The 62,676-nt window shown below is 36.0% G+C and overlaps 2 protein-coding genes across 2 annotated transcripts in view; both read right to left on the bottom strand.

Annotated features, from left to right (window-relative positions):
• LOC140168185 (endothelin-converting enzyme homolog) overlaps positions 1 to 17,608 on the bottom strand; it is a 40,001-nt gene extending 22,393 nt beyond the window's left edge. Inside the window, exons 1-4 of the mRNA XM_072191512.1 lie at positions 17,048 to 17,608; positions 9,725 to 9,951; positions 7,372 to 7,437; positions 5,755 to 5,916 (exon numbers count right to left, since the gene is read on the bottom strand). Of these exons, the coding sequence (XP_072047613.1) occupies positions 5,755 to 5,916; positions 7,372 to 7,437; positions 9,725 to 9,951; positions 17,048 to 17,118 (526 nt within the window). The 5' untranslated portion in view covers positions 17,119 to 17,608. The remainder of the gene's footprint in view (positions 1 to 5,754; positions 5,917 to 7,371; positions 7,438 to 9,724; positions 9,952 to 17,047) is intronic.
• Positions 17,609 to 45,829: 28,221 nt separating this feature from the next.
• LOC140167539 (cytochrome P450 2U1-like) lies at positions 45,830 to 52,980 on the bottom strand. The gene is made up of 5 exons (XM_072190843.1): positions 52,874 to 52,980; positions 48,180 to 48,442; positions 47,003 to 47,364; positions 46,436 to 46,850; positions 45,830 to 46,058 (listed from the first exon to the last, which is right to left on the bottom strand). Exons 1-5 carry the CDS (start codon positions 52,978 to 52,980, stop codon positions 45,880 to 45,882), a joined length of 1,326 nt encoding a protein of 441 aa, XP_072046944.1. The 3' UTR covers positions 45,830 to 45,879.
• Positions 52,981 to 62,676: the final 9,696 nt, after the last annotated feature.

Below are 62,676 nucleotides of genomic sequence, written 5' to 3'. Positions count from 1 at the left end.
ACTAGAGCGGTTCTCGGGTTGCGCGGTTTTTCGGCATACGCGGTTGGTGTGTAAGGTTGTTAGGTGATGGTATGGTAGTGGTTGTGTTTAGATGTGAGTTTCTTTTTAGAACCCTGTATGGGCGAAGCCTGGATGGTGGATGGGGAGTGTGGGGTGATTAAAGAAGGAAATAATATGGAAATGTAATAGGCCGCACAGCTGTGTAATGTTTATGTTTTTACAAGATGCCCAGAGCACGGGTTGGGATATGGGATATCGCCTCGTGGTGTCGAGTTCACAACAGGTGTTGGTATTGCTTTACCAAAACAACCCGAGCCGTGTGTTGGAAGTTTTTGTATGTATAGACAGTTTCCTAGCAATGTTGACTGTACCCACCAAGTTTCATGCCCATACGACAGATTTTAGTCATTTGACCTCAGATGACCCCTAAGTGACCTTGGATTACCCCCAAAATGACCTTCCAAACATTTGACTCTTAATGTTGACTGTACTCACCAAATTTCATGCTGTTATGTCAGTTTTTAGTAATTTGACATCAGATGACCCCTGGGTGACCTCGGATGACACCGAAATGACCTTCCAATAATTTGACTCTAAATGTTGACTATACCCACCAAGTTTCGTGCCCATATAACAGTTTTAGTAATTTGACCTCAGATGCCCCTGGGTGACCTCGGATGACCCCGAAATGACCTTCCAAAAATGTTACTCTTAAGTGTTGACTATACCCACCAAGTTTCGTGCCCATATGACAGTTTTTAGTCATTTGACCTCAGATGAACCCTGGGTGACCTTGGATGACCCCGAAATATATTCAGCTCTGTAAGAACCTCAACTACAAATACAACTGACCAAGTTTAGGCGATACACCATGTTGTTAAAACCCCTGTAGACCCTATAAGGAACAAACCAAAAGATCGATGACGTCCTATAAACGTAACTAGTTTCATTTCTCAGCCGACCCCCTCCCTCCCTGCCAGAAACGTAACAATGAAATGTTGAAAATTTTGACATAATAATAATAATGACACATTCTTCAGACCGATGGTTTTGTACAAACGTAATCGAGTATTTTTACCCCCTCACCCCTAAACGAAACTCGTTTATAGGACGTCATTGATCTTTTGGTTTGTTCCCTAATACTCGGCATCATCGCACATGTTGACTTCCAAACTTCATCACTACAACATAAACTTCGACAATGATCCATTCATACTGTCCCATTTATTGATACCTTCTGTTTGTATCAATTGCCAGTGAGCAAAATACACGTGCTCTGTTCACTATACACAGCAAGGTATATGTAGCTATGTGCACGATATTACAACCTCTACCTTGCTGCATTTGATTTGCAGTTCTGACATCTGGCCTGCGCCGGTTTAACAACCAGGTCAAACCTTTGGATCGGGGCTAGACAGGGATGACAGAATGCTGTGTCGTCATTAATTAAATAAAATTTATTACTTTTGGTAAACAAGGGTTGTCTGAGAAGAAAAAATGTGAAAAGGTGAAAAGCAAAATGAAAAAAGAGAGAGAAAAAACAGAAGGGGAAAATGGGGAGAAACAGGAGGAAATTATGATTTCCTTTCTCCATGCTCAAAATTAAATGTTGAGATTAAAGTTTTCATTTTTCGTTGGAAAGGGTGTGCCTGAGTGATTGCGTATTAAAACAAACGTTAACAAACAAAAACAAAATTCCCTAAATTGTTATGCCAAAATAAAAAATTGAATCTTGTAAAATTTTGGCTATATGTAAAGTTTGGAAGGATTTTTGTTAGTAAAAAAAAAAAAAAATCTGGTGTCATAATGAGTCAAAAAATGTATGTTTTATACAGTAAATGAAGTAAAGATTATGATGCGCAGTGATTATGCCACGTTATTAAATTTCTAATCTTAATATTTCGTCTTTTTGTCAAAATTCAAAAAGTATGTGATAGCTGATTTATTGCTCAACCACACCAAGTATTTAGTTTTGTTTAGTTGTGGCGTTAAAATACCCAAACAATTAAGTTTCTGACGATACAGTTCTTTCAGGGACACCCTGTATATAGCATGTTTGTACTACCGGTTTTATTGAAGGTCACTGGTAAACAAACACTTGATAGTCTGTGCCTCGGGCCAGACTGTATGTGGCTATCACGATGTTTGTTTGGATCGCCCGACACAAATTGGCTGTGTAGGAGACTAGGTCTGTGCAAACAAATTAACGACTTTATAGCGAACGCGAGTGTTTCCAAAAAGCAGCACAAAAGCAAACAAAAAATACACCCATTGCCCGCTATTTACCGCACGAAATGAACGACTCTAATCATGTACCGCACGAAATGAACGACTCTAATCAGCTGCGGCAATTCCCCAATGGTGGATAGGCCTATACTATACACGTATTCTTATTCGTGCATTTGACGGACTTGGGTGTTTTTGTTTTTGTTAAATATCTCCTCTCCTGAACACATATTATTATAGAAAATCTATCTACTTCTTCATTCGATTACATACTATATACCCTGCAACTTTCAATCTACACAGTGGCTAGATAAACCCTTAAACGTGCGAACAAATATTGCAAAACAAAATTAAAGTATGGCTCTCCGCCTATGGCTCCGCCCATACAAAAATGGAGTCTAGGTGAAGTCTAGTTTTCAGTGCAATATTAATTCAATTTTACGGTTACGGGAACCTGCCGTAGAATAACGGTAATATTTTAGAGTGTAACTTGGCCGTTAACGTATAGAGCTCTTTTCATGTCTATGGGATTTAATGTAAATTGCAGTTATTACCGTACAACATTTATTCAAATTGCTCTTGTCCTACAAACATAACGAATTGTCTGACTCTAGGTTTAAGTTGGAAACTTGGGACATGTGAAATCATTACAAATATGCCCCCAAAATCAGGTTTGAAAAAAAAAATTGCAAATTTAATTTTCGAAGATCGTATACATTAAATGTATATACGTGCATATGTAAACAGATATAGCACGACTTTCCGGAAACCGATCCTATCTTTGCCTTCTTCTATGCATTAAAATCGAAACTGCGTATAGGGTTCACAATAATGTTACATTTTAAAAATCGGATAGCAACGTTTGCACAGTATTTTTAGGGACTTGAGAGCACACCAAATTGCACTCTGAATACGAGGAATGTACTTCTGAAATCAAATAATTTTGATTTTGTTTTTAATTCGCGATATAAGGGACCGTATTTTCTATGGGGTTGACGTTCATTTTTCATGGCCAAAAAGAGGGGGCCCTGAAAATAATTTTAGGTCCGAAAGGGGGACCCTGAAAAAAATGTGAATTTTTCTTTTTGCATCAGCCCCCTCCCCGTTACTACTTTTTGTGAACGGTCCCTAATACAAATTTTATGGCAAATTATTATTGATATTTCTTTATATTTGTGATATTTAACAGTCCTCGAAGTAAACTTTTTAATCTAATGATATGTACTTGAAGTGAATATAATTGGGAGGAAAGCCGTCCATCGGTTGAAAATTTTGACCTTCCGTATATTGGTATTGAAGATATAAATTTTTTTCTGGAGTAAATGTTTTGTGTGTTAGTAACAAAATATACATACAAAATTATGCAATCCCTTGCAGTATAGACTGACTGACTATGCAGAGTGCAAAATACATTTTAAGTGTAATTACATGACTTGTATACGCAATATTAAATGTTATTTCCCTAAGGCCAAAGTAAATAAGGATTAAAACACTGCAATATAAAATGTTATGATGACTCGGGAGACGTATACGAATTTGAAAACAACAAAATGGACTTTCAAAATGGATGCATGTGATTTGTAAAGGGCGTCTGCTCGTCTGAATAGATTATTATACATTTACCAAAAAGCATGATGTTTCTCCCAAAAGTTCAAATATATATATGCAATATTTAAAAAAGAATTACAATTTTTGCGACGGCCTATTTTTTTATACCTTTCTTTAACATGGATTGTTTTGCAGATCATAATGGATTCTTTGATTTTAGTGAAAACTTCAGGTTTTGGGAAAATGAGTACTTGAAAATGGTTATTTTGGGCAAATCTTAAAATTTGCGGTCGGACCTATGCACGATTGTACCCAAAATGCGCAATTTTTGGCGTTGCATTTTGCCATTTTCCCTCTCCATTTACGCTTACTAAAATTAGGCCTACATGCATGCTTCCGAACTTATCATGAATGAAATTGACATCATTTGACACTGCATATAACACAAAGCGCAAAATACAACAAAATAGGGGGTAAGGCCCGGGGGCACAATCATCGGGGGTCGAATGTAAAGCCCTGTGTACGAGAATGCACAAATTATACCATATTTGCACGGAATTTTCAACCTTAATTTACACCATATTTGTTTAATATTATAAAAGATACACTAATTGATATAATTGCAAAACACAACAACTTTGGGAAGGCGTCAACAAGGAGACTTAATTGCCAAAATTTTGAAATTAAACAAAGTCTAAAAAAAATCCACCCAATTTTGAGCCGCCATTATAGCAAGAGCAAGTTATTTTAATACTGCAAAATTATTAAAACTACATTATTATTGATCTAGAAATAAAACATTGTGTTGCTTCCTTTTAAAAGATGCCTTTTAAAGATTTACGATTTTTGCTTACATTTCTCGTTTACCATTGTTTACCAGCTCTTTGATTAACATGCTAAGTGACGGCAAGCTAAAGTGTTCAATACCTACACGCATTCCACATCATTTTAGGAGTATAAATTATAGTGCCACTACGCAAAATGAATCTGATTTTTTTTTCTCAAATCGATTTGAAAAAGTGGCAGGATGACGTGTTCCATTATTGTGAGCAAGTTGGCAAATATTCACATTTCAGGAAGAGGAAGTCAAATTTCAATGGGGTTTCCAATTATATTTTATCATGTTATAATTGGGAAAAATATTACGTAAATGAATGCGAATTATTATCGCGTGACATCTTGCTTATTCGTTAAGTGCGCTTCAGACTCCGAGTATTGTACGTACAATATTGTATGTACAATATGTACGTTATTTAATCTATTGCCATTCTATTTCCAGTAATGTTTAAGTTCTAACGAATGTTTGATGACGAAAAATCGATAATATGTTACATACAATATCTAGCAGAAATATATTATCGATTTTACGTCATCAAACATTCGTTAGAACTTAAACATTACTGGAAATAGAATGGCAATAGATTAAATAACGTACATATTGTACATACAATATTGTACGTACAATAAAAAGTCTGTATACTGCTTTATGACAAGAATCTGATCAACCTGCTCTTTCTGTACAGCTTTGTTGGTTCATAACTGACCCACAAATCATCATAAATATTTGGTGGGTTAAAGAGGGTCTTTAGGAGAGCTGCGAACAATTAAAGGGATCTTTTACAGCTGCGAACAGTCGAAATCAAGGGTCTTTCTTGGACTTCTGATTGAAAATCGCCTGAAAAAACCGGAAATATGAGGAATGTGCAATTTATTGGTCTTTTAGAGGTGAAAGTATCTATTTTGGTCAAATTTAAGGGGTCTTTCGGAGTTGCGAAAACCAAAAGGGGGTCTTTCCGGGGGAGCATACCATTTGTGTTAAGTGCCCCTAACCCATCTATCTATATAGATGCAATGAAGAACTAAAAAGCAGACAGACAAAAGAAAATGAAGCAAACAAAGAAAAAAAAATGGAATATGGACTTTGTAAAGGATTCTGGGAAATACCGAATACATCAATAATGTTGACAAGGACGGACGTACCTTTCAGGACAACTTGAACATCTTCGTCAAGTTCTGTAAACACTCCATAACTGGCTTTATCCTCAGGAAGAACAGTTTTCTTAATCCATCCACCGCATGCAAACTCGTAGAAATTATCACAGGGATCTGCGTCTGTGTTCATATTCTGTAAAAGTTTGCCAGCTGGGGAAAAATTAAGAACAAGTTGTGTAATTTTTTAACGAAAATAAATAAATAAATAAATAAATAAATAAATAAATAAATAAATAAATAAATAAATAAATAAATAAATATAAATAAATAAATAAATAAATATAAATAAATAAATAAATAAATAAATTTATAAATAAATAAATAAATAAATAAATAAATAAATAAATAAATAAATAAATAAATACATTTTAATACATACATTTATAATACATACATTTATTTTTTGTTAAAAATAACCCTTGGACGATTTTCACTGTTAAAAGCAGCAACCCTGCGTAATGCCCATGCATGTTCAATTATTTTTAATAAAACAAAATCCACGTGCCCGTTTCTCATAATTATTTTTATAATGATCCTATACCGTTTTACTTTACATAATTATTACGTTTTAAAGGTTAAACGCTATTTGGAAAAATATTGGTCTATAGCCTAGGCTACATTAGATATAAACGCAACTATTAGCATTATATAAGAAAAATATATATGTATTGAATGTATAACATTTTATTCAATAATTGTATTTAACATTTTCTTTTTATGTCAAGCAATGGATTAGGTTGCAACTGTTTTATTTGATAAACCTGAATAATATTACTTCTTTTAATTCAAACATAATACCGTAAAACCTCGTCTACAAGCATATATCGTGTTTTTCGATGAAAGCTAAATTAATACGATACATGCGTAAATATGACAAGACAATAGATTGGTCTTACAATAATACTTGTTTGTATATGCATGGATCTGTAATTTATTTGCTCAAATTCCAAAATGGCGCCTGGATTAATTTAGCTTTCATCAGAAGCACTCTATATGCTTGTAGACGAGGTTTTACGGTAGTGCTGTTTGTGTATGACACCTGGAGTACCGTGTTAATTATGTCATGATTTTAATATTTGATGCAATCAAACAACATGAGTAAAACAAAAAAATGAGGTGCAGCCACTTGAATATAAGCACCTTTTTATAATATATTTAATTATAGCAAACAGGATCTTGTGTGTCATATAAGTGACGCAATGAGAACTCCCGATTCCAAGCGAAAAACCCCAGTAGCAATATGTTTTGGGATTAAAAAATATCGAGGGTTTAGAGCCAGAAGCAGCTATGTCCATTTGTTTTCTCAATTACACGTTACTCATTTCGGCAACATATGTACGGTTAATTCTGCCCTCCATAAGAAAATGTAAGTGACTTTGGGGTATGCATGGTCACTTGAACAGTTAGACGCAAGTTCATACATCCTCTATGGAAGACATGACCTTCATCTTCCACAAAGGGATTGTGGATTTCAAGTGGGAGTTGCCGAAATGGGTGACTCCATTTGAATTCTACACCCCTGTGTGTGAGATTAAATAATGTCATGTCTTTCATAGGGGGTACATGATTTTAACTGGAAGAGCACATTTGAGACACAATACTAACCTGTTATAACACAGTTCTTTGTTTTACATACAGTGTCTTCTTTATTGCTAGTTGCATACCAAATAACTTGAAATAAAAGAAAAAGAGAACATAATAAGTAACATTATTATCACGTAAAAGTTTGTTTTGGAATTGTTTACTTGAAATCTATACACCCCCATGACCTTAATAAAAAAAAAAAAAAAAAAAAAGGCGCAGTGATTTATAGTGCGCTACGCACAGGCACAACGCCTAGACGTTGATCCACAAGCCTCAGCACACTTAATATCCCACACAGGGGTGTAGATTTCAAATAGAGTCGCCCATTCAGGTAATCCCGTTTGAAATTCACACTGCCTGTGTGGAAAGGTCATGTCTTCCATAGGGGGTGTATGGATTTCAACTGGAATATCCCTTTGTTTAGCTTAATATGATGTATGTGGTTGGAAAGGTTTCGTAATTGTTTTTATAACATTTTGTCTTTGGTTCCTGTGACCTCTATACTATTCATAAATACGAGGTCTGACCTTTCATGTTGCAACAAAGTAAATACATCTTAGTATCAAAAACAACATGTCGGTTTCATTTATAGTGACTGTATAAATTGCATTTTAGGAACTGAAATATTACAATACGGTCACACCTTACTCTTGAATTCATATAGAGAAATAATAAATTTGACTAAACACGTAGTATCCTACTTGCATAAATGACTACCAATGAGCAATCCAAATGATGTAATCTAAATGTTATACACGCACTGTCATTCAGATGGAAAGATAGTGGTCTGCTTCTTATCAATATTTTGATTTAAAAATCGACATAGAGCGAATTAACATTTCGACACGACGGAATGTATAAAAACATGAAAAGGCCTGTATTGTGTAGATGCTTTCAATAAATGGGGGGGGTATCGGCCATCCGGTTAATGTACGGAAGCACTTAAGTGCCATCCTAATTGATATACTATCTCGTCATATAGGAGGTAACATCGATACCCCCATATTAATGTATTTTCCAACCCAAGAAGATGGAGGGCTTAAAAGATAAAGCAAATCATGTATTTTCAAATGTAATAAACGAAAAGTACATTATATACGCCTTATTGTGCTTGAAATCGCCTTGGAATTATCTCAAATACTAAGTAATTAATCTTATACATAATTCGTGCATAAGTGGTAGATAGCAATAGACCGGCCTCTATCAGCAGTAGATAACAATACCAGTATGTTATCCATGCCTCGATCAGCAGTAGATAACAATATCAGTATGTCATCCATGCCTCTATCAGCAGTAGATAGCAATACGTCATTCATGCCTCTATATCAGCAGTGGGTAGCAATACCAGTAGGGCCTATGTCATCCATGTCTCTATCATCAGTAGATAACAATAACCAGTTTGTTATCCATGCCTCTATCAGAATTAGATAGAAATATCAGTATGTTATCCATGCCTCTATCAGCAGTAGATAGCAATACCAGTATGCCATCCATGCCTCTATCAGCAGTAGATAGCAATACCAGTATGTCATCCATGCCTCTATCAGCAGTAGATAGCAATACCAGTATGTCATCCATGCCTCTATCAGCAGTAGATAGCAATACCAGTATGTCATCCATGCCTCTATCAGCAGTAGATAGCAATACCAGTATGCCACCCATGCCTCTATCAGCAGTAGATAACAATAACCAGTTTGTTATCCATGCCTCTATCAGAATTAGATAGAAATACCAGTATGTCATCCATGCCTCTATCAGCAGTAGATAGCAATACCAGTATGTCATCCATGCCTCTATCAGCAGTAGATAGCAATAATAGTATGTCATCCATGCCTCTATCAGCAGTAGATAGCAATACCAGTATGTCGTACATGCCTCTATCAGCAGTAGATAGCAATAATAGTATGTCATCCATGCCTCTATCAGCAGTAGATAGCAATACTAATTAGATAGAAATACCAGTATGTCATCCATGCCTCTATCAGCAGTAGATAGCAATACCAGTATGTCATCCATGCCTCTATCAGCAGTAGATAGCAATAATAGTATGTCATCCATGCCTCTATCAGCAGTAGATAGCAATACCAGTATGTCGTACATGCCTCTATCAGCAGTAGATAGCAATAATAGTATGTCATCCATGCCTCTATCAGCAGTAGATAGCAATACTAGTATGTCATCCATGCCTCTATCAGCAGTAGATAGCAATACTAGTATGTCATCCATCCATGCCTTTATCATCTTTAGATAGATGTATACTAATGTCTTTTCGATGCCGCTATCAGCAGCAGATATTGGTACTCCAGTATGTCATCCATACATCTACCTTAGCGAGCAAATTTTAAGGTTGCAAAAAAAATTGTGATTAACTCACCTACTCCAATAAGCACTACCGTAAATACCAACCACAGTACACCGCATAGGATATATAACTTGTTGTAATTGGCTTTTTTATAAACTATATCTTCTTCTATGCAGAGTTGTGCGTTCATTTCATCCGTTCTTCCCATCATGTAAAGCTCTAATTCCATATACTTCGCTATCTTGACTAATAATTGCACGTTCCCGTATTTGAAGAAAAAATAATACCGATAATATATTCTAAAAACAGACAAAAAATAAGATAAACAGATTTAGTGTTAATGTCAACTCACGTATGTACATAATTAAATCTGAAACAAAATGACTTTCCCAGCTCGGGCGGAATATCATATGAGGCTATGCATTTATTAAAATTTAACACTTCCCTAAGCTATGAAAATAATTGCTGGTATTACCGGTAGTATAAGAGTCTGTCTTTGTGAAAAATAACAATGATGAAAGTACAATGAAGTAATATGATACGTAATATTTCATGAATATGGAATGTATAAATAGTGATAACAACATACATACAAAATAATAATGATTAAATTATTTTATACCAGGAAATAGAATATTAATGTAAACAAACCAAGAATTTTTTATAAATTTATAGTTAAGGCAACGCTAAACTCTAACAATATCCTTTTTGACAACTAATATTCATATCATAACACAAAAATAAAGATTTTTATTGATATACAAATGCTTAGAGAATTAGTCACCTCAGATATGTCAGAGGGAGTCTATAAAGGAATTTTTGGAAAGGAAATTAGTCGTCAAGAAATTTAAATATACACATGTATTTGGTATAAAATAAACACAATTTTGGAGAAAAATTCCAACAACAACAACAAAACACTTTTATTTTGCCTTTTTTTCTTCTTCTTCTTTTTTTTTTTTTTTTTTTTTTTTTTTTTTTTTTTTTTTTTTTTTTGCTAGCAGGGACTAAAAGAAAAAGGGAAAAATCGAAATTGGGCTTTTGTGTGTTTTTCTTAATGTCAATTCCATGAACTGTTTTTTCATGTTTTGAATATTGGTCTTATTGACCAAATAAGGTCAAAAATATTTTTACCATTATGTCTAAAAAGGTAATTTAAGTCCATTATTATGTTTTGATGAATCCAAGTGTGTGAAAATATTGGATCCAAAACTTAATAATGATAAAATTGGATGCTTTACCCCCAATATTTATTGGTCTCGCTATGAGTTTTAAAATATTGGACTCGACTGCGTCTCGTCCAATATTTTAAAACTCATAGCTCGACCAATAAATATGGGCTCAATCGATCCAATTTTATATCAAATAAGGCAAAAAAATTAAATTTCATGAAATGGAGTGTTCAGATTACAAAACCACAAAAAGGATAAATGCTGTTTCTTTATTTTTTTCTATAATAGTCTATTTACAAATACTTGAGGCATAACATGGTTGTTGTTGGGGTTTTTTTTTGGGGGGGGGGGTGTTGTGATTTCCTCCAAAATTATTCATTTGCACCAAATCTGTGTTTATATTTAGATTTTTTTACTAATTTCCATTCCAAAAATATACACTTAGTTTGATATATTTGATATTTTTGATATTGTTAAAACAGTACTCGAAGTAAATTTTATAAATCTGATGATCTATACTTAAAGTGTATGTAGGTGGGATGAAAAGCCGACGATCAATTGAAAAGTTTGACCTTTCGTGTTGAAGATATGGATTTTTTTCCCAAAACACCAAAAAAAAATAGGTCTTTTCCTCCCAGCTACATACACTTTAAGAATATATCATTAGATTTACAAAATTTACTTCGAGGACTGTTATATATCAAAATGTGAAAAATATCGAATTTTAATAATTTGTCATAAAATTTGTACCGGTATTATATCGTGAATTTCAAAAAATGAAAATTATTTGATATCAGAAAGACATTCTTCTTATTCAGAATGCAATTCGATATGTCTGATGTGCTCACATGTCCCATAAAAAATACTGTCGAAACGCTCATTCCAGATCCCTTAACAGTAATACAGTAATTTCTGAGAGTGCACAGCCCCATAAAACTACGAGTAACGATGCCATAACGGATATTGCTATCCCTATTAATGTATCGCAAAAAAACGTGCGTCCTGTTGAGTTGAATGATGCGAAAACATGAATCTCTAAATGATGTGCGTAATGGCCATAGGCTTTAACATGTAAAAAGCCCCAGTTTTGAGATACTTTATTACAATATCAAAAGCTATCTCAAGAACCACTGAACCAATATTGGGTTTGTTTGTACTCATTTTAATGCATTTTTATGTTGATTCCAAATATGGTCATGAAAATGTACAATTGATTGATTGGTTGATTGATTGATTGATTGATTGATTGATTGATTGATTGATTGATTGATTGATTGATTGATTGATTGATTGATTGATTGATAAACATATAAGTAAATAAATTACATTACAGAAAATTTTTGGAAGCTCGTAAATAAACCTGATGATTGATAAATATATCAAAAACTGACTTATCGTTTAGCGTTACCTTAAAGCTGTTCTCTTCGTAGTGCATAATGTATAGGATCGTAAGCCTTGCTCAAATGCATACGAATATCATCTTATATTGTTTTTTTCATTGCCCGTCTGTCTGACTGGCTGCATGGTGTGCTTATTCACAGTAACGATCAAGCTAAACACGCCTCGTGTTTTTATACTGATAGTAAATTCATGAAATGCCTTTCAACGTGTTGGGTACAAACTCATACTCCGCAACTTGAGGTTGCCGTTTGAGCTATGGCGGTTTATCGAACTTTGGCACTAGAAATGCGACAATTTTGCGCATTTTAATGTCCAAAGCCTCATCTGTCCTGCATAATGTCATCCATGCCTCTATCAGCAGTAGATAGCAATATTAGGATGTCATCCATGCCTCTATCAGCAGTAGATAGCAATATTAGGATGTCAGATATGCCTCTATCAGCAGTAGATAGCAATACTAGGATGTCATCCATGCCTCTATCAGCAGTAGATAGCAATATTAGGATGTCATCCATGCCTCTATCAGCAGTAGATAGCAATACTAGGATGTCATCCATGCCTCTATCAGCAGTAGATAGCAATACTAGGATGTCATCCATGCCTCTATCAGCAGTAGATAGCAATATTAGGATGTCAGATATGCCTTTATCAGCAGTAGATAGCAATATTAGGATGTCAGATATGCCTCTATCAGCAGTAGATAGCAATATTAGGATGTCAGATATGCCTTTATCAGCAGTAGATAGCAATATTAGGATGTCAGATATGCCTTTATCAGCAGTAGATAGCAATATTAGGATGTCAGATATGCCTTTATCAGCAGTAGATAGCAATATTAGGATGTCAGATATGCCTTTATCAGCAGTAGATAGCAATATTAGGATGTCAGATATGCCTCTATCAGCAGTAGATAGCAATATTAGGATGTCAGATATGCCTTTATCAGCTGCAGTAGATAGCAATATTAGGATGTCATCCATGCCTCTATCAGCAGTAGATAGCAATATTAGGATGTCATCCATGCCTCTATCAGCAGTAGATAGCAATATTAGGATGTCAGATATGCCTTTATCAGCTGCAGTAGATAGCAATACCAGTAGGTACGTCATCCATGACTCTATCAGTATCAGCAGTAGATCATAATATTTGTATGCCATCCACAGTACTATTCGCTGTCACTGTTCCATGCAAGCTGTGCTCGAAACTAGTATAAAATTATAATATCTATCCTTGTGTTATTTTGTTCGGCTTTTTTTTTTGGGGGAGGGTGCGTGTGTATGGGGAGGGGGGTGGGTTGGGGCTGTGAGGTGAGGAATTTTGTGTCATCATTTTGCGTTATTTTCTATTATGTAATAGCGATAACTATTGCTTTGGCTATTTAAAAAGAAATTTATAATAATAACTTTGTGAGCACCTCCAGGAAGTGGTAAAACAACAAAATTATATATTAAATTTAAGGAGTGGGGTATGAGCATTTGGACAGTATTTTTTGTGGGACATGAGAGCACATCAGATTAATCAGTTTAATTCCTAAACAAATACTGTTTTTACAGTGTATCAATCATGTCAACGTAACAACGTTGATTTAACCCTTTCAATGCGGGTGTCGACTGCAGACGACAAGTTTCAATTCTGTTTTAATTTTGAAAAAAAAAAAAAAAAAATCAATTTTGTTTTAATTCAAAAATTTCAGAATTGTACATTTTCATGACCATATTTGGAATCAGCGTGAAAAATGCATTAAAATGAGTACAAACAAGCCTAGTAATTGGTTCAGTGGTTCTTGAGATATCACTTCATATTTTGAGAAACTCAAAACTTGCTGCACTTGAAATCCATGCATACACCCCCTATATATGGGAAAAATTACCTTAATCAATCTCCATAAAGGGGGGTGTAGATTTTAAATGGAAACACCCATTCAGGTAACCTCATTTGGAATTCACACTCCCTGTGTGGAAGATTAGGGCCATGACTTCCATAGGGGATGTATATATGGAAAGTTCAACAACATGGAACAGCCCATTGGGGGTTTGTTTTTGTTGTAATTTCTACACATGAATCATTAAATCGACATAATTGCAATTTTAATAAGTCATATATTGGTGCGAATAATCTCCATCGTAATGAAAAACGTGTTATGATATAATCCAAGCTTGTTTACTGCATTTATTGTAAACCTCTTACTGCTTAATTTATATGTATTTTATGCGTTAGGTTTCTTTTCGGGGTTTCAGGTTACTTTTCACTGAAAGAGGATTTAAACTTGGTGTGTATTTCTTAAGGTGGCTGCATGGTGGAAACATTATTATTTAGAAATTTAACAATGTTGGTTATAATTTGTTGGCAATTAATATTATATTAAGATAAGATATCAACGTTCATGAATGCTTGACATAATTCTAATAGTACTTTTACAAAAAATAAAAAACGAAATAGCTATTGGATTTCATCATATTTAGGAAAAAACTCTTTATAATTTAAAAATAATAATTAGTAATGACACGTAACACTATAAGTTAAAATTCTGAAGCAAAATTTGAATTAAATGAATCAAATTTCTAAAAAATAATTTTTATTACAGTCAAGACTCAACAGGAGCATTTGGCCCTGGAACAACTGTTACTGAGCCATATTTTGTAACACGGACTACGAGGGGGGCTAATTTTCGTTAATGTATAGCTATGGGTCTCCTCCATCCAGTTATCATGGTTATACCAAAATAAGTACACACATCCTCCACATAATGTCGCTTTGACGTCATAATGTGTGGAACCCCATGCAAATTTGGGAAATTCTCGGCTAAAAATTCTACAAAAATCCTAAATATGAAAGGAAATGACTATTTTCACCTAGCTAACAAGTAAAAAGTCAGTAGCTCTTGAAATATTTTCACAAGATCAAAATGAAAATCATTGGGGCCTCACCAACCTCCCCCCCCCCTCCCCCATGGTCATCTTTGCGGTCCTTCCGCCGGATAAAGTGTTGGGGTAAAAATTGTATCACTAAAATGAGCGCAATGGATGGGTCTACGATTAGCTTAAGTCGTTTGGGCGTAAACGCGTGCGTTTTTTATGAATACAAATCTTAGGGGGCAACCCCCCCCCCTCGTAGTTCTAGGGTGTTAAACAATATTGGACAAGAATTGTGGGTTATGAAAATATTAATTTTAATTTTGTCAGTGTAATATTTTCATCTCAATGCAATTAAGAATATATTCAGGCTTTCGGTACCAATTGTTGGTTGATGAATACCAATAAAACCATGTAGCATCACAAAAGAATTGCGAGTAGAATTTTAATGTAAATGTTTTCCGGGAAATGTTTTCATAGTGCGTAAATAGCAATTTACAGTTTGTTATGCAGAGTGGCCATGCCGATTATTAAAACAAGGCCGCTTAAAATTGATCATTCGTTTCTCGTCCCTGGTTTTAGAAAAAGTGATGAGGGAGGGAGGTTTTTATTTATATATTTTTTGTATTTTCCTGTGCAAAAAAATTATAATAATCATTTTTCAGTACACTCACTAGTATTCGTGGCAAATAAAGAGGCTCTTTTTATTTTAAAGATTTTTAGGGGCAACCCACCTAATAGTACCAATAAAAACACTTATTAAGATTTACTGCAGCTCATTAAAAAAAATAAAATGTTAAAAAAACCTAGCCAAATATATATTTACCGACACTAGAAAATGAAGAGAGACGGGAACGAGAAACATATTGTTTTTTGTTTTTAAGCATAATGTTGGAAAATCTAGTCGATATATGGTGTACTGCCTCAAAAATATATAACAGATATAAATGCACGTGCATGAGCGACATGTAAGTCGATATAATTACTGTTTAGTGTGGTGTGCATGTGGTGTTATTAATAACATTAGGCCGTATAAAATTAATGTTTTGGTTCTCGTCCAGAGGATTTTCATGAATTGATGAGGGAGGGAGGTGTTTTTTTTTTGTTTTTTTTTTTTTTTTCAATGTAAAATTAGTATTGTCAGTAGTTTTCGGTCTTCTCCAACAGTGCTCGAGGAAACGATGAGGCCCTTTTTTTTTTTTCAAATGTGAGATTCTGAGGATAAACCCCTAGAGTACCACAAAAAGACTTGGAAGTGATGCTTGTTCTCTAATAAACTTATTTATATGTATGAAGATTTCATAAATCATTCCAAAGTCTAAAAAATTGAAAAATCTAAAAAAAAAAAAAAATCTGACAAATCCCAGAAATTGAGGAGGGAGGGGACGAGAACCAAAATATTAATTTTACACGGCCTTAAGTAACTCGGTTGGTTTAACTGTTGCCCGTGTTGATCATGGTTATGTTGAATCGGTATAAATATGTAATTAAGTGTGATTAAGTCATAATTCTCTGGTCATAATTATGCTATAAATATTGTGTGCTTTAATAACACAAGTGGAAGTTACATCATTACAGAAGTGCAACATATTGTAAAATTCACCGTCATATTATGTACATGTATATGTATTAAACCTGGTAGGACTTATACCATTAAAGTACAAGCAAGCCTATATCAAATATTAGCAATGCGTATTCAGTGAAATAGAATTGTGGCATATTTTGTTCTTATTTATGTAAGTTACGTCACACTGTTAGCATGACTATATAGTTTAGGCCTTTATTGTAAACAATCATGTACCCCAACCCAACTGCATCTACATTTTATGAAAACACGTGATGGTTTTGTGTATTAAAATGTAGGCACATACCTTTACTACATAGATAGATCGTAGGGTTATATAATTTAGGCAGTTTGCCAGCTTGGTGATGTTTTGAAAGAGCACGTTTTAAAAGCAATGTGTACTTACCTCACGATATCTCGTGAACTCGATTGACCCGTATAGTAGTAATAGTGAAAAGCTGGCAGTATTATGTACATGAAAGGGTGGTAGAATGAATGGTGTCAGTCATGCTGAATAACTACATGTACATAATTAAATATACTACATAGTCATGTACACGCTTATTTGATCAAGTCCATTTTGCTTCACAGCACACGATGGTAATGATAATTATGTTGTAAAATAATTTATCAATTTTTACTACGCTACAGTTCGTGATCAAATCTATAGACGTCAAATTTATCACCTTAAACCAACATCATCTTCATCCGAAGCTTCTTGTTATGTACATCCATGACGTATGACGAGGTCAAGATAAAGAATTTGCCTCAAGAAAGCAGATGGTTTCATAGTTATCTCCTTAGCAACATCGTTTTTTGTACAAAAGATACTTGGTCCTATAAAATATAAGCATTTTTAAGCTCCTAGTTTGTTACGCGAATAGGTATTAATTCTCTCGTGTTTTCCCGCAGACATGCTGCATCGTCATGGATGGATTTATCTGCTACTCAAGTTCGACCTCATCAATTATCCATAGCGAGAGCGGTGTTTCTAGAATAATTACACTCTTAATGCGAACGACCTTCCAACATACCAACATTTAATATTGTCAATACATAAGCATGGTTTTATCCTGTTTTATAGAGCTGGTTATGCAATAAGAAGTAAGTTAGTAAGTATAATACTAGTGTGGATGTGGTAGACCTAAGAAACAAATTAAATAAATAAATAAATATATATTTTTTATATTTTTATATACTCTCCATTCTTGGGATTGAGCACTCTATTCAAAAAGTAATAACTATGAATATAAATAAATAAATAAATAAATAAATAAATAAATAAATAAATAAATAAATAAATAAATAAATAAATAAATAAATAGACCTAAATTAATAAATAAACAAATAAATAAATAAATGAATAAATAAATAAATAAACAACTAAACAAATAAATAAATAAATAAATAAATAAATAAATAAATAAATAAATAAATAAATAAATAAATAGAACATGCATACGTTATGTACATAAAAGTGTAATAACCACATCAGCACGGTGTGTAAAAACATTCGTCATCTATCGACTGGAAAACGCACACCACTATCAAACTTGCGCGACTTATGCAGGTTATTCCTTAATGGACGATAGACACCTGATGGTTGATTGATGGTGAAATTGTTTGTATGTTAATTAATTAATTAATTATTTATTTATTTATTTATTTTTATTTATTTATTTATTTTATTTATTTCTTGTGCCTACTACAGTATACTGATTAACTTACTTATTATTGCACCACCTCTAATATAAACAGGATAAAACCATTCTTATGTATTCAATATCATTATTATTATTTATTTATTTATTTATTTATTTATTTATTTATTTATTTATTTGTTTGTTTGTTTGTTTGTTTATTATTTATTTTTGTTTATTTATTTTTATTTATTTATTTATTTGTTTTTATTTATTTGCTTATTTTGTTTATTTTATTTATTTATTTATTTATTTATTTTTTTTCTTATTTATTTATTTATTTATTTATTTAATTAATTTCTTTCTTAGGCCTACTACAGTATACTTATTAACTTACTTATTATTACACCATCTATAATATAAACAGGATAAAACCATTCTTAAGTATCCACTATAATAAGCCTTTTTGAAATATATGGCGGCCTTTAAAATTGTGCCCGCCATATTTCAAAAAGGCTTATATATGTTGGTATGTTGGAAAATACCTTTATAAGAGTGTACTGCTTAATTGTTGGTGTAAAGTATATAAAAGTATACATATTTAGAATGGCAAAGACTTGATAAGTTCATCTGTGAGGTCAAATTTGGGCAAAAATGCTCATTTTTGGCCCAAAATTCCAAAACCGGTTTTTTTGCCCACTTTTTTTTCGTGCAACATAAAAAAAAAAAATTTGGCCCAAGACTTTTTTTATGTTGCACGAAAAAAAATGGGCAAAAACCTGTTTTTTAGATTTTGGGCCAAAATGAGCATTTTGGCCCAAATTTGACCTCACAGATGAACTTATCAAGTCTTTGCCATTCTAAATATGTGTACTTTTATATACTTTAGACCAACAATTTAGCAGTTATGAGGCCCGAAAGTTTCCATAATTCCAGGGTTCAGACCATCCTTAAAGGAAATATTAGATAAAATGATGTACACCTCAATGACAGTTTCGTACTACAGAATGTAGTACTTTCTCAGATTGAACTAAACCAATTGTCCCGCTCCTCCTTGTCCTGTTGGAACTTGTTATTGGTGGCGCTGTTTGGGAGCTCGGTTTAGTGTGTTGGCTCCCTTTTATAGATTTAGAAGTTGCAACATTATTATTCAATCATAGAATGGGGCTTGCTATTGTAAACGTTGACGGAAAGTGAAAATTGCAACTTTTGAATTAGTACCGCATATCTCAAATTATATTTAAAAAAAACATCCTTGCGGTCAATATGGGCACCTTCATTTTCGCAATTGGACCTTCATTTTAGACATTTAAGGTCATGATGACTGCATTAGATCTTACGTAGATATTATGCGGACTATCTGTGACTGCTATTTGAGGATTCTGTTCTGTTCAGTTCAAATACTTCCCGAAGCTTCAAACCAGGCGAGAATGACATAGTCCTAGCGTTTCAATAATTTAGTCAGTAAACTTTCATGACGACCCATAATGGTTTCAACGGGTATGCCGTTGGATTGAAAAGGTTGCCGTGTCATTCTGTCGAGCTTTCGTCCGTTGTGAGCCGGGGTTGTGACTCGTGTGACTCGTGACTTCTTCTGACGAAAGCACGATCCGTGTTCTATAAGCTGCATATCCTATGAACGACTGCTATACCTTGTTTAGGACTTTCAAAAGAAGTACCTGCATGTGCAACCATGACTGTTTCAAACTAACCCGCCAAAGTCATGCAGGTAACTCCGATGTCGTGCATTGAATTGGTTTGAATGGGAATACTACGGGAACCAGCGCCTTTTATTAGAAGTCACACATGAGTGAAGTGGATAACCTCTATTCATGCAACGATCTCAACAGTTGAAAACGTAATACCTTCTGTAAGTATTCGCCGTAGAAGTAGTGATATAACATGATTAGTTACCATAGCGATATGTGAAAATGTTTGAATGTGATTGCCCTCCACTATAAGTAGGCTGCACTATGCACCCATCACCTGTCATGTCTATGTATTATGTATGCAATCGTAGATTGAATACAATACCGCTCTTTTCGAAGACACTAATCCTACAGGTGCGAGTGAAACGTACATGGAATCTGCATAATGCGAAATTTCTATACAATTAACTTCCGTAGCAATAGATGAATACTATTTTGACTATATCGCCCTGCACTACAACGTTCACGTGGTACCGATGCATTGAACCTGATTGAAGCATAGATGTCAAAGAAAAGCTGCTCACTCGCACCTGTAAGATTTGTATCTTTGAAAACGAGCGGTATTGTATTCAATCACACCACTCTTCGTCATACATAAATTATCCCAGCCACATTTCCCTAACATAATATGAAATTTAAAAGAAAAGGAAATTAAATTTCGGCAGAGGTGGGGCTCGAACTCACGCTGAACTGCGCCGCTATCATGTTATGCAGTATCGACATATAACCAGCGCCTTAGACCGCTCGGCCACATGACTTGTTGGTGTCCTCGTGAAAATTTTTTAATATAATCGCAACTTCATTACTTCAACATACCACGTGACAAGCAAAAACAGAAAGCGTACCATATTTTGGAATTTTATTTGTTTAAAAACATTAATGTGTATTAATAGCGCTCAATAGAGAGTTCCCGTGTTTTGGGTTACCCGCCATCTTGGAGGGAAACCTAAACTTCGTTTACAATTTTCAGAATACCAACACTCGCGCAATAATTAGCAAATGTTATTTTGTAGAATGTAGCACCAATAGGGTCATTGACCAAATCAAAGGAATGAGGAATACGGCGGTGCGAATCACGTTATAAACACTATTGTAGTCCGTTCCGCTTGAAAACACGGGAACTCTCTATTGTTGATATTGATAACTGCGTGTTCTACATACATAAATCCGACAATAAATGGGCAGCTATACATGCACAATACATTATCGATTTGAACTCGCTGGGCTGCTCCGGCTGCACGTGCTATACTCCTATATTATACCGGGTACTAGTACATGTCCCGGATACATGTGGTTCAGTATGGAGCCTACCATTTTTCGTGCGATGCAGAGTTACAGCATACGTCTAGTGCAGGGCAATGTTTTCACTTATCGCTATGGTAATTAATCCTCTTAATCACTGCTTCTACGGTGAATACGTTGAAGTAACTAAACTTGAGTGATATGTATACCTACTTACACCATGCAGGTCTACGTTGAGAGACAAACATACCAAATTAAAACAAGATGAATCCAAGTTGGGGAAATTATCACATTAATTTATTCATTGACCATTTAATTACATAACATAATTCGTGTAATAGATATACATCCTATAGTTTAGTTATATACAACTTCAGTACGTTTACTAAAAGCGATAACAGCTATATCTTTCAAGAATGATATTTTGTTCTGTTTCGTTCGTGTGCTTGATGTTTCTTTGTTTTTCTGTTTTGATTCTTTAACTCGTCGTCGGTGGGTTATATTGCCCTTGGATGTATGACAAACTGATAAACTCTGTACCGTGAGATAGATATTCGGTAAATACCATAACCCTTTGCGACTACACCTGAGATGTCGTCATTTGACGTCACGCCGCCTTGCAATGCGCGGTAACGATGTTAGCTAAAAGATGTGCGCATCAGCCTGACGCGTACTGACTTCAAATGAAGACATCTCAGGTGTACAGACAAAGGCTTATGGGATTTACCGAAAATATCTCAAAACTTTAAGGGAGATGAAGCGTATATTTACGTAAAGGAAATTGAACATTATACGCATGTCCGGTAAGACTATGACGCCATGATGACGTCTAGGCATTGTGATATCCTATTACAATCATTATGAACTTTTGGTACGAATAAGATCACGTCAATCTCGTCTTATACCACCCATGACGTCATACAATCAAAGAGTAAAGCTATACACTTTCGTGTTTATTCCCTAAACTTCCTGTCACAGGTGGTATATACACCAGATTATAGATCACGTATAATTTTTGAAAAATCAAGATCTTCCAAAGTTAATCATTTTCCCGCATTATGTTTTTAACTTGAGCTGCCGGTCCCGTTGCTGGAACGATGAATCCTCTGAAGAGCTAAGGATCATTAGGGCATGTGCAAGAACATGTACTGCCATAACAGCGACATTGAGATTGGTTTTCACATTCTATTGAACAGCTACAATCGTTTGAGCTACAACTGCACGAACCAAATTGGATACCCGGGGCTCCAGCATTCTGAAAAGTAAGAAACTGCATATATTAGTACAGCTGCTAAGCTACTGGGAACCATTGTGCACTTTCTGGCAGAAGTACAAGGTCCAATGTTGATTTTTTTTCACCCATGTATGACCGTTTGTGACCTCTAGCGGTCATCAGGGGTCAAATCCAAAATAACTCCACGTGACATCTTAAAATCAACATTGTACCTTGTACTTCATGTGTGGAAATTCTCATGCTTCTACCAGGAAGTGCACAATGATTTAGCTTAGCAGTTGTACGAATTGTGAAAAATGCACGTGACATGAGCCTAGGTAGGCATGCGTATTTATATCACAGTGTGCACATGCGGGAATGTGCGAAACAAACTGAACAGACACATGAGAAGGTCAAGTTCATACGTTCAGGTAGCAAGTCCAGAACCCACAAAAGTGACCATCATGTATTAAAACAGTACAAAAAGCACTGCACAGTGTCATCGTCCCCGATATCTTCATGGCAAAAATCCCCCGTGATGGTAGGTCGAATCCACTAGTTCTCAACAACCAGTTTTGGCGTACATAAAATTGAAATAAAATTCTCCACCTCCTAACGACATCAACTGTTTCACAACTGGGTATCACGACTTGTTATTATATGATGTTCAGCTGATATTCATATATTCTTTAATACATAAGATGCTTCAGTTTTTACATAAAAAATATTTCAACGAAAACCCCGCCCACTCGGCTATTTAAAAAAAGTAATCATACTTCCTCAGCAGGTGCAATAATTTAGGGACGCACCATTATACTTCAAGGGTGGGGTAGGAAGTTTTTGAAAAAAAAAGCTTCACCCATTACATGAGTAAAAAGACTTTCCCCACCAACAATAAAAAAAACTTTCCCCACCTAACTCACAGTGTATAAATGCATGAAACTTAAACAAAAAAACTTGCCGCCTTTGGCGGGGAAAAAACATCCACGAGCCACGACCTCAACTTCCTACCCCCCCCCCCCTAAAGTCTAATGGTGCGTCCCTTAGCATTAAAATCAAGTTGGTTTTTTACGCATTTTAAAAACACTTGGTCAATAGCGTTTGCTGCTGTGATTGACAATAGCCTGATTTCTTCTTCCAGTACTCATGCGCGGCAGCCCCTACTTGAAGGACTCTTTTTTTGTCAGTTTTTGATTTCAATACGCAGGCTTGGTATTCAATCCCCAGATTTAAGATTACCATGTTCTTTCAATACATATATAATTAATTGCAGGCCTTACAATTGGTTTTTATAGAAACCAAAAATTCAAAGGTCTATCGTAGCAAATACACGTGGTTCGACACAGGGCGTATAGCATGTACTAAAATCATTATTTACCAGGCGTTGACGCTGTGCACTGGCAAGTGATGAAAATCACTATATACACTTGAACATACAATAAAACCTCAATAAACTTCGTCTGTCTTTTTTCATTGGACTTACTTCAATTAAACGATAACTCAATTTACTTTGTGTAGGCCAACAAATATCTGTAGCTCTAATGCGGGGGGGCACTTAACACAGATGACCATACGGGTATGTTCTCCCTGAAAGACCCCCCTTTTTGGATTTATAGCAGCTCCGAAAGACCCCCTAAATATGACCAAAATATAGCTCCGAAAGACCCTTGATTTTGATAATTTCAGCTTTAAAAGACCCCTAAAATTGCTCATTCCTCACATTTCTGGGGGGGGGGGGTTCAGGGATTCTTAATCAGAAAGCCAAGAAAGACCCTACAACGTGCAGCTGTTGTAAATAAATAAATAAATATAATTAGAGAGGGCGGCCCATCTGCTGTGTCATAGCATGACATCAGTCAATATGAGACATTAAATATTAAATGCGAGGATCCAGAGGATACATGCCTGAGAAAATATATAATAATTAAAGAAATGGCGTAAATAAATAAATAATGAAATATAATATTTACCATAACTTCATCATTTGGTACAATCGCTGATTGTGCGATCGTTGCGTATACAGCAAGAACGCAGAAGAAGATGGCAATGGCGTACTTCATCGTTGCAGGAACTTGGTGGACTTTACTGTAGACCTGGAACAGGAAAAGAAATTGATTAGGCTGCAACTTGCTGATATATAGTTCACTGACAAAATTGAACAGGTAAATAGGTCTACATTAAATGAACATATTTCTATATTGACACGGGTTGACGGTTCGTTAATTAATTATGAAAAATGCAATGTTAACAGTACTAGTGTTATTCTTCCTAAAACCCAGTACCCACGGAAATCATTGACAATGCTCTACACATACCATTCAGTCAGTGGGAGTGGTTTAGTTCGTAAACACATGATCTGATTGGACAATCGCATGATTTCGGGTGACGTTTAACAGGCCGTAAACGACCGACATCATCATGCGTCACCACGCGTAACGCCTGTAGAGGTTCGCGTATGTATCGCCTATTTTGCCTAAATTTCTGTAAACATGGTATGGTTAAGGAACTCTCTCTCTCTCTCTCTATCATTTGACTCAGATGTATACAGCCCAAGTACATGTGGTGGAAAAGGTAGTACTTCATGTGTGCGCCATAGGGGATTGTATTTGGATGGGGAATATTAAAATGATGAATAAATGCTATAATGATAACTTGAAATTCACCACAAATGTATTGTATGGTACCGGGCCATGAGTACGGGTACGGGTATGGGTCCCAAGCCATGAGTACGGGTACATGTACGGGTCCCAGTCCATGAGTACGGGTACGGGTCCAAAGCCAAGGTGAGCCGGGTACGGGCATACGGGTCCGGAGCCATGGGTACGAGTACGGTACCGGGTACGGAAATGCCAGAGATCGAGTACGGGTACGAGTACGGGTACGGGTACTACAAGTCTGTCTCTAAATACATTTTAAGGAAGGTCATGGCTACATGTAGAAGCTAAAACACCCACAAGTCCAATACTGACGTATAATGAATTTGTAATATGTGATGCGATCAAGCAAAATCAGTCGGAACTCGGCGATAATAAATTTTCAGTTTTCTATAGGATAGTAAAAAGCATTTACAAAGCTGGATTTTGCAGAAAACCCCATTGAAATTGAACAACCAATTCCAAAGATATGAGCAATTAAAGAGTTTGCAAAACAATAGGAAACAAAAGGAAATATTTCCTTTGCTTGGCTATATCTCAAAATCAATATTTCCGAGTTCCGACTGATTTTCCTTGATCGCATCACATATATGGATTGTGGTATTATCACTATCAGCTATTATCTATAGCAAACATGATCAAAGATGGCGAGTAAAAGATGTACATTGATCACCATCGGCGATAAGACCTAAATATATTTTCACATCGAAAATATCTTGGCCACAGATGCGCAAGGGTGGATCCACCTCCTCTGAAAAAAACCAGTTCTTGACCATTATTAGGCGATTTTTACCATTATTGAGAAACGTTTCAGGAAAACCTGGGCGAGCAAATCGAACCTGAATTTTTTTTCCATGATTGGGCAAAAAAAAACCCACTAAAAACAAACAAACAAAAACACCTGAGAATGAGAATGATTTAGTTGCAACGTAAAGTACTGGATCCACGAGCCGTGGCCCAAATCGGATCATTGGTTTTGGTACTTAGGCATGTTATAACATTTCCATAAAAATAGATTTAGTATTTCTTTTCCATAAAATGTTGGCTTTTACTGTCAGATATTATGTCCCCTTTTAATTTTAAGCTGAACATCTGAGGTAAAGCAAAGAAAATTGGAATTTACTTCCAGCGTCGATGTCGTCAATGCGTTTCACTTCATTCGGTTGTGCTACGACATGATCCTTCATGTGTGTCACCATGTACATGCATACGTAATGTAGGCCCTATTATGAATATCGAGTACGCGTTCGACTAATATTTCCATTATGATAATAAAATGACGGTTCCTGCGTTTTATTCAAAATCTCGGATTGTGACTAAACTACAGTATCTAGAGTCTTGATTTAGGGTATGTTAGTTTAATAAAGTACATTATAATTAATGTAAAAAACGGAATTTTGAAAAATATTGAGGGCGTCTTCCTCAGCAAATGTTATAATATGGCTTTAAACATGAAAAATGTGGCCGCCAAACGTAATCCTTTCGGCTTACTTTATGAAGCCGGTCAAATATTCACTTTTATCTTAAGCTACACTCTAAATTACAAGGATTTAAAAATAAATCCTTAAGGTTGTTATTAGGGACCAACCAATATTAGATTTAAAATTAATCTTATAGATTTGCATTTTAAATCTGTAAGATTTAATTTTTTAATCTTAAACTTGATTGGTCCCTAATCACAATCCCTTAGGATTTATTTTAAATCCTTGAAATTTAAAGTGTATGTTAACTATTTGTGTAAACATCTAATACCAGCTCGGTGAATGGAGTCTGAAGATGAAAATAGCCAAATAGTACATCATAACGCAACAATTTGAACTTGTATTATAATTCACTCTGATTAACCTGGTTAAGGTTATTAATTATTTTAAACTGTTGTGATTTGGTAGTTCACAGCATATTACGAATGGTAGTGAGCTTTGGCAAAAACTGCATTGCTCAATTCATAGCGAGCGTGTAGAAGAATTAAAATATCAGAGATATACTTTTATAGGTGCTGCGGTTCTTGAGTTACGTTGTAAAGAGGACTGAAACAACAACACTTTTGTAAAACGTACATAACTAATTAACAACAATAAATTAAGCAAGTTTGCAAAGTATACGATTTGTAGAATAAACTTTTGCAAAACATCAAGGTGTTATTTTTAATAATAATAATAATAATTTATTTCTTATATAGCGCAGTACATCTCAAAGCGCTTTACAATAAACATGATAATAACACGTGATACAAATTTATACATGGAAAGCAAATATATAAATAGTTACACTGGTTAAAAACTATGCACATATAAAACCAATTAACATGATTAAGAACAATATTAAAACCTACACCAAAACATTGCATAAAGATAAGCTAAACATTGCACATTTAACGAGCGCAGGTACACTGAAACAAACCAAAAAATAATTATGTGCAAGGTAAAGCTTAAATGATCATTTAAAAATACAACATAATTACACAGGGAAAATACAGCATCGAAACGCAGGGAACCAAACTGCGGGGGCAAAGACAAAATTAACCTATGAACTTTATATTTGGTGAAATGATGTATTTTTCAATAATATATTTATCTAGATAATGAAAATCGATTTTTAGGTTGCTTCGACCAACAATACCTCGTCTACCCTTAAAGGTGAACCTCATTGAAAATAAAGTTATATATCAATGGAAAGCTTATGATATCAGGATACTAAAAATTATTTTTTCCGATTTTTTTGATGGCCAATAAAGCTGAAAAATTAAAAAAATGAATGAATTTTGGGTCTTTTTTAAGGCGCCCAAAAAGCACCCAAATCAATCGTCTATGACCTTGAGAATGCTCGTGACGTAAGCTCAGGGTTCGCAGTCACGTGATCCTACTCGGAAACATGTAAACAAGACTTGCTTCCTGTACTTTGCAAGCTGCCCGGCAAGTCTGATTTTCACAATAAAGCTTGAAATTAGAGGAATCTTCAAGTTGCTGGTTCCTTCTATATATATTAGAAATAATAGAATTATTGTCAGCACATAAATTTTCCGTAAATTGTTGACAAAATCAGTCATAACTCGCTGGGTATAATTGGGTAATTGAGTTTGAATTTCGCGCTGGGATCAATTCCATGCGCAAACTTGCTGCTACCGCTCATGTCATGGACTGAATAAACATGATCGAAAAACAAATTACATACTTGTTTGTGACATTTCTATTCTTGATTCATTTGAAAATATCGTCTTGCAGTAATCAAAAAATTAATAAAAAACCGCCGATTTCATCAAATCCAGCCCATAAAGGTTTTCATATTTAGCGCATTGCGGTAAATACATTCTTTCCACGCAATCATACGATTGAAAGAAACATACTTTATTATAAAATAAGTAGGGCCTACAATTGAGGCTTAGTAGATGGAATTCTGAAATCTGAATAAAATTAAAATATTGTCACTTGTGTCACGATTCTTTAATGATAGTACAATCAGTGTACGGTACTGAAAAAGTGAAACATTCATGTTTTATGGATTTATACCGAACACGATGCGTAAATTGCTGCTGAAGAAATAGCATTTACCCGACCAAGGTGGATATGCGCAAACACAGCGAGTCGCCAAGTTCGTCCTCCGGTATAGCACTTGCGGTGCGGTGTGTGTTACAGCAGGTGTGATCAAGTCTGCCTTTGTATGCATTTTCGCAATTAAGCTTGAAATTAGAGGAATATTCAAGTTGTAAATAATAGAATTATTGTCAACACATAAATTTGCCGTAAATTTTGGACAAAATCAGTCGAAACTGGCTGGGTATAATTGGGTTATTGAGTTCGAATTTCGCGCTGTGATCAATTCCATGCGCAAATGCTTGCTGCGACCGGTGACCGGTCATGGCATAATAATATAAACATCAAATTAAATACTTGCTTATCAAGTGACATTCCCTGTTCTTGATTCATTTTAAAATATCTGATTTCTAAAAATATTGTCTTGCAGTAATCAAAAAAGATTTCATTAAATCCAGCTCATAAAAAGGTTTTCATATCTAGCGCCGTGATCATTCCCCGGTCGGATATCATTCATTGCGGAAAATATTCTTTCCATGAATTGACAATTGAAAGAAACAAATACTTTATAAATACAATTTACCGTTATTTGATGGAATTCTGAAATCTAAATTATAATATTGTCATTTCTGTCACAGTTCTTGATGATAGCACAATCGGTGTAGCCCTACTGAAAAAGAAAAACATCCATGTAATTGTTGTATGGATGATGGTAGTAGCGAAATACTGAAGAAATTGCAGGAGCTGATGTCTGCGAGGCGGATATGCCCAAACAGCGCTAGCCTTCGTCTTCCGGGAGCACTTCTCTGTGTATTAGCTGATTTGATCAGTCGTTCCTTGATATTTGGAACATTTACAGGAATAAATTTTGCTGATGAAGTAACAATAAGTTGGAAATATCAGAATGTGAATATCAAATCGGTCATTTTGTCTGCAAGTACAGTACAGTCGTGGTGGAACACTCGGCGACTGAGAGTCAGCCACTGAGTTCATCCCGTATGTATCTACGAGTTCGCCTATCATACATGACCGGTTGTAAAGCTAAGAAATAATTAAAAAATCCTGTACATGTACCTTATTCTATTCCTTCATTTCTCATTGTGACAAGTTTATCTCAACTTGGTGTGACGATCTGAACTGGTAGCACTAGCAGTTATTGTTTGCAATCTGTTTTCATTCCGGTTCTTCGGCGAATCTTCGCTCTTCGTGCTTTACTGTAATATTCCCTATGCATATCGTGGATGGCTTGGCCTATCCCAAATCACCCCGGCCAGCACTTTTTCCATTTTTATCCACACACTTTATTCAGGAACTTCATTCTTGATTTGATCATGATGTTTCCTTCATGTTATTCTTATTTTATTGAAGATATTTTTCATGTAAAGTAAGTTGACAATGACTTAATTCGTACATTGGCCCGATGCATGCCACAGTAATGCATGGACATTGTGTTTACAATCAAACCCGGAAGTAACTGTGTGTCCCCGCGTTGACGTCATCAACGAAAGCGCCCAATTTGAACGATTTCGTTTTGTAATTTAGGGGGTGCCAATATCCAATCTTTGCATGGAGATTTTGTCTAGCCTGGTACGTTAGGCAAATAAAAATATTCTTTTCTGCTTCCTGACATCATAAGCTTTCCATTGATATATAACTTTATTTTCAATGAGGTTCACCTTTAAGTTTAGATGGACATGTCAGAGACCTATATATCTACCACACCTGGTTACTAGCACCGACCGTTACTTTAGAAGACCGCGTGCAAACTCCCCCTTAACAAAGACAAATATGTCGGGCATATAATATAAAATCGTAATTCTTGCATGGAAATTAAAGGATTCATCCAGAATTACATCATTTCACCAAATATAAAGTTCATAGGTTAATTATTTAGGAAAATCGCCGTTATTTTCATCTTCAATCTTCCCTTAAAATTAACTGAGGCGTTTAACATCAGTCTTTAAGACCATCATTACCATTAATATTCAAAGCAAAACAAATGCCAAGACCTTCATCTCCTTCGATCCATTTCGCAATTTACCATTACCCAACTTAAATTAATTATAAAGGTATAACCTATAACGTTTTGGTGAAATATTTACATGAAGAAGATCGATTTCAATTTGTAATTGACATTTTCTTCCGTTATATACTTGAAAAGAAAGATCTTACCTGAATTTAAACGCCGGGGTAATCACCCGATATAGTTTCTAACTTCTGATCGGACCTACAACCACCACTCGGATAACTTATATCTTCAGCTCATGAACAACTTGTTTCTCAATACATCCATTTATATACATGTACTTGAGCAAGCACATCGGGTGACCAAGGTATAGGATTGGCTATGAAAAACAGTCAATCTTTAAAATAGGAACATGCGCACATTGCGTTCCTCTTCAGGTAATAGAACTTTCGTTGACTGCGGGACACATCAAATTAGGGGCCGTCCATTTTTGTATGTTCGCTATCAACGTTACATGAGAAAAATTATATGATTATTACGATATTACAGGCTCTGTGGTGGCTGCAATTTCCAGTATTAACAGTATGCTTCGACTAAATTTATAAATACGTTCTTATAAATACACGTGACCACCTCCGCGCTGCCATAACAGCTTGTAGACAGTAAGTCTCGAAGTGACCTTCTACACAGCGGGTGGTCTTCCTATACATTTTAATGCAAATGTCTACTTTGTGATTATATTGTAAACGTTTCCGTCGTTGAATATATTTTCCGTCGTCAAATACTTTCGGAATTCCCCCATGTGTAATAAATTATTTTGCTATTCTTAAATTTGATGATATTTATCTACAGAGTTCCTATCCTTTTCTGTGTATAGTGGTCAATGTATGAGGATTTGGTCACGCTTGCTGGTCTTGGTAAGTCGTGCCCATGGGTCACGTGCGTATTTATAAATACGTATTTATAAATATAGTCGAAGCATACTGATTAATAAAACATTAAACCACTGCACTGCAGTCACGCACGAATATGAAGTTCGAATGATTTATCCCCAAAATATCAAAACTACTTCCAGATGTTTTAATGTCACATTACATAGGATCAAAGTTAGCTCTCTTTAGCAATGAAAACGCGCTGTCAATATATTAAATTTTTTTTTTTTTAGTAATCGCAGATCTCAAGTATTGCGATTGCAAAACACGCCATGTCGACTAATATTTTAAACCACACATTGTACTGGGTCATCATGGTCAGGGCTCCATATAAGTCCTGCATGCGTTCTTCTTGGTTCTGGGGTTTCGGGGGTATGAGGCCAACAGCACATAACGGCCACAATTCAGCTAATTTTAAGAAAGGTGCCTTTAGGATGACCACTTTAGAGGGTTTTTTCGTGCGCTTCGTGAACGTGATTTCAAAATACTTACACCCCTGTAATATGCAAAATAAGACCACATTGTTAGAGGGGTGATATGACTAAGAGACGCACCATTAGATTATCAGGGGTGGCATGGGAGTTTTTGTTTCTTCTCTCACTTGTGAGCAAAGTTTTTTTTGTAAGTCCCATCCCCCCTGGAAATCAAATGGTGCGCCCCTAACTATTGCTCTCAAATACTGGCTAAGGGCGGTTCGGGGTGATAGGCCCATAGCCCGTATACAGAATAAATATGTATCGATTACGATTGACCAATAAAGTGGCATGATTTGCTCATGAATATTTTCTCAGTTGTAAAATAATGAGAAATAACCCATCTGTCTTGTACCACAAAGATAAGACAATGGGGTATGTACGTGTATTTTGTTATCAATTACATATGTAATGGCAAGGTTTAAGCCATATATCTTTAAGGCGAGTGGAATGACTGGAGTAATACCCAGCAAACACAAAAACGTTTTTAAGACGTTTTAAATAAGTTATATTTTGGGTTTTGGTTTAGGTAAAAACGTTTTAATAACATTAAAATGTCGGGTTATATAAAGGTCATGAAATCGTAAAACGTTTTGTATGAAAACACACTACAACAATATTTTTAAATGTTTTCGAAATGTCATTGTAAACTATTTTTGCAAACATTTTTGGCCAAATATTTTGTCAACACTTAAATAACATTATGTTAAAATATTTGCACCAGCAAATACAGAAATGTTCTTAAAATGTTTTTTACAAAACGTTTTAATAACATTTAAATGTCAGGTTATATAAAGGTCGTGAAAACATTTTAAAAACGTTATTGTAAATATTTTGGGCAAACATTTTTTTGTAAAATATTTTTTCAACCCCAAAATAACATTATGTTTAGAATGGTTTGTACCAAGTTTTCAAAAATGTTTTTGGAATTTTATTAAAACGTTTTTATACCCTTTATACAACCCGACATTTAAATGTTTTCTGTAAAACATTTGTGTTTGCTGTGCAGTAAATTACCAACAAATGTTTTTTAATGTTATGAAAACGTTTTATACCATTAATGTACCCTGTATATAACCCGACATTTAAACGTTTTCTGACAACCTTTTATAGCCTTTTGCGAATGATGTCGAAAACGTTTTGTGTTTGCTGGGTATATTTTAGCCATTGAATCCATAATGTACGATTTCCGTCAAATTTTAATAACCCATCTGTCTTGTACCACAAAGATAAGACAATGGGGTATGTACGTGTATTTTGTTATCAATTACATATGTAATGGCAACCCAGCAAACACAAAACGTTTTCGACATCATTCGCAAAAGGTTATAAGGTTGTCAGAAAACGTTTAAATGTCGGGTTATATAAAGGGTATATTAATAGTATAAAACGTTTTCATAACCTTTAAAAACATTTTTTGATAATCTACTGCTCAGCAAACAAAAATGTTTTACAGAAAACGTTTAAATGTCGGGTTATATAAAGGGTATAAAAAAGTTTTAATAACATTCCAAAAACATTCTTGAAAACTTAATACAAAACATTCTAAACAGATTATGTTATTTTAGAATTGAAAAAATATTTTGCGAAAAATGTTTGCCCAAAATATTTTCAATAACGTTTTAAAAACGTTTTCATGACCTTTATATAAACCTGACATTTAAATGTTATTAAAAGGTTTTGAAAAAAAAAATTTTAAGAACATTTCTGTGTTTGCTGGGTTCAAACATTTTGACATAATGTTATTTAAGTATTGACACAATATTTGGCAAAAAATGTTTACAAAAATAGTTTACAATAACATTTTTTGAAAACATTTAAAAATATTGTTGTAGTGTAGTTTTCATACAAAACGTTTTAAAACGATTTCAGGAACAGTATATAACCCGACATTTTAATGATATTAAAACGTTTTTACCTAAACCAAAAGCCAAAATATAACTTATTTAAAACGTTTTTAAAACGTTTTTGTGTTTGCTGGGAAGGTTTAAGCCATAAGATATATCGCTAAGGTGAGTGGAATGACTGGAGAAATTGGAGGAATATATTTTACAGTTTTAACCATATGAATCCATAATGTACGATTTCCGTCAAATTTTAATTTTGATATTCTTTACCTCAAAATATTTAATTTTGTAGTTTTCTTTACTCAAAATAGACCCAAGAGTAATAACTGCCTGGAAGGGTTTCCGTCCATAACATCAAGACATTTCATCATATCAAAACCAGTCAAAAGTTATACGTTTCTGGACGTTTCCCCGGTGGGGTCACTCCCTGGCAAGGGGGACACGTAGGACCGTTACAAAGTACAAATTACCCCCTTTCGCAGTCGATTTCAAGGACAAATCATGAAATTTTACCCCCTTTTTTACTCCAAAACAAGGACAAAATGGTACTCTGAAACACACCTATTTTTAAGATTCCGAGAACACATTTGCTATTTTGACCCTATTTCAACATTTCAAGGACGAGGCTTTTATGAATGTTTTATTCAGTAAATAACAGGGCATCACAGAATTCAAGTACATGTAGTACCCCTTGCATATAAATTGGCTATTGCAAAATTTCTGCAAATATATGCTAAGGCTACGCACGAAATAGAACCGAGAACAATATTGATCATGGGATGAGTACGAAGTAGGAAACCAAATTTATTCCTGCGATTTATTTATCTGACCAGCTGACCACGGGATCAGGAGACAATAATAAGAACCCCTTTTTTTTCCAATTTCGTGGACATTTGTGCGATAAAACACCCCCATTTTTCCAATTTCACTGACAATTTTGTCCGTGGACAAGCCCTAAAAATGACCCCTTATTCCGCGATTTTGAAGTTCTGCGTGATCTTGATCCGGCAACCCTCCGCCGATCAACCGATGGTTGATGAAACGTCCAGAAACGTTAGTTTTGACTGGTCTTAATCTGATGAAATTTCTTGATCTTATGGATCAACTGCAGACCTGATGAATTATTTTCTGTCCATTTTAAGTCGAAAATGATGTGGTAAAGTGAAAGAAACACCACTGGCTAGTGGCTACATCGAACGTTTAACGCGGAGTTCTATGCGGGGGGGAGTTTAATTTCGTATTATGACTTAATGTCGAATTAATCTGTTGACCTACAAAGATAACCCATTTTGGCTGATTCCATTTAGGTTTAACTTGGAATATGTGTCAACATAAATATAGCAAAAAGAATCAGGTATGAAAAAATGTCTTAATAAATGTCGTATGATCTTACATTTTGGCTTTAATTAAAGAACTGGTATACTATATTAATCTTGTTAATATTCATACATTAAGGGATCTGGAATGAGTGTTTTGAGCGTTTCGACAGTATTTTTTGTGAGACATGAGAGCACACCAGACATATCGAATTGCATTCTGAATACGAAGAATGTCTTTCTGATATCAAATAATTTTCCTTTTTTGAAATTCACGATATAATACAAATTTTATGACAATTATTAAAATTTGATATTTTTCACATTTTTGATATATAACAGTCCTCGAAGTATATATTTATAAATCTAATGATATATTCTTAAAGTGTATGTAGCTGGGGGGAAGCCGACGATCAATTGAAAATTTTGACCTTTCATATTGAAGATATGGATTTTTTCCCAAACATGCCAAAAGACCTAATTTTTTTTTTTTTTTTTTTTGGTGTTTTAAAAAAAAAAACATATCTTCAATACGAAAGGTCAAAATTTTCAATTGATCGTCGGCTTTTCAAACCACCTACATACACTTTAAGTATAAATCATCAGATTTATAAAGTTTACTTTGAGTACTGTTAAATATCAAAAATATCAATTATTAATCATTTGCAATAAAATGTGTATTACATTGCAAATTTAAAAAATCAAAATTATTTGATATCAGAAGGACATTCTTCGTATTCAGAATGCAATTCGATATGTCTGATGTGCTCTAATGTCCCACAATAAATACTGTCCAAACGTTCATATCCCACCCTTAAAGGAACACTCCGGCAATCACAACATTATGCTTTATATGTCAGAAAAATAATTATGAAGCACATGTTTAGTGTTAAAATGACAAACAAGCCTAAACACAGAGAAAAGATCTTTATTAAAGCAATATGTTTTGTTTTTATATTTTGTAATTTTTCACCATTGGTATTTGAATTTGTAAGATTTTTTTTTTATTATTATTTCTGCCGTGGGCTTTCAACTGGCGCTCATATAAAATGCAACTTTATAGATAGGCCCATGCTCAATGTCATTCAACTCATATGTGAACTGTGTTTGATACTGACTATATCAAATTATTTGTTTTCTGAGATGAGACAAGATATGACGTTCATTGTCTCATTCAGACGTAAGTCTGTTGATTCTCACGCGATAAGATAACTTTGGCTAGAGACTTTCACTTTGCGTATGGTCGATTCCAGCGAAAATGGGACAAAATTGTCTTGGTAAAATGTTTTCGGTTTCAAATCGAGACTTATCAGTGACGAAGCTATGGAGCTCTAGGGGTTGTGGCATAAATTTCACAGAGTTCCCTCTTATAACTAAAAACTGTTCCTCCAACCATTTATTATCCAGGCCTTAGGCCTAGGCCCTATATATAATTTTGTTCCCTTTCTAGAACAATCTTCCCCTAATTATAGTATTTTACATTATTTCTAAAATTAGCTCATTGCCTCACCACAGACCAATCAGAAGCATTAATCTGTATACATGGTTACTGTAATAGCGCCACCACTTCATTTACCAGAAACATTTGTGGCAATCATGATCATTCTAGTAGTTTACACCATGTATGATTGTTTACTAAGCATTTTCGAGAATTTCCAGGACATTCCCTGAACAAACCAATGGAGATAAATATCAAAACAAGTGAAAAATTAATGTCTGACAAAATACATAAATTGTAATGAAGATTATGTAATATTTTGAGGGCACATAACACTATATAAAGGCCTATATGCCCAGAGAGAGCACATAAGTAAAAATTGTGATTTTAAAAAGGAAGAATTCTGTCGCGTTTTCACTGGAATCGACCATATAATCAAGAATATTCTATAGCTCTCAGTGGCGTACCGTGGCTGCCCCTTCCCCGGGGGGCTGAAGAAAAGCCAATTTTGCCGCCCTCAACAGCCCGAAAAGGTTGCCCCAATTTTTTTACCGTCGTTTGAAAAACTGAAGAGCAAAAAAAAAAAAAAAGGGTTTATAGGCGCTACCGCCCCAAAAGCAACACATTTTGATGTATAGTAAAATTTTTTCACATTTTCCGCCCTTTTTTCTTTACTAATTCTTTTTGCCGCCCCCATTCTTCTTCCGCCGCCCCTCTTTTTGCCGCCCCTTCTTCTTCCCGCCGCCCCTTCGAATTTGCCGCCCCCTGCTTTGACCCCGGGGGGCTGGCGCCCCCAAATCCCCCCCCCCCAAAAAAAAATACTCGCATGGCTCTATTACCCTGGCGCACCGATAATACAGTTGATTTGGTTAATTTAATAAAGTTGATTTAATAAAATTTTTAAACAGAGTTGAAGCACCTTTGTCTGTACAAAATCTCCCCTGCCCCAAAATCTCCCTGCCCGAATATCCCCAGTATAGGCCTAGTAGCGAGACGTGATAGTTTGAATTATGCTAGAAAGATAACAAATTAGGCCACACCCACGTAGTCAAATGTTCCGTGACCAATGATAGTTTTTAAAGTGTTTTGACTTGCTTGAAGGCTGGGTACTGAACACAAATTGGATTCTTTAATACGGCCAGACGAACTTTACAACAGGGTTAGATTTTGTTTTAATTTTGACCACTGTTTAACCTACTAAACAATCCCTCGTTTCAAGTAATAAGTTTTCGTTTCTCTTTTGTTTAGAAACCAAAAATCAGCGGATTAAAAAGAGGAGCAGAACTTCAATGATAACATCTAAAGCTAAATTTATACTACATAGCTGAGCGACAGCGATTGGTTTTTACCTATGAGGTAGAGTGCTTTGTGCCCGGGGGGCACTCCAACTTTGGAGGTGACGCGTATGTAGGGCTGTTAAGACCCCCCTTTTCAGCATCGCTGTCACCCAAAGACCCCATATTTTTTTACGAACACATGCTCGCTCCGCGTCTGTCACCCGAAGACCCCTATTTTTCCATTTGATCTGTCACCCAAAGACCCTTACAAGTTCAATTTGAACAGCAACTTTCATTTATCACTGATTTTGTTACTTATTTTGAAAAAATAAAGAAATTTGAAGCCATTTAGAACTAGAAATTCGATTTTCGAGGTTTTTATGGCGCTGTTTTGGTTCTCACCCAAAGATTCCATTTAAAAAAAGGTCATGTTCTCACCCAATGACCCCATATTTTTTACATTTTGCTCTCACCGAATGCCAAAAATCATGCTCTCACCTAATGACCCCATATTTTTTACATGTTGCTCTCACCGAATGCCCCTTAGTGCGAAAGCGCCAGCCCTACACCTATATCCATTTCAAATTGAAGTGCCCCGGGGCTTTGTGTTGCGTTGGGAAAAGCGCCACTACATGTACCTCATTGGTCAAATACCATCCGCTTTTCGCTCAGGGATTCAACTTTAGTGTAGAGAGGACCATAAGAATACAATTGCTTATTGTCATGATCGTACTAAGCAAATATCGGATACATAATGCGGGTGTGTTTATATTGAATGTAGACAATTATATATGGATCGGATATCAATCACACGTGGACGGTAACAGTTTGTTTGTATGAACATGAACGACACATGATGATGGAGATGATTTGATTATGAATTAGTTTATTGTCCCCTGAAAGCACAACCCATACCTCTTAGCTGGGCTCCTTTCTCCATCACCTATATAACCACCTTCTGCGCCCCGGTACACAGCGATATTTCCCTACCCAAAAAATAGCGCCATCTCTTGATATATAGGAATGTTTGATGGCGATATTTTGAGGCGTTTCCGAAACATCCCGAGTAACTGAACTATGAAAAACTATCCATACAAAAAATTTCAAAACAAAACCCGGCATGTAAAAGATCATTTCACAACTCTCATATTCCCAAGAATACATACTGTATTGTAGAAAATGAATGGGTTGATATTTAAATAGATTCAAGCCATTTCCGAAGGGCTATATTGATAAAAAATTTCATCAAAGGCCAATATGATGATGACATTTTGTATTCCAGTTTTACAATATTTTTCGAGTTTTGTTGAAAATTTTGGAAGTTTTCTAGGGTCTATGCAAGTACAATGCACAGATACATGCATATGGCATCTTCCGCCTTTTGGCGGATTTTTCCGCCTTCAACCATCAATTTGGTCATATCTTCGGATTTTATCGGACCTGCCTTTTACTACATATTCAACGCCTCGGCATGCGATCGGATGTATTACAGCACACAGACATACTTAAACAGGTAGAGGTTTATAAAAGCGAGTTTCAGTTTGCAGTTAAGTACAGAATAATAGCATGGAATATAACTATACCCCATGGAATCATTTAAACTCTAAAGTTCCTAGAGCGATTTCTATCAACTCATCACAAGAATACTCTGTTAGCAATATGAACAAAAGAGTTTATCCGGCCGAGTATTCATGATACCAGCATGGTAGCCCTCATGATAAATGCCTGGTATTGTCTCTTGAACATGCTTTGGCCGTGCTTGGTACATCCTTGACAAAAGGTACAATGCAGTCTTGGGTTCGAGTCCAGTAGAGAAATAATAATTTGGTACGTGGTCAATAGGTGAAATATCGCTGTGCGGTACCCCCACTCGAGCTCTCCTCACCCCCCCCCTTCCCTTCCAACTTCCAATGCTCTATACCCTCTGTTTCTCTTGCTCTCTCCCCTTTCCCACCCCTTCCTCCACACATACACCCCTTATCCCTCTCTCTTCTCATTTCTTTCGAGTAATAGATAACTTAATAAAAGTCGATTTAAACCAGCCTATGATATTGGAAGTCATATACATGTAGCTTTCTATCAATCCTCCTGCATCAATAATGCACATAAGAAGAGTTGTGTATAATAGTGTATCACTCTAGTGTCTATAACGGTGGGAATATTTCGATGGTCTATTTTTTCACAGAGAAATAAGCTCAGGCTTATTTCGCTTTCAAATGTAGATTGACTTGTTCGACTTCTCTGCTCGTGAATATTACACTGTAAAATTCAAAGACTTCTTTTCTATACTTTGATCAAGGTAACTTCAAATCTGATTTCCTGCGGTCACACGATTATGTAACAAACTGAAATGAACTTTTAAGTTTCTAACAAAGGGTATACAGACAAAGGCATTTGGTAATGATGTCACTCAAGAGTTTAGGCAGGAAAATAGGAAACCAAGTGATCACAACCAAAAAAAACACCAATACCAAAACTTATTATTTGAAACGACCGATTGTTAGAACTTTGAACATGCTGAAGAGGGTAGACCAGTTCAGTATAATTTAGGCGAGTAAAAACAGTGTCGAACCTGAATGATTTGGTGGAATAATTCTGGTACACCCTGCGCACAAGTATAACCATAACCCTAATCCTAACCAACCCTAATTATAACCATAACCCTAATTATAACCCACCCTAATTATAACCATAACCCTAATCCTAACCGTAATTATAACCCTAACGGCGCCTAACCTAATCCCAACCTTAACCCTAAAACACAGGGTGTGTAGGGTAAACCAGAATTGTACCGATTTGGTCAATTATTGAAAATTATTATACTTAGTTCTCTGGGTTAATAGGATGAACAAATTTTAATCTTTCCCCAGAGAAGCCAGTGCCCATAATAAACGTTAAAAAAAGTATGCACACACAATCTACAGACACCATTATAACCCTGTCATGGATGAGTAGACATACCAATTTACTGAGTGGGTGGGAGATGAGATGTAGGGTCCAGTGTGCATGTTTCTCTCTTAAATTTTAATGGATTGGAAAGTTCCATGAAAGAACTCTTAGATATTTTTATAGTCCAAATATTTAATTAAATTATGCATTTAATTAATTATCAATTATTTCATTAATAAATTAATGTTAAGGGCGTACTACACCCATATATTGGTTTGATTGGTCTAAGAAAATGTTTTTTCATTTATAGCTAGGCGATATTTGCACGGATCATGTGAAATAAAAAAAATTATGAAAAAACATCGTGAAAGTGTCCTTTTTCACCTATTTGTCTTAAAGTTGACTGGTTGATAAGGACGCTTATTTTTTTAGCGATAGTACGTAGTCTTCTTCACAACCGGTTTCTGCCGTTACTAACACTCGTCGATAGCCACATGCAGTATTAGACTCGCTCCCAGTCCTATAATATGTCTATGTCAATCTCCATAGGGATGGGCGTTACCAGCTTTTGGTACCGATTGTCGATCTAGAGCAGTCAGGGGGTGGGGCCGAATTTTTAGAAAAAATAAAAGAAAATGAAATTAAAATGGCCGCGGAGCGCGCTTGCAGGGGGTTATCTGAGAGGGGGATGTTCCCCCCTCAGAAGTAAGAAACTTGTGCAAAATGAAGATCTAATTGAAGCGATTTGGTGGACAATTTTGGCACTATTAATAGTGTAAAATTTTAGTTGAAAAAGCCGCAAATTTGTAAAATTAATGACGGTCCATGAAACCTTCCGTGGACAAGTTTTCCCTATAAATTGAGTTAACATAGGAAATTTGCAAATGTCGAAAGAAGAGCGAAAATGGTCATATGTTTGTCCACTACGCTGTCTGAGGACGGTGTTCCCTCCTGAGAAGTTTGAAAATTTTGCAAAATGAAGGTCCAATTCAAGCCATTTGGTGCATCATTTTTACACCATTCAAATCAATTGCTTAAAAAAAGGGCCCGAACTCAATTTGCAAAATTCGAGATTCGTAAACATGGTAAAAGCCGTGCATAAATCGCCGGGATGAAGTCGGTAGGAATAATGACTTTGGTGGCAAAATGTGACGGACCCTGCATATCGGCGGGGCCGCAGTAATTTTCACATGCTTTTAGGATGCGGACCCGCCTTCAAGCCCAATGCCTAAAATAATCGCAGGCCTTTATTATAGGACCTACTTTTATTAAGCATAGCCGTACGTGAAATTTAACCTTCCTTTTCTCTCCTCCTTTTCTCCCTTTTCTCTTCTCCTTCCCCCCTTTCTCTTCTCTTCTCGCCTTTCCTCTTTTTGGGGGTAGCGGGCCAGTCGGCGCTCCCCCCTGAATCCGCGCCTGAAATGAGTAGGATGTGTTTGTTCAGGGGGTACGTGTGGCTGTAGGCCTACCACATTAATGAACTAAACTTACTCTTCGTGGGATTACGAATCGTAAACACAACAACACAGGTGATAATAAAACCAGTAGCAAACATCACTTTAATCAACTAGATGCAACAAGTTTACAACTTTCTTTTTAAAGCCTTAAGGGATGGGGTATGAACGTTTGGACAGTATTTATTGTGGGACATTAGAGCACATCAGACATATCGAATTGCATTCTGAATACGAAGAATGTCCTTCTGATATCAAATAATTTTGATTTTTTGACATTTGCAATGTAATACACATTTTATGGCAAATGATTACAAATTTATATTTTTGATATTAAACAGTCCTCGAAATAAACTTTATAAATCTAATGATATGTACTTAAAGTCTATGTAGGTGGGATGAAAAGCCGACGATGAATTGAAATTCGTATTGAAGATATGCATTTTTTCCCACAACACCAAAAAAAAATAGGTCTTTTTGGGAAAAAAAATCCATATCTTCAATATGAAAGATCAAAATTTTCAATTGATCGTCGGCTTTCCTTCCAGCTACATACACTTTAAGAATATATCATTAGATTTATAAAATTTACTTCGAGGACTGTTATATATCAAAATGTGAAAAATATCAAATTTTAATAATTTGTCATAAAATTTGTATTATATCGTGAATTTCAAAACTGAAATTTATTTGATATCAGAAAGACATTCTTCGTATTCTGAATGCAATTCGATATGTCTGATGTGCTCTGATCTCCCACAATAAATACTGTCCAAACGTTCATACTCCATCCCTTAATGTACGATCGTTTTAAATTTTTAGATTTTTCTTTTTTTCTTCCAAAATGATAAAATAGTTAAAGGCCCATTCAGTGATTTGCTCATCCGGACGATAGTAAAAATCATCAAAATTCAGATTTTGGTACCGTTGTCATTGTCATAGATGTGCTAAACATAGCCTGCGAGTGGTTCAGCCGAAAGACATTTTACACGAATCTGTAAATTTAGATACTGACAGTACCGGTATCTAATTTAGCTACGTGTATTTGAATGTGGCTTCAACTTCGTCAGTACTGCTGGGTTTTTTTTGTTTGTTTTTGTTTTGTTTTGTTTTGTTTTGTTTTTTGCCAAATTTGTCATTTCAAAAATACCAATGACAATTTGAATGACTTATCCTTCAAACAATTTTAATTTTTTTACACTTGCGCTGGGATCACTGAATGGGTCTGAATATGCAATCATTATGAAAGTTCTCAATACATTTGGAGGCGAAAAACATTGGAAATTTGCAAAAAAACAACATAAATTTCACCTCTATCACTCGAAATATCTCGCACATATCACGCCATGGTATGCCGCTGAGTGTATATCCCATAGACAATCCCGGGGACAATCCATTGGAATTAAATCACTATAGGCCCTACCACACAATTTATTCTCTACCTGAAGTCGCGAATGAAAGATTAGAATATCAGTTTGCTTATAATTATTTGTTTTCAATTTTCGAATTTTTTTGTTTTCAATACGTTCCATAATAATACATTTTATTTTTTCTATATTCTGTCAAAAAGCTTCAAAAGTGGCCTATCGTATGGCCGATACCAATTAATGGTATCGACCATCCGGCGGTATCGAAGTATCGGGTATCGCCCAGCACCGAAATCCAAATTAAAATGGCGACGGCCAGTACGGGAATATTAGACTGGCACAGAGAGTTGAATATTAGACTGGCACAGAGGGGAGAGCGTGGCGCAATGGTTAGGGTACTTGCCTTTAGTGCATGAGGTCCCGGGTTCGATTCCCGGCGGTGGCGATTTGCTGGGATATTGACTTGGAAAAAAAAGTCTGAAATTAATTGGCAACTTCTGTAGATTAAATTCAGACTTCCGCTCTCCCCATGGTTCATTTAGAATTGGGTAAATGAATCATGAAAGTACTCCGTCCTTCGGAGGGGACGTTAAGCCGTCGGTCCCGTCTACAGAGAGCCACACCTGTACATGTATCTCGCAGCCAGTTTCGAAAAGAGTAGGGTGTTAACCCCTGACTGTTCCCAACCCGTCCCGGTGTTCAAATGGACCCCAATGGAAATAAGCTTCAATAGAGGCTTTCTTGGGTTATCCAGGGTTGTCAAAACCCGAACAAATCAAATAAAAAAAAAAACAAATAAAAATTCAAGTGTAATGGACCGGATTGACGTGCCTGATGTAAGTAAACTCGGTGGCATATTAATTATGCTCCAACATACACTGTCAACGTTCCCACTTTAGTTGATTTTGTGCAACAAGTTGCGACAAATTAACATGTTTGTCCCAAACACATGTGCTTGTGTAGCGTTTTACATTATAATTCAGTTTTCGTGTTTTACTCAGACATTGTCAGATGACGGCCCTAAAAATCGCCTATTACTAAAAACCAACCATAATTTTATCATTCAGATTTTATTGTTTCAAACCTGAAACAGATGTGCTGGCTAGCGAACACAAATTTTGCATATCATTGTCAACTGGAAGGGGAAAAAATACGTTTAATTTCATTGATAACATGAAATTGATGCATATTTGTGTTTTCAAAGCTGTGTATTATTAGTGAATTTCCCAAAAAAATAAATTTTGATACTTTTAGGGCCGGACATTAGTGCTAAATATGTGTGTGTGAACGGTTTCACGGTAGCAATTCTGAAATTCAAAATATACTCCTGGTTGTGAATGTCGCCTGACGTACCACTTTTTGGCTTATACCTAAAAAAAGCATGTAAGCTACATTAATACCGATGCCACCAATAGAACGAAATTTGCCCCTTCGTTTGTCCATTTTTTTTTCGAATTTTTTCACAAAATGCAAAAAACCCGCAAAAAAATGTGATGGGTGTAGTACCCCCTTAACAATAATAATTATGATTCTGATAAGTGACAGATAAATCTAAATAATTTGGTGGATATGCAGGATATATGACAGATCACAGATTTGACAGCCCCAATTAATTTGGAAAATGTTCAAATAAGTAAAGTCAACAAATTTGAGATGTATTTTGACATTTTTAGATTTATCATTTCACATTTTACATGGATTTAATTGGACTGGACTCGGACCGGACTCGGCTTCGAGTCCGAGTCATTTTGTGTCAGAGTCCGAGCCGAGCCGAGTCTTTTCGTGTTCGAGTCCGAGCCAAGTCCGGGTCCAACAACAAGTGCACTCGAGTCCGGACTCGCGTCCGAGTCCGGCCGCGAACGATACATCACTGGAGCGCTCATGGGTGCGAGCTTATTCACATTACCCTACTGAAAACGTCCCAACACTTTTGACGAGGATTATCTTTTGACGCTGAATGAAAATATTTTAAGAAGTTGGTGTTAAACTGTACTTGTTAATATTTAAACAATAATTGTAATACGAAATATTCTATAGTAAATTGATTAAATGTGACCTGCCACCATCGAGCGTAAAATCAAAAATTAACTCAAAACACGCCCTCTGGACCAAGGGGCCAATCAGGGTCATTCACGAAGGATATAATAATAATATAACTGACTTGCGTTGCAAACATAGAATATGAACTCAATCAGTCTCGAAACTACCAACTCAACAAAATGAGTATAAAGTCGTGGTGACTTTATAGGCTTTCATTGTGCCAGGTTACCGGTGTCTCTCGCATGGTTCTATTATCTTAAAGTAGCAACAACTTTGAACGGTTTTGGTTGAAAAGTCCCTCCAGATATACCTTCAAAAGATATTTCTGAAGAATCAGTTGGCTTCGTGAAAGTAAATTGATGCATCACGTGAGTGAAGAATAAGGAAAGTGTCACTTTTGCCAGATTCTCTCCTAAGCAAATTCTTCGACCTGTAAAACATAAAAAAGAACGAAAGAAAGATTGAGAGAGTATACTCTGAATTTATAGCCACAAAGGACTTGTATTGAAAAAATAAGTATCAGTAGACTAAATGCGATCAGGGTCGGTCTGCGATCCTTGCCCTATGCCTGAGGTTTGTGAACTAACTTGAACCCAACTTCGATCGAACTCGTGAATCGATGCAAAGACAGAGCTATTGTGGACCAGGTTCCTGAGCGAAATAAACAAGTGCTGTAGAAGCTGAATCTCAAATTATTCTCAATATCAGTGTAATTAACTACATAAAGTGGCTTCCAACTTGTACTTAATAAATACTGATGTATGAAAATAAAACAGTAACTATTTTGATTTAATAAAGACAACCTACCAGTTGAGAACGGTATCAACTCAGGGCGATGCAAAAGATTGCCAGATGAATCCAGAAAACGAGATGGATTGAATTGTGCTGGCTCTTCCCACACATTCGGATCATGATGCACGGCCCATAAATTGGAAATTAAGAAAGTTCCTTTTGGAATGGAGAACCCGTTGAGTATTGTATCGTCTGCTGCGAAATGAACTATGCCCGATGGTGTTATAGTTACAATGCGTTGCAGTTCCAATAATGTAGCACCCGTATATGGCAAGTTCGGTATATCAGATAGTTTGGGAAGCCGATCTCGCCCAACTACGATATCGATTTCTTGCTGGACCCGACGATGGATATCAGGATATGCCATCATATAGAGTATCGCCCAACGAAGAGTAGTCGCAGTTGTTTCGGAACCAGCAGCGAAAAGATTCTGGATTCATTGATATGTGATTGCAAATTGTCATTTTTGTTCTTCTCAATTTTAGTTAGGAAGGCATCGATAAAATCTTTCGGGTGTTCAGGATCGTGTTCGATCCGATGTTCATCGATAATCGTATCGATGAATCGGATTTGCCGATTTACATTTTCTTCCATTGCCTTAAATAATTTTGGGAGTAAATACCTAGTAGACGGGAAGAAGATGATAATACCCCCACCTGCGCTGAACTCTACTTCTTCGCTTAAAAGGGCTAGAAGTTCTTTGAAATCTTCATCCGTATATTCATATCGATGTCCAAATATAACCGAGCATATCACATTCGATAGAGCATTTCCAAGCAGACGATGCGGGTCGAATGGCTCATGTTTTTGTCTCTTGAATTCATCCAGGAGAACTTTGGTTTCGGTCGAAATCTGATCTTCAAGGCTCTGACCAAACCCACGCAAAGTAACAAGTGAAAATCGTCGTTGTTCTTTCCACGAATCACCAGATGCAAATATAACACCTATAGTGAATAAATAAATAAATAAATAAATAAATAAATAAATAAATAAATAAATAAACATTAAGTAACTAAATAATTGAATGAATAATTGAATGAATGAATGAATAAATGAATGAATAAATGAATGAATGAATGAATGAATGGATGATTGATTGATTGATTGATTGATTGATTGATTGATTGATTGATTGATTGATTGATTGATTGATTGATTGATTGATTGATTGATTGATTGAACAAGAAAAGTAGACCCCCTCCGAATACTGCCGGAGACAGTAGGAGATAGTTTCGGTGCTGAAATAACGGCGTCACTTTTCAAAAACTTTTAATCAAAAACTGAATATTATAAAGTTATGCAAAATTGAAGCTTAAATGAAAATTCAGTACAGGGATACAAATGGGTACGAGGGGTACAAAACGTCTCTTAAAAATGTTGATTCTTACATGCTTTTCAATGGAGATGCTATTTAGTGGTCTGCGGCCGAGTTCTGGGTTGGGAGCTGGATGGAGGGATATAGCGCCACCATAATACTATTTTTTTTCTCTCATTCAACAGAGGATGCCGCAAATTGAAAACTTTAGATTGAGACTGAGAGTGGAAAAACAGTTATGCTGCGAAACAATATTTCCCTCCCATGCACATTCCCTAATTTAAAGAAACAATAATACTGCAAATAAAATTTGAGTTATCGTTAACACACAACGTTCCTGGAGCACCACCCCAAGCCGTAACTCATACCATAACCAGCAAAAACGTCTTGCTCTTGGAGCACTATTTGTTGACGAAACTCAAGTAATCAAACTATAATGCATACCATCTGGAAGAATTGGACTTGGTGGTCTATCGTTTAACAGACGGTTCTGGAACGCTTCCTTGACAGCCTCGTACGTATTTAACACAACGATCACTTTCCCAAACACATTCAGACTGAAAATCGTCCCGTATTTACGTGAAATAAGCTCAAACAGGCGATGTGGATCCCTTGCTGTTGGAGAAGACCTGTACGTAGCGAGTAGAAGATACGGCAGGGAACCTAGGAGTGGAAGGCACCATGGTCCTGGGGGCAACTTGGGTGATCTTCGTAGAAACCATAATAGAAAAAGAAATATAACACAACATAAAAGAATCGATCGTAGGTTGATGTAATTGTTCGAGTAATATTCTGACAGCAAAGCCATTGTTTGGTATTTTATCCACAAATGCCCTTAACACTGCTTTAAAGACCAAAGTTCAATTCAGATTCTAAACAGTCTCAAGTTCATATCAATTTATGATAAGCCCTGTAATGTACGATAGAAGAGTCCATACAAATAATATCATTATGAATTTTTGTTAAATTCTCTTGAATTAGCGAACAGGGGATCGACCATAAGGCACTGCATCGTTCAGGCGGTACACGCGTCACGTGACGTACGAATATGACGGAATTACTAGACTAAAAGCCCGTTCAAAATAGATGGTTAAAGCAATACTGCTTGATTTGCATAAAGAATAGATTCTTATTCAAATGTTTGTTTTCACTGATAACATTATCCCCTTTTAATTTCGAGCCAAACAAATGAGGTATAACGAAGAAAATTGCAATTTCATTCCAACGCCTACAATGCGTGTACTACGCTCGCCGATCGTATTACATGTAACTGCACGGAGCATCGCACTCGACGTGTGTACATACAAGCTGACATCCACGGTACACGTTAGCAAGCACTCGATCGTTGAACTCTGAATAAAACCGGGTCGACCCGGTTTTAATACAAAAAGTTAAACTTTACTGTTATCAAAGCACTTCAGGCTTAGTCTTTCAAGTGGTATTTTAGTATACCACTGGGCATTATAATTATGCAAAAAGTAGAAATCCGAGTAAAATTGAGGGCGTCGCTGTAAAGCAAATCACACATTATGGCTTTAATATCGAAAAAAAGTAGTTACATTGGAGCTAGCTTTCGAACTTCAGCGGATAAATAATAGAAATATAGTTTGTCATAACATACCACATTCTTAGATTTTTGGATTTGTATTTCACAATCGCATGTTAACCAATGGCTAATTTTAAAATTCATACATATTGTTCAGATTTAATAAAATCTGGTCAACCAGACATAGGGCCTACTTATTTTGACGGACGAACCGACGTTACGATGAAATCTTCAGTCTTCAGCTGGGTTGCCATGCAGCTGAAGACTGAAGGTTTCAGTCGCAACGTCGTTTCGTCCATCAAAAATAGGTATGTCTGGTTGTCCAGATTAAAATTAATCTTAATTTCAACATACCCAGGTGAATGAGAGGCTACACAGTTTCATACAGATTGTTTCCTGTACCGCCTGACACCTTTATAACCCTGCTGTATACTGCCCTCTTTATCAAAAAGCCGTCCTTGAATAAAAAAGATGTGGACTATAAAAAGTGAAAAACATCCCCATCTCGGTTTGAAAAAATGTAGGACCCTCTCTGTTCATACAAACCAGAAACAAATTATTCAAAATGTCAGGAAATGTTTTACATAATAAGCTCCGTACCGTTCACTCTCAGAACATTGGATAAAAAATGAATGGGCAGAAAACAGTTGGTTAAAAATGCCCAACAATGGTTAAGATTCTTGAAGTTGGGCAAAATACAGTTTAATACATGGATGGTCAAACCTGTCAATATGGTATTTACACAGGTTGGGTGAATTCAGAGTTCAAAATTACCTTGGTAAAGAACATCCTTTTCCCGCCAATAAAGTTGTGCAAAGTATGGTTTTGCCCAACCATGGTCACATGGTGTTCCTTTGCGAACTGTGATTGGTCATTGTGTTGGGCAAAAATGCATTTCAGAAAACAAGATGGCCGATGAGTGGCTTGCTGCAAAGCTGTGGATTGGGGTCTTCAAGATCTGTTGGAGACATTTGAAGGCATGATGCAGTCATGTCTACAGTAGAATTCATCTCGACCTTTGGAGGACTTAAACCCCATTAAAAGCTATTAAACCAAGATAACACTCATTGAAACAGCTCAACTGATTAAATCGGATCTTCTCTGGTTGTGCACATGTGTCTGTTTTACATGTGCGATATCGCAATAAAGCTGGTATTATAGCTTCAGTTGGGTAACCGATTATAAAGGAAACGCAAGGAAACAATGGTATGTTGACCTTTGTTCACGAAATGAGACAATGGCCTGCTTTTTGTTAACCAGCATTCTTGAAAATGAGCAACATAATGATTGTTGACTTAACACGGTTTGGAAATAATTTCTTCATATTTTGGTGTTATCTGTCGTTTACATATCCTTCCTAAAACACAAAAGTGCGACTATTTCCAAACACCTAAATTAGCTAAAAATTTAGGACATGTTACAAAACTATATTTTCTAGAATTTCATAGAATAGTTTAAATGTAGCTTGTACCGTTTTTTTGTGGCATCCTTCAGAACGGAGCGGTCCGTTACCAATATAGCTCAATATTTTCGGTCAAATCTCCATTCAATTAACACGGGGAGTTGGCTAGCTATGAGCTAGCCATGCTTTGCCCTCACTCATATTCTACGAAAGTGCGACCCCTTCTGAACATCTAACCTAGCTGTAATTTTAGGTCATGTTAGAGAAATATATTTGCTAGAAGTTTGGAGAATAGTTTTAATATTGGCCGGTTATTTTTCACACAGTGATGTTAACTAGGCAAATGCAATATACTTCTAACATACACTATTTGTAAAGGTCGCGCGTCAATGGTGAGAGCACTGTGTATTGTGTATAGGAAAACGGACAGTAACTGCAGTATGGTAGGAATTATATTATAAAGTATATCATATGGTTAAGCTTACCGGTTGTGGTGGTAGCTGTCGTCGATAAAGCATCGCAAGTCTTGCTCACAGTCTCGGCCTCGTACACACTTAAACTAAGTGTTATACTCGATAAAATGATGTACTTTATAATATAATTTCCTACCTTCAAATGTCTCCAATTGAAATCCATTGTGTACTCATTTAACCTGAGTCTGAACTAACCAACATATTGGTTAAAATATGAACAATGAAATGAACTTCCCATTCATAGTGTTTAACCAACTATTGGTTATATTTTGCCCATTTTGCCCAACATGCTTTGCCCAACTGGTTGGTTACCGTAATGTTAACCAGTAGTTGGTTAATGTTTTTAACCAACCTGTGGTTATATTATAACAATATAACCAACTGTTGGGCTGTTCACCTGTGAATACATAGTTGGTTAAAATTTTAACCAAGTTGGTTAAAATTTTTAACCAATGTTCTGAGAGTGTTTATTGGGACAAAATGCGAGGGTAAAGCACAAAAAGGCCAAGCTCTTACATAATTATATGACCCCACTATTTTTGATAAACTGATGTGGGACTGACCACCTTCCTCCGATAAACGAAAGGCAGACAGTCCCTAATATCTTGATACAATGGTGCAGGTATAGAGGGTGCTATATAAGTTCGGCTGTTGCTGACACCAGGCCTTTTTGTTATATATATAATTCTGTAGTTTATACCATTCGTAATTTAAAATATCTGTAAATGTATTAGACAGGTGAACCTTGAAGCCACCACAAAGGCACCTTAAAACACTTCGCAATAATAAAAAAGGAGGAACCGAACCTTTAGGCCTATGACAATTTCAGGCGACTTTTTAGGAGACATCGCGCCGATGAACGTACGTTGTGGACCTTCTTGGCGATCTCAGTGATGAAATAACCATAAGTTTATCTATCAGCTGTATAAGGTTATAGATGTTGTATCCGGAACACTTAGGGATCAAATCAAAACTCTGCCGTCGGTTGACCGCCGGCCGATTCTGGGCGGTTTCCGGCGGTTCTAAAAGGCTACGGGAATATACACAATAATGAGGTCAGTTGTCACACCCTGGTTCACATGGCCGGCTGATATCATCCAGTCGCCAACGCAAGTAAAGTGCAGTGATTTCAAGTGGTTTCTATGTACATGTAGTGCAATAGGAAGAATTGATTTTCCTTCCCTGGAGTTCTTCTTAATCAATCCCTCAAGTTCTAAGTTTTAGTTTCTCTTTTGTTCAGAAACCAAAAATCGGGGATTAAAAAGAGGGGTAGAACTTGTCTACAATCATAACATCTAAAGCTGAATTTATACGTCATCACTGAGCGACAAGGATTAGTTTTCACCCAATGAGGTAGAGCGCTTTTTGTTGCGTTGGGAAAAGCGGCACTACCTCATTTTTCATTTCAACCGCTTTTCGCTCAATGATAAACTAATGAATTCAATTTTCCGGAAGTATAGAATAACCTTTTGCCAGCACTAAGCTTATTGTCAGATACATATCCACCTTTGCGCTTAAATTGAATGCAGACAAATATATGGATCGGATATGAATTACGCGTAAACATGAGACATGGGTGCTAGAAATATAAGCGTCATAAAATTTTGGTTTGTTTGTTTGTTTGTAGCTAGTATGACAAATAAGCGAGGCATGATGATGGAGATGACTTTATTATGAATTAGTTTACTGTCCCCGGAAACCACTACATACCTCTTACCTATGCTCCCTTCTCCACTCATCTATATTACCTCCTCTTACTCTTTCTCCTCCCCGGGCTCCTTCCCTTCCCAGTGTCTTCTTCTCCCAATCGCTTATCCTACACATTATTGAGCTCGACTCTCCCCTTCCTTCCCTTCCCTCTTCCCCTCCCTTTGCCCCCGCCCCACACACACACACACTTATTTTCGTCTCAGCCCCACACATCCTCTCTTCCCCTCTCTCTCTCTTCTCATTTCTTTCGAGCAATAAATAACTTGAATAAAAGTCAAGTAGTCTATATTTTGAAGAAATATATCTTCAATCTTCAATCGATCCTCGTGTATGCGATATGCATATGAACAGACACTTGACTGTGTATTCTTTTGTAATCTCGAGAGCAAATATTTCGATGGTCTATACTTTTTCACAGGGAAATCAGTCTAGGCTTATTGGATTTCTTAAACCACGCTTTTAAATGTAGCTTGATATTTCTCTGCTCGTGAATATTGCACTGTGAAATTTAAACATTTCTTTTGTATACTTAGATCAAGTAACTTTCAAACCAGGCGATTGTGCGTTTTAAGTTTCTAAAAAGGGTACAAACAAAGATATCGATAATGACGTCGGCCAAGAGCTTAAGCAGGATAATAGGAAACCACGTCTCCAAAACCAAAACCAATACTGAAACTCATACACTCTCAGAACATTGGTTAACAATTTTAACCAAATTGGTTAAAATTTTAACCAACCATGTATTTACAGGTGAACAGCCCAACAGTTGGTTATATTGTTAACCAACCTGGGTTGGTTAACAACATAACCACAGGTTGGTTAAAAACATTGACCAACTACTGGTTAACATTACGGTAACCAACCATTTGGGCAAAGCATGTTGGGCAAAATATAACCAATAGTTGGTTAAACACTATGAATGGGAAGTTCATTTCATTGTTCATATTTTAACCAATTGGAGACATTTAAGGTAGGAAATTATATTATAAACATTTTATCGGTATAACACTTAGTTTAAGTGTGTGCACAACCAAGCTGTGAGCAAGCTTACGATGCTTTATCGACGTCGATACCATCACAAGTCTTGCTCACAGTCTTGCCTTGCACACACTTAAACTAAGTGTTATACCCCGATGAAATGATATACTTTATAATATAATTTCCTACCTTCAAATGTCTCCAACAGATCTTGAAGACCCCGATCCACAGCTTTGCAGCAAGCCACTCATATCGGCCATCTTGTTTTCTGAAATGCATTTTTGCCCAACACAATGACCAATCACAGTTCGAAAAGGAACACCATGTGATCATGGTGACCATATAGACAGGTTTGACCAACCATGTATTAAACTGTATTTTGCCCAACTTCTTAATCATAACCATTGTTGGGCATTTTTTAACCAACTGTTTTCTGCCCATTCATTTTTTATCCAATGTTCTGAGAGTGTAACTTGAAACGCCCGAATGTAGCTATCATTATGGAAACTTTAGCATTTTATTTATTATAATGAGAGGGGTGGCCTAGAACTAGATCTAGTTCCTCGAGAGGGGGGTGCGCGCGAAGCGGCCAGCGAGGCGCGCCAGGACTGGTGGATTTTGTAATATCAGAGAGGGGTTGTGGTCCATTATAGTGGTATATACTAGGCACTGAACAAGTGCTAGGGTGGCCTATCTACTGTGTCCTAGCAGGACATCAGTCAATGTGAGGCATTAAATATTAAATGCAAGGATCGCAGTTACGGATACGTGCATGAGAAAATATATAATAAATAACTATTATTAATAAATATTATAGTGACTGGCACATAAAGGAGAGAAAAGGTCAGAACCGTTTTGATTCGAACCAGTGCACACCGTTCGGATTCGTCCTAGCGCACTCACGATTACATGTCGTTGAGTTCGCCACCACACGCCATAACAGCTCATGGCGGATCTGCCAGCGAATTAAACATGTAATTATTTTATTCTCTCGAAAATGTCTCTCGATCAAATAGGGAACTTCTTCATAAATGAAGAAGTGGTGTAGCCATGGCGCACCTATACACCCTAATCCGAAACCAGCGCTGCTCACCACAACCCAAACAAGAATTCCTGAAAAAAATTGGTGTCAGTTCCAATTTACAATGTAATTATTATTTGAATGTAATGTTAAAGAGAAGTTTTGCACTGTAGCACTGACAAGAACATTTAGTGGTAGTTCATATATCATTAAATAGGCCCACATGTTTTGGCGCAACGTCAGCCTTCTATTCTTCAAATCTTTTCAGAGGGCGCACCACCAAATCACTCCACGATTTATGTACCAGTGAAATTCGGTTATAATAGTCCACCGCTTATTTGAGCTTGTTGCGGCTTTATTTCTAAAGATAATTGTCAAAATTCGCCCGTTTTCAGCTCATTTGCTTCTGGCAAGTGTCTACATGAAGGAATCTGAGAAAAAATCCCAATATTTTATTTCAGAGGCGCAAATTCGAACAACGTCTGGTTTCAAAAAGCTTCAAAAATGAGTGATTTTTTAGGGTTAAATTTGAAATGGAGCCTTGATCTTTGGTTCGAGTTGTATTTTTTCCTGAATGTATTTTATGCTTTCTCTCCCCCACCAGCTCCAAGTACAGATAAAATACAAAAAGCTGAAAAAGCTTCCCCCGTGTATTATCCGCCGGTGCCATTATCACGTGACTGTAGAAAAATGCTGCTGCCACCAGATATAGGCTAAGTAAAACAGCGTATTACTATCAAGATGTATGTTTGAAAGCTGTCCCCAGATCGATGCGTGAAGTTTCCAGTCCATCACACTACGTGCTCTATATATTAGTCAATGTCGATATTATCAAGACAGAGATTGCGTCTGACGTCATCTGTCAAAGTCGTTGATGATGACTGGCCCGGCGGTAACGGCGCCTTATTTTAAGCTTATTGTTAATTTTGCACCTTCAAACCGTACAAACCATCTCAAAAGTTAGGTCTTTATAGTAGGAAACTTTCTTTAGCGGAGGCACCATGTCAACAAGTTGCTTTTTGCCTTGTAAAAGTACGTAATTTTTCGCCATTTCCTGGTATCAGCATGGAAGCAGGTCGATTCGGCCCAAACCAATTCGTCCACAGTTGACTTGGCCATATGCCAATTCATGCATTGGCCCCAAGCTAAGTCAGCCACAAACCAATTCGATATTGACCAAAGGGATAAACGATTTAATATGTTAATGAATATATGTGACCGTCCATCACGAAACAGCTGTAAAGTCGGCTGGCGGTCAATTTTGTTTTATTTCCTGTTTAGAAAATATATCATAAGCTTTAAAATGAAAAATCATTTGACTCCAAACGATATCCAGAAGTAAAAAACAAGGGGGTTAAGTGCACAACGTACAAAAAAGTGACTATATCTCATTAACCGATGATCCTACAGACATGCGACCACTGAGTTTTCTGTTCCTTTTTGACATATGGCACGACTCTCTAAGATATTTGGTTAAAAATTATTTTAAAAAAGTGACTATATCTTATTAACCAATGATCCTACAGATATGCGACCACTGACTTTGTTTTTTGTTCCTTATGACCAAGGGAAAAGTTTGACATATCTCACGACTATGTAGGAAATGATGTACATCATCATCATCATACATCATCATTTTATTTTCATTCAAATCGACATACAAAATATATATAAAAGACACAATATTTGAATGAGGAGATGCTCAAAAGGCCTGAAGCGAGCACCCCTTACTAACTTACACTGCCTTAAGTTACAACATACAATTACACAAAGCTAACAAATAAAAGAAAAAAGAAAGAAGCTGGAGAAGAACATGCAAAGAAAGAACCAATATAAATATTTATAACATTTCATATAGACATTCTACAGTTCACAGAAGAAATTGATAGTTGGGGTGGAGATGGGTGGGGATGGGTGAGGTCACTAAATAATGCCTAAATATTAGATGTAATTTTTTATTAGACTTTTCTTTATTTGTAACTTAAACTGGTTTACTGATTTTGCCATCTTTATATATTTATCAGTAATATTCCATTTCCTAGGACCGGCAGCTCACCGGAAGCCCGTGTTGTGAGGGCCACAATAACTGCGGCTACGTACAGATACGCGAACGCTGACTTTTTTGTTCTTTATGACCAGAGGAAAAGTTCGACATATCACACGACTCTTTAGGATATTTGGTTTAAAAGATAGAGGGTTAAGTGCACAAAGTACAACGAATTGGTTTGTGACCGAATGCAAGACATCAAGGCATCTAAATATACAGATTTGGTGTAAAAACAACGGTTATGGAGAAAATCACGAAATAGTTAAATTTGGCCAACTTTTTTTGTACATCAATATACAGGGTTCGAATTAGCATGTGGGCGAATTGGTTTGGGGCTGTATTGACGAATAGTATTGATATCGATATTGATATTTTACCCACGTGATATTTCGATATGATGATTCGAATTGTCACGTGATCGTCAAACCTGTACTAGAAGGTGTCAGTTCTGCAGGAACTGACACAAAAACCATTGCTCATCTGGGTTTGCACTATGATAACGAGCGCTTAGCTTTCTGAGTGTACACATTATTGCTACGGTTACGCAGATATCAGATGACTACTGCATACTGGAGCATTGTGCAACAACATGGAATCTTCAATAGATACAGGGTGGAGTTGGGTGGTTGTCATTGGTGTATTTGGTACAAGTGTTTTAAGTTTTGGTTTTCTTCAGAGCACCAGTGTTTTCTTCGTTGATTGGCAAGAAGATTTAAATGCCAGCGCACAGATGATTGGATGGTGTAGTTCTATTTCAATAGCAGGATTTGGTTTAGCCGGTATGTACATGTGCCCGTAAAAGTCGGCAAATTGTATTCTGAGTTACAGTGTGTAATATGTGCGTGAAGGTCGTATTCATCGGTACCTCAATTTGGAGCGACAAGTATTCATTTGAACACCTTAAATAACTGTCGTCTTTGTTTGCTTTGGCTTAATCCTGTTCAAGTGGTGGGTTACAAAGCATTGTATTTTGTATTACCAACAATTAATAATGAGAGGACATTGGGGGTGATTTGAAATGACCACCAATTATGACCGTTTGATTTTATTACCAGCAATGTGGAAAAAGAGATACATGTATAGAACTGAAAAAGGTACCATTTTGTTGAAGGAACAGAGTTCAACACACCATAACCCCGCTTCTGGATATCGTTTGAAGTCAAATGATATGTCATTTTAAAGCTTATGACATATATTTTCTAAACACGGAATAAAACAAAATCCTACTTGATCCACTTAAAGGGGCATTTTGTGATCCACAGCCTCATCCCCCTACTTACTAAATTGAGATTTTTATACCACTGGAAACCTCTGGCTACATAATGTTTATTTACCAAAAATTTCTTGCTGATCAGTTCGTTTAGAAAAAATATCGTCAAATTTGAATTTCGTTGTGGTATACAACAGTGGCCTAGGGAGCAGTGTAATACACATAATCATGCATAACTCGCAAACGCAAAATCGGAATCAACTGAAATTTTTGGAATCGGCTTTTTTCGTGGATACTGAAAAATGTCATAAAAAGATGATGCTAGGATCATGTAAAAAATATGAATACAGTTAACACCTAATAATAATAATAATAATAATAATAATAATAATAATAATAATAATAATAATAATAATAATAATAATAATAATAATAACAGCAATTATAGCGCATTGTGAATCGCAGATTCCTCAATGAGCTTTACAATAAGAAAAGGAAAAATTTATTATAATCACAAAATTATTACATCAAAATACAACAAATTCAGTATACAATTTGAATAGGCTTAAAAATACTACACATTATGTACGTCATCAAGCATAATAAAATATAATTTAAGAACCAGACCAGCTGTGAAATGCAATATAATAGAATACATAATTAATTTTAAGAACACACTAGCACAGAATTAGAATTGCACCGTACCAATACACAGTAATAAAAAATATATGGATGCGGGGTCAATCGACAAGCCAGTAGACCATCCAGTCGGTACTCCTTGCATATCATAGCATACACAAAATGTACAAACCACCTCCCAACATGGAGGTTGATAAGTGAGTACATACATACTGTGCATGAGAGTCCCACCAATATACTAGTATATAGCTCCTGGAGGTCACACCGGTGCACCTCACAAAACACAGCACAATAATAACAAACATTGTATTGTTTTCATTATTATTATCGGTATTTTATTAATCACATATCGTGGCCAAATGTCCAAATTACATGTAAAATTACAAAAGCAATTATACATATTAAAACATAAAAAAGATTGAACACTTAAAGAAATTTAAAAGACATCAAAAACAAATTGCATACAAATTATCAACCTTGACCAAATATATCAAAATATACTTAATTTCAAAACAATAATAATAATAATAATAATAATAATAATAATAATAATAATAATAATAATAATAATAATAATAATAATAATAACAGCATTAGGAATCCAAATTCACGCATTCCTACACCTGACTAGCAGCCTTTAGTTGGGTAGCCGTCGGCTACAATGCTCTCAAAATGTGAAATGATTCGGCCTTGGCGGAAATTTTAAACTGCATTCCATCACCCGTTTTACACCTTCCGCGAAAACACAGGTAGACAAAAGAAAGATTAAAGTTTACAACACAGTACAGCTCCCTTCGACAAAACACACAGCTGGTCTATTTGCTGTTGAAGTGACATAATAATCGGATTAACTACACGCGGTATATATGCATTGATGTACTTGCAAACAAAAGGACTATGTATGTCTTGTATGAATAGATGCGACGGGATTACCTGCGGAATTATCTCCATTATATATATTATTAGCTATTATTCTATTAACCCTCCTCGTCATTTCATCTTCTCTAGGTGTTAGGCGGCTTTTATTTGCACAATTGGACGCTCAAAACACCAGGTTGGTGCTAGCGGCTACCCAAAGATGTCCGACCAAATCCCGACCATGACTTGGCTCGTTGGATTCGTCTATAGCGCATTGTGAATCGCAGATTCCTCAATGAGCTTTACAATAAGAAAAGGAAAAATTTATTATAATCACAAAATTATTACATCAAAATACAACAAATTCAGTATACAATTTGAATAGGCTTAAAAATACTACACATTATGTACGTCATCAAGCATAATAAAATATAATTTAAGAACCAGACCAGCTGTGAAATGCAATATAATAGAATACATAATTAATTTAAAGAACACACTAGCACAGAATTAGAATTGCACCGTACCAATACACAGTAATAAAAAAATATATGGATGCGGGGTCAATCGACAAGCCAGTAGACCATCCAGTCAGTACTCCTTGCATATCATATCATACACAAAATGTACAAACCACCTCCCAACATGGAGGTTGATAAGTGAGTACATACATACTGTGCATGAGAGTCCCACCAATATACTAGTATATAGCTCCTGGAGGCCACACCGGTGCACCTCACAAAACGCAGCACAATAATAACAAACATATATTAATTTCTTATTATCGGTATTGTTTTCATTATTATTATCGGTATTTTCGTGGCCAAATGTCCAAATTACATGTAAAATTACAAAAGCAATTATACATATTAAAACATTAAAAAGATTGAACACTTAAAGAAATTTAAAAGACATCAAAAACAAATTGCATACAAATTATCAACCTTGACCAAATATATCAAAATATACTTAATTTCAAAACAATTATATAGACAATATAAATATAAAAAAAAGTTATAACAGCTGCATCATACCATAAAAACAGCATTCATGGCACTGGAGAACAATCCCAAGAGGAGATTACTTGTTTAAAAGATCAACAAAATATGGGATAGGACTCAGCCGAAAGCGCTCGGTGACTCGGTCCTGGCACGGAATTGGGAAAAATTGTGGGAGTTACGCAAATTGCAACCATGCCTCTCAAAGTCTGGTAGGAGGGATTAACGACTGTGTACGTTCATTTTAGGCAGCCCTTCAGCAAACCTACGACAGTGTTCCACCCTCCTTTCAGACATGGAGTCAAGTTTACAGCTAAGCACAGCACAGGGTCGGATCCAGGAATTTTTGATAAAGGGGGCGCCTTTTGGTCGACGACGAAAAAAATGTGTTAAACATGTTAAAGGGGTTACCCCCTCGAAAACTAAACGGTTTTGGCCCATTGCTTGCTGTTCATGGCCAAATTGGTTCTTTTTTTTTTTTAATTTCTTACAATTTTTGTATTTTTAAGTTACCGGCGCCCTTTGCTTGTCAAACAATAGAGGGGTGCGCGCCGGCTCCCCCCCAAATCCGCCCCTGCAGCATTGTGATATGAACTGTAATCTCCTCCAATGATTGTTCTACCGGCTCTATTTTGAATAGACTCAAGATCTTTGGCTTGCTTAACAGAAATGCTAGAATGCCATACAACACCCATTCTCAAGAATCTATCTAACATATTAAACCACTGTAAACGACACTCAGCTCTTCACTATCAAAGCCAAACATCTTGAGTGACCTTAGCATAAACAACCTCTTATTGGCTTTTTAAAGCATGTTATTAACCTGGATGTCCCACTTGAGGTTGTCCCGAAGATAAATTCCAAGGACCTTAGCTTCCGTGACGTACGACAGTAGTTCTGCACGATTCGCGAGTCGCCAGCCTGGGGTTTATTTTTACTGAAGCAAACTTGGAGGGTCTGACATTTGGAGGGATTTAATTTGAGCAAATTACCCTTGAACCACTCAGTAAACTGATCAAGATCAGATTGTAAAAAGCTGGAGGGTTGTGATTCATTTACATTCTCAGCGAATGTCAGGTCAGCCACGTATTTCCAACAACTAGAAGTGGAATATTGAGCAGCATCGTTTATGATAATCTGAAAACCAATGGGGCCGAGATCCGTGCCCTGAGGTACTCTTCCTTGAAGTGGAACATAGTTTGAAAGAGTGTCATTAAAGCGAACACATTGCTGCCTATCGTGAAGAAATCACAAATCCATGGAACGATGGACCCATGGACTCCTAAGCGGATTATCTTATCAACAAGGATGGTATGATCGACCAAGTTAAACGCTTTAGAAACATCCGTTAGGACCACCGTTCCAACATTGTGACTTCCTTCTGCGCCTCGATGTAGATGGTGAAGAAGGCTAACAAGGTAATTTGATGTTGAGACACCTTTGCCGTTCATCAATTTTATGCTTAATATCATCAAGGACCCACCCCGAAACTAAATCTTCAGCAACTTGAGCAAAAACATAGATGAGTGACACTGGTCTCAGTTTTTCAATAGTGGGGTGGGGGGGGGGGCAGTTGCTTAGGAATAAGCACAACTATTGCTTTGTTTCCATTGTTTTGGAACTTTACCCTAGCTGTAATTACGAGGCCATTTGTTTAGGACTTTTAGAGAAAACTTAGCATAAGCTTTCAGTAGCCTTAAATGTTCTCTTAAAATTTTAAGGGTTTCTGGTATTAAATCACGGAATTACTCCAAATAGTAACGTCATTTTTGTGTTTGGTTTTATTTCTAGGTTTGATATCTAGTGTTATAAGTGCCTATGTTAGTTGTCGATGGCAAGCCTTCATTGGAGGGTTAGTCACAACCGGTGCACTGGCTTGTTCAAACTGGGTTACACACGTGCTTCATCTGTATGTTATCATGTGTTTCATAGGTAAGAAAAATAAGTACAAACATAGATAAATCTATTCCAAGTTCTCCTTTGCCTACACCATACTGTACAAGATGCTGCTTGCTCAGCAGGATTTTCGAAAATATGACTAATATGTATTTCCCTGCGT

This window comes from Amphiura filiformis, chromosome 13, assembly GCF_039555335.1.
Source record: "Amphiura filiformis chromosome 13, Afil_fr2py, whole genome shotgun sequence".
NCBI lineage: Eukaryota > Metazoa > Echinodermata > Ophiuroidea > Amphilepidida > Amphiuridae > Amphiura > Amphiura filiformis.
The sequence above is the reverse complement of the archived record's forward strand: the minus strand, read 5'-3'. Positions and strand labels throughout refer to the sequence as shown.

Excerpts from the sequence above, each read along its gene's own strand:
- LOC140167539 (XM_072190843.1), bottom strand. The coding sequence starts at position 52,980 with ATGTGTAGGATAAGCGATTGGGAGAAGAAGACACTGGGAAGGGAAGGA. Across the intron at positions 46,851-47,002 it reads TTAAGGCAATGGAAGAAAAT|AATCTTTTCGCTGCTGGTTC; the intron begins GTAAATCGGCAA and ends CAATGAATCCAG. Across the intron at positions 46,059-46,435 it reads GTTGATACCGTTCTCAACTG|GTCGAAGAATTTGCTTAGGA; the intron begins GTAGGTTGTCTT and ends TATGTTTTACAG.